General features: G+C 46.9%; 4 protein-coding genes, 1 long non-coding RNA gene and 1 pseudogene across 9 annotated transcripts; 2 read left to right on the top strand and 4 right to left on the bottom strand.

Moving 5' to 3' along the window:
- Positions 1 to 27801: 27801 nt before the first annotated feature.
- LOC100285955 (uncharacterized) lies at positions 27802 to 30380 on the top strand. 2 transcript variants are annotated; one of them, NM_001372347.1, is made up of 7 exons: positions 27868 to 28049; positions 28180 to 28257; positions 28471 to 28577; positions 28924 to 29001; positions 29398 to 29499; positions 29646 to 29724; positions 30063 to 30380. In NM_001372347.1, exons 1-7 carry the CDS (start codon positions 27905 to 27907, stop codon positions 30179 to 30181), a joined length of 708 nt encoding a protein of 235 aa, NP_001359276.1. In that variant the 5' UTR covers positions 27868 to 27904; the 3' UTR covers positions 30182 to 30380. The 2 variants fall into 2 exon arrangements, with proteins under 2 accessions (XP_008662067.2, NP_001359276.1); XM_008663845.4 differs by lacking the exon at positions 29646 to 29724 and having other exon boundaries at positions 27802 to 28049.
- A 183-nt stretch (positions 30381 to 30563) lies between these two features.
- Positions 30564 to 48686, bottom strand: LOC124188253 (uncharacterized; annotated as a pseudogene). Of its 3 annotated transcripts, NR_174688.1 has the most exons (15): positions 47745 to 48686; positions 46660 to 46974; positions 45837 to 45899; positions 45667 to 45750; positions 45435 to 45581; positions 43358 to 43392; positions 43221 to 43276; positions 43062 to 43153; positions 34425 to 34709; positions 33407 to 33469; positions 33237 to 33320; positions 33007 to 33153; positions 32057 to 32091; positions 31722 to 31953; positions 30564 to 31456 (listed from the first exon to the last, which is right to left on the bottom strand). The product of NR_174688.1 is annotated as an uncharacterized protein, transcript variant 1 (transcript). The 3 variants fall into 3 exon arrangements; NR_174689.1 differs by lacking the exons at positions 45667 to 45750; positions 45837 to 45899; positions 46660 to 46974; positions 47745 to 48686 and adding exons at positions 35256 to 35582; positions 35668 to 42783 and having other exon boundaries at positions 43062 to 43276; positions 45435 to 45572; NR_174690.1 differs by lacking the exons at positions 34425 to 34709; positions 45667 to 45750; positions 45837 to 45899; positions 46660 to 46974; positions 47745 to 48686 and adding an exon at positions 35256 to 35582 and having other exon boundaries at positions 31722 to 31828; positions 31898 to 31953; positions 35668 to 43276; positions 45435 to 45572.
- On the bottom strand, positions 30792 to 36902 carry LOC124188252 (uncharacterized). Its single transcript, NM_001401378.1, has 10 exons — positions 36525 to 36902; positions 35256 to 35491; positions 34425 to 34709; positions 33407 to 33469; positions 33237 to 33320; positions 33007 to 33153; positions 32057 to 32091; positions 31898 to 31953; positions 31722 to 31828; positions 30792 to 31456 (listed from the first exon to the last, which is right to left on the bottom strand). Exons 1-10 carry the CDS (start codon positions 36838 to 36840, stop codon positions 31106 to 31108), a joined length of 1680 nt encoding a protein of 559 aa, NP_001388307.1. The 5' UTR covers positions 36841 to 36902; the 3' UTR covers positions 30792 to 31105.
- Positions 42303 to 48980, bottom strand: LOC100383155 (Ubiquitin thioesterase otubain-like). The gene is made up of 9 exons (NM_001175820.2): positions 47745 to 48980; positions 46660 to 46974; positions 45837 to 45899; positions 45667 to 45750; positions 45435 to 45581; positions 43358 to 43392; positions 43221 to 43276; positions 43062 to 43153; positions 42303 to 42783 (listed from the first exon to the last, which is right to left on the bottom strand). The coding sequence occupies exons 1-9, from the start codon at positions 48333 to 48335 to the stop codon at positions 42415 to 42417; spliced, it is 1752 nt and encodes a 583-aa protein (NP_001169291.2). The 5' UTR covers positions 48336 to 48980; the 3' UTR covers positions 42303 to 42414.
- Positions 48981 to 49401: 421 nt separating this feature from the next.
- On the bottom strand, positions 49402 to 51082 carry LOC100384556 (uncharacterized). Its single transcript, NM_001177069.1, has 4 exons — positions 50854 to 51082; positions 50554 to 50648; positions 49897 to 50461; positions 49402 to 49806 (listed from the first exon to the last, which is right to left on the bottom strand). The coding sequence occupies exons 2-4, from the start codon at positions 50598 to 50600 to the stop codon at positions 49606 to 49608; spliced, it is 813 nt and encodes a 270-aa protein (NP_001170540.1). The 5' UTR covers positions 50601 to 50648; positions 50854 to 51082; the 3' UTR covers positions 49402 to 49605.
- Positions 51083 to 66580: 15498 nt separating this feature from the next.
- LOC103640725 (uncharacterized) lies at positions 66581 to 69824 on the top strand. Its single transcript, XR_559836.4, has 2 exons — positions 66581 to 69379; positions 69465 to 69824. It is a non-coding gene; the product is annotated as an uncharacterized lncRNA (long non-coding RNA).
- Positions 69825 to 70124: the final 300 nt, after the last annotated feature.

Raw genomic sequence — 70124 nt, 5'->3', positions numbered from 1 at the left:
ATTTCCTCTATGAGGAGGTGCTCTCTGGGATAATAATTGGGGACTGTTGATAAAACTTGGCTCATATTAATGAATAAAACTTGATAAAGTAAAAGCAACATGCTATCAGCCTAACCCCACATAAAGCTAGTCCACCTCAGCCAAACGGGACATTTGCTGAGTACGTTGATGTGTACTCACCCTTGCTTTCACAAACACCAGGTTGCCTTTGGTGCAACCTATGCTCAGGTAAAGAAGAAGAAGGCGTCGATGTGGATCTCTAGGAGTTCTAGGACTTCGTCGAGTTCGAGGATTAGGCTAGCGACCACCCCCAGTCAGCTGCCTGTGGTGGGTTTATTTACGTTGGCTACGTTTCTATTATGTGCACTTTGATATATATTATGTTAATGACTCTCGTCTGTAATAATATTACTTACTCTTTATGATTATTCGAAGCATTGTGCTATGATGAGTCATTTATGTAATCGCTGTGTACGTGAGTTCTGATCCTGGCACGTACATGGTTCGCATTCGGTTTGCCTTCTGAAACCGGGTGTGACACGTTGCGAAGAACATATTCAGTTATATATTTATTTCTTCTACTTCCCTCTAGGTCCACCTTAAGGCTCATATGCCATATTTGGTAGACCATCATTTTTTCATTTTTCCTCTGTTGTATCTAGTTTCGGACTGGTACAACCAAGCCTTGCAAGATTTTCTTTTCTTGGTCCCACCCGCTTAACTTGGCATTGGGAAAGACCATATTTAGTGATATATTTATTCCTTCTAAATCTAGAATGAAATTCATTGCTCACTCCCACTTATTTTACCATGCCATACAAAAAACACGTTTGTCATATATTTATTTATCTACATCAAGACACCAAATTTGGAAAACTCTCATACTAATTACCTTGGTTTCTTCGTGAGTTTCTTGTCTCTAGTTTTGTAACCATGCAACCAAAGCCTCATTGATTTTTCTTAGCCCTACTTGTGTTAAACCTTGCCTTTTAGAATTTTTCCCATTGTATTTATATTCCTTTTTTACATCTACGTCCCAAATTTGGAAACTCAGATACAACAAGTCCTTTTACCAGTTAGCCGAATATGAAAAGGTAATTTTAGTTCTCTTGTTTTTTACGTATTTCTTCGGATACCCCTATATTATATAATCTACCATAATAATCAACAATCTATAGATTGAAATACATTCTATAAGTTCATGTTTCCACATATGTCTTTACTTTACGTGATTAGTGTCTAGTTTGCATATGTCGGGATGAAATCGTGAGAGTAGTGTCGGGGACCATAATTAGGGGTACCCTCAAGGCTCCTAATTCTCAGCTGGTAACCCCCATCAGCATAAAGCTGCAAAGGCCTGATGGGTGCGATTAAGTCAGGGATCGGTCCATACGAGGGACCCGATCACGCCTCGCCCGAGCCTAGCCTCGGACAAGGGCAGCCGACCCCGGAGGATCTCCGTCTCGCCCGAGGCCCCCTCCAACGGCGAATGTGTTCCCGGCTCGCCCGAGGCCCTGTCTTCGCTAAGAAGCAACCCTGACCAAATCGCCGCACCGACCGACCAAGTCGCAGGAGCATTTAATGCAAAGGTGGCCTGACACCTTTATCCTGACGCGCGCCCCCAGAGCCGAAGTGACCGCCGTCACTTCGCCGCTCCACTGACCAGCCTGACAGAAAGACAGCGCCGCCTGCGCCGCTCCGACTGCGGTGCCACTCAATAGAGTGAGGCTGACAGGCAGTCAGGCCCGGTCGAAGGCACCATAGGAAGCTCCGCTTCGCCCGACCCAGGGCTCGGACACGGGCTAAGTCCCGGAAGACGACGAACTCTGCTCCGCCCGACCTAGGGCTCGGACACGGGCTAAGTCCCGGAAGACGGCGAACTCCGCTCCGCCCGACCCAGGGCTCGGACTCGGGCTAAGTCCCGGAAGACGGCGAACTCTGCTCCGCCCGACCCAGGGCTCGGACACAGGCTAAGTCCCGGAAGACGGCGAACTCCGCTCCGCCCGACCCAGGGCTCGGACTCGGGCTAAGTCCCGGAAGACGGCGAACTCCGCTCCGCCCGACCCAGGGCTCGGACTCGGGCTAAGTCCCGGAAGACGGCGAACTCCGCTCCGCCCGACCCAGGGCTCGGACTTGGGCTCAGCCCCAGAAGACGACGAACTCCGCTTCGCCCGACCCCAGGGCTCGGACTCCGCCCCGGCATCAGCCGGCGATCTCCGCCTCGCCCGACCCGGGGGCTCGGACTCAACCTCGGCCACGGAAGACAGACTCAACCTCGGCTTCGGAGGAGCTTCCACATCGCCCAACCTAGTGCGCAGACCAGCCACATCAACAGGAGGCTCCATCATCACCCTACCCCGAGCTGACTCGGGCCGCAGGGAACAAGACCGGCGTCCCATCTGGCTCGCTCCGCCAGATAGGCAATGATGGCGCCCTGCATACTCTGTGACAACGGCGGCTCTCAACCCCCTTACGGAAGCAAGAGGACGTCAGCAAGGACTCAACCGCTCCAACAGTTGTCCCTCCGCCAGGCTCCATCGCTCCTCCGACGGCCACGACATCACACCAGCTGGGTGCCAAAATCTCTCCGGCTGCCACAATGGCATGTACTTAGGGCGCTAGCTCTCCTTCGCTAGACACGTAGCACTCTGCTACACCCCCCATTGTACACCTGAATCCTCTCCTTACGCCTATAAAAGGAAGGACCAGGGCCCTCTTAGGGAGGGTTGGTCGCGCGGGGACGAGGACGAGGTACGCGCTCGCTTGAAGCCGCTCGCTCCCTCTCCCGCGTGGACGCTTGTAACCCCCTACTGCAAGCGCACCCGACCTGGGCGCGGGACGAACACGAAGGCCGCGGGATTCCCACCTCTCTCACGCCGGTCTCCGGCCGCCTCGCTCTCCCCCCTTCACGCTCTGCCTCGCGCTCGACCCATCTGGGCTGGGGCACGCGGCGACATTCACTCGTCGGCTCAGGGACCCCCCGTTCTCGGAACGCCGACAGTTGGCGCGCCAGGTAGGGGCCTGCTGCGTGTTGACGAACAGCTTCCCGTCAAGCTCCAGATGGGCAGTCTCCAGCAACCTCTCCAACCTGGGACGGTGCTCCGTTTCGGGAGTCTTGAGTTCATGTCCCTCGACGGCAGCTACGACATGATACTCCTTCCACTGCCGCGCGACAACGACAATGGCGGCTGACAGCCCGCCCGCCGGCGGCGGAATCGACGACGTCTTCCCCGCGTGGTGGAAGAACAACGTTCGAGCTCACCCCGTCTTCTCCCCCGCCGATGGAGGAGGAGGCGGGGCAACCAAGGCCAAGCAGGAGGCAGCGCCTCGTCGACTGTCGAGCGAGTCGACGGCCCCAGCGCCCCAACGGGGGGCGCGTCGGGCATCGACCTCGCGTTTGAGGCGAAGGCGAGCGCCGTCTCCCCGCGACACGCCAATCTCGAGCAAGCGGACGACGCCAGCACGCTCGCGAAAGGCTTGCTGGACGTCACCCTTGTACCTGAGACGACGGTGCAGTCAGTCCCCGACGTGACGTCATCGCCGCCCGTCGACCAGAAGGTACCGACCGATTCCCATCCCACGTCTTTCGGATTCAGCCTCAACCCGCCTAGCGACTTCGCTTTGGCGGGCGCTCTCGTAGAGGCAAGTCCAAACCCTCTGGGGTTTCGTATGCGGTCACCTTTGGACCGGCTGACGGACGTCTCGACCTACGGGCCCTCTGGGTCCGAGGAAGACGACGGGCCCAGCATCTGTTGGGATTTCTCTGGACTTGGCAACCCCAGCGCCATGCGGGACTTCATGACCGCATGCGACTACTGCCTTTCCGACTGTTCCGACGGTAGCCGTAGCCTCGGCGACGAGGACTACGGCCCAAGTCGCGAATGCCTCCACGTCGATCTAGGGGGTCCCTCCGAAGGCAACCATCTCGGCATGCCGGAGGACGGTGATCTCCCTAGGCCGGTGCCTCGCGTTGACATCCCATGGGAGCTAGCTGTGGTCCCCGTTCAAGCGGGGGGTCATGACCCACAGCTCGAGCAAATCCGCGGGGTGCAGGCCAGGCTCGACGAGGGAGCAGGAGCGCTTGAGCCGATCCGCTGGGACGTCGGACAGGCATGGGCGGGCCAACCCCCGGCCGGAGAAATACGTCATCTACCCTAGGGCTTCCAGCACCGCGTCGCCGACGATGTCAGGGTCAGGCCACCACCCGCATCTAGTGGGGTCGGCCAGAACCTGGCTACAGCAGCGAGGCTTCTCCGCACGATGCCGGAGCCATCAACCACCGAGGGGCGGCGAATCCAGGGGGAGCTCAAGAATCTCCTGAAAGGCGCCGCGGTCCGACGGGCCGAGAGCTCTGCCTCCTGAAGGCAGGGGTACCCCTCGGAACCTCATGCCGCAACTTCCCGATTCATGCGGGAAGCCTCGGTCTACACCGGACGCACGCGCAACACCGCGCCTGCGGCCCCGGGTCGCCTCGGCAACGAGCACCATCACCGTGACCGTCGGGCCCACCTCGATGAGAGGGTGCGCCGAGGCTACCACCCCAGGCGTGGGGGGCGCTACGACAGCGGGGAGGATCGGAGTCCCTCGCCCGAGCCACCCGGTCCGCAGGCCTTCAGCCGAGCCATACGACGGGCGTCGTTCCCGACCCGGTTCCGACCCCCGACTACTATCACGAAGTACTCGGGGGAGACGAGACCGGAACTGTGGCTCGCGGACTACCGTCTGGCCTGCCAACTGGGTGGAACGGACGATGACAACCTCATCATCCGCAACCTCCCCCTGTTCCTCTCCGACACCGCTCGCGCCTGGTTGGAGCACCTGCCTCCGGGGCAGATCTCCAACTGGGACGACCTAGTCCAAGCTTTCGCCGAGAATTTCCAGGGCACGTACGTGCGCCCCGAGAATTCCTGGGACCTTCGAAGCTGCCGACAGCAGCCGGGAGAGTCTCTCCGGGACTACATCCGGCGATTCTCGAAGCAGCGCACCGATCTACCCAACATCACCGACTCGGATGTCATCGGCGCGTTCCTCGCTGGCACCACCTGCCGCGACCTGGTGAGCAAGCTGGGTCGCAAAATCCCCACCGGGGCGAGCGAGCTGATGGACATCGCCACCAAGTTCGCTTCCGGCCAAGAGGCGGTCGAGGCTATCTTCCGGAAGGACAAGCAGCCCCAGGGCCGCCCTTCGGAAGATGCCCCCGAGGCGTCAACTCAGCGCGGTGCCAAGAAGAAGGGCAAGAAGAAGTCGCAAGCGAAACGCGACGCCGCCGACGCGGACCTTGTCGCCGCCGCCGAGTACAAGAACCCTCGGGAGCCCCCCGGAGGTGCCAACCTCTTCGACAAGATGCTCAAGGAGCCGTGCCCCTATCACCAGGGGCCCGTCAAGCACACCCTTGAGGAGTGCGTCATGCTTCGGCGCCACTTCCACAGGGCTGGGCCACCCGCGGAGGGTGGCAAGGCCCGCGACGACGACAAGAAGGAAGATCACCAGGCAGGAGAGTTCCCCGAGGTCCGCGACTGCTTCATGATCTATGGTGGGCAAGTGGCGAACGCCTCGGCTCGGCACCGCAAGCAAGAGCGCCGGGAGGTCTGTTCGGTGAAGGTAGCGGCGCCAGTCTACCTAGACTGGTCCGACAAGCCCATCACCTTCGACCAAGCCGACCACCCCGACCATGTGCCGAGCCCGGGGAAACACCCGCTCGTCGTCGACCCCATCATCGGCGACGTCAGGCTCACCAAGGTCCTCATGGACGGAGGCAGCAGCCTCAACATCATCTACGCCGAGACCCTCGGGCTCCTACGTGTCGATCTATCCTCTGTCCGGGCAGGCACTGCGCCCTTCCATGGGATCATTCCCGGGAAGCGCGTCCAGCCCCTCGGACAGCTCGACCTTTCCGTCTGCTTCGGAACACCCTCCAACTTCCGAAGGGAGACCCTGACGTTCGAGGTGGTCGGGTTCCGAGGAACCTACCACGCGGTACTGGGGAGGCCATGCTACGCGAAGTTCATGGCCGTCCCCAACTACACCTACCTGAAGCTCAAGATGTCGGGCCCCAATGGGGTCATCACCGTCGGCCCCACGTACAAACACGCGTTCGAATGCGACGTGGAGTGCGTGGAGTACGCCGAGGCCCTCGCCGAGTCCGAGGCCCTCATCGCCGACCTGGAGAGCCTCTCGAAGGAGGTGCCAGACGTGAAGCGTCATGCCGGCAACTTTGAGCCAGCGGAGACGGTTAAGTCCGTCCCCCTCGACCCCAGCAGTGACGCCTCCAAGCAAGTCCGGATCGGCTCCGAGCTCGGTCCCAAATAGGAAGCAGTGCTCGTCGACTTTCTCCGCGCGAACGCCGACGTCTTTGCGTGGAGTCCCTCGGACATGCCCGGCATACCGAGGGATGTCGTTGAGCACTCGCTGGACATCCGAGCCGGAGCCCGACCCGTCAAGCAGCCTCTGTGCCGATTCGACGAGGAGAAGCGCAGAGCCATAGGCGAGGAGATCCACAAGCTAATGGTGGCAGGGTTCATCAAGGAGGTATTCCATCCCGAATGGCTTGCCAACCCTGTGCTTGTGAGAAAGAAAGGGGGGAAATGGCGGATGTGTGTAGACTACACTGGTCTCAACAAAGCATGTCCGAAGGTTCCCTACCCTCTGCCTCGCATCGACCAAATCGTGGATTCCACTGCTGGGTGTGAAACCCTGTCTTTCCTCGATGCCTACTCGGGGTATCACCAAATCAGGATGAAAGAGTCCGACCAGCTCGCGACTTCTTTCATCACACCCTTCGGCATGTACTGCTATGTCACCATGCCGTTCGGCTTGAGGAATGCGGGCGTGACGTACCAGCGGTGCATGAACCATGTGTTCGGCCAACACATCGGCCGCACGGTCGAGGCCTACGTCGATGACATCGTAGTCAAGATGAGGAAAGCCTCCGACCTCCTTTCCGACCTTGAAGTAACATTCCGATGTCTCAAGGCGAAGGGCGTCAAGCTCAATCCCGAAAAGTGTGTTTTCGGGGTGCCCCGAGGCATGCTCTTGGGGTTCATCGTCTCCGAGCGGGGCATCGAAGCCAACCCGGAGAAGATCGCAGCTATCACCAGCATGGGGCCCATCAAGGACTTGAAAGGCATACAGAGGGTCATGGGATGCCTCGCGGCTCTGAGCCGCTTCATCTCACGCCTCGGCAAAAGAGGTCTACCTCTGTACCGCCTCTTAAGGAAGGCCGAGTGCTTCACTTGGACCCCTGAGGCTGAGGAAGCCCTCGGGAACCTGAAGGCGCTCCTCACGAAGGCGCCTATCTTGGTACCCCCAGCTGCTGGAGAAGCCCCCTTGGTCTACGTCGCCGCGACCACTCAGGTGGTTAGCGCCGCGATTGTGGTCGAGAGGCAAGAGGAGGGGCATGCATTGCCCGTTCAGAGGCCAGTTTACTTCGTCAGCGAGGTACTGTCCGAAACCAAGATCCGCTACCCACAAGTTCAGAAGCTGCTGTACGCGGTGATCCTAACGCGGCGGAAGCTGCGACACTACTTCGAGTCTCACCCGGTAACTGTGGTGTCATCCTTCCCCCTGGGGGAGATCATCCAGTGCCGGGAGGCCTCGGGTAGGATTGCAAAGTGGGCGGTGGAAATCATGGGCGAGACGATCTCGTTCGCTCCTCGGAAGGCCATCAAGTCCCAGGTCTTGGCGGACTTCGTAGCTGAATGGGTCGACACTCAGCTCCCAACAGCTCCGATCCAGCCGGAGCTCTGGACCATGTTCTTCGACGGGTCGCTGATGAAGACAGGAGCCGGCGCAGGCCTACTCTTCATCTCGCCCCTCGGGAAGCACCTACGCTACGTGCTACGCCTCCATTTCCCGGCGTCCAACAATGTGGCCGAGTATGAGGCTCTGGTCAACAGGTTGCGGATCGCCATCGAGCTAGGGGTCCGACGCCTCGACGCTCGCGGTGACTCACAGCTCGTCATCGACCAAGTCATGAAGAACTCCCACTGCCGCGACCCGAAGATGGAGGCCTACTACGATGAGGTTCGGCACCTGGAAGACAAGTTCTACGGGCTCGAGCTCAACCACATCGCTCGGCGCTACAACGAGACTGCGGACGAGCTGGCTAAAATAGCCTCGGGGCGAACGACGGTTCCCCCGGACATCTTCTCCCGGGATCTGCATCAACCCTCCATCAAGATCGACGACACGCCCGAGCCCGAGGCACCCTCGGCCCAGTCCGAGGCACCCTCGGCTCAGTCCGAGGCATCCTCGGTTCGGCCCGAGGCACCCTCGGCCCCCGAGGGCGAGACGCTGCACGTCGAGGGGGAGCGAAGTGGGGACATGCCTGATCAAAGCTGGCAGACCCCGTACCTGCAATATCTCCACCGAGGAGAGCTACCCTCCGACCGAGCCGAAGCTCGGCGGCTGGCGCGACGCGCCAAGTCGTTCGTCTTGCTGGGAGATGAGAAGGAGCTCTACCACCGCAGCCCCTCGGGCATCCTCCAGCGATGCATCCCCATCGCCGAAGGTCAGGAACTCCTGCGAGAGATACACTCGGGGGCTTGCGGCCATCACGCAGCACCTCGAGCCCTTGTCGGGAATGCTTTCCGACAAGGCTTCTATTGGCCAACGGCGGTGGCCGACGCCACTAGAACTGTCCGCACCTGCGAAGGGTGTCAGTTCTACGCAAGACAGACCCACCTGCCCGCTCAGGCTCTACAGACGATACCCATCACCTGGCCTTTTGTTGTGTGGGGTCTGGACCTCGTCGGCCCCTTGCAGAAGGCACCCGGGGGCTACACGCACCTGTTGGTCGCCATCGACAAATTCTCCAAGTGGATCGAGGTCCGACCCCTAAACAGCATCAGGTCCGAGCAGGCGGTGGCATTCTTCACCAACATCATCCATCGCTTCGGGGTCCCGAACTCCATCATCACCGACAACGGCACCCAGTTCACCGGCAGAAAGTTCTTGAACTTCTGCGAGGATCATCACATCCAGGTGGACTGGGCCGCCGTGGCTCATCCCATGTCAAATGGGCAAGTAGAGCGTGCCAACGTCATGATTCTACAAGGGCTCAAGCCTCGGATCTACAACGACCTCAACAAGTTCGGCAAGCGATGGATGAAGGAACTCCCCTCGGTGGTCTGGAGTCTGAGGACAACGCCAAGCCGAGCCACGGGCTTCACGCCGTTCTTCCTAGTCTACGGGGCCGAGGCCGTCTTGCCCACAGACCTGGAATACGGCTCCCCGAGGACGAGGGCCTACACCGACCAAAGCAACCAAGCTAGCCGAGAAGACTCGCTGGACTAGCTGGAGGAGGCTCGGGATAAGGCCTTACTACACTCGGCGCGATACCAGCAGTCCCTGCGACGCTACCACGCCCGAGGAGTCAGGTCCCGAGACCTCCAGGTGGGCGACCTGGTGCTTCGGCTGCGACAAGACGCCCGAGGGCGGCACAAGCTCACGCCTCCCTGGGAGGGGCCGTTCGTCATCGCCAAAGTTCTGAAGCCCGAAACATACAAGCTGGCCAACAGTCAAGGCGAGGTCTACAGCAACGCTTGGAACATCCAACAGCTACGTCGCTTCTACCCTTAAGATGTTTTCAAGTTGTTCATATACCTCGCTCCCACGCAAAGTTTAGTCATCAAGGAAGGGTCAGCCTTGCCTCGGCAAAGCCTGACCCTCCCTCGGGGGCTAAAAGGGGGGGAACCCCCTCTGCGTCGAATTTTTTCCTCGAAAAAAGGTCCTTTCTACCAGAATGTCTTTCATGCTTTTTGACTACTTCGAAAGCGGATCCTGAAAACGACAGAGTACACGTAAGCAGCCAAGGCTGACCGAGCCGAGGGACTCCTACGCCTCCGGGATACGGATACCTCACTCATCACCTTCTGCGATAAGTAACTCGCGTTCGGATAAGTGATTCCGCGGACCAAACAAGTCTTCACGTTCGGAAGCTCTTCTGCCGAAGCGATTTCTCGAGCCTTCTCGACTGCGTCGGGAACAGAACCCCATGGACGGGTAAGAGTGCGCGTAAGCGGCAAGGCCGACCGAGCCGAGGGACTCCTACGCCTCCGGGATACGGATACCTCACTCATCACCTTCCGTAGAAGCAACTCTCGCTCGCACAAAACAATTCTGTTACCGACAAAAAAGTCCAGATACTCGAAACAAGAGGAAAAGAGACGCATCTTTACAACACTGCGAGGGTGTGTTTAGGCCTCGGCGGCCGCAGAAAACACATGCTACAAGATAATCCGATCCTGCAGGCTCGGATCTTGACGGCTGAAGGGAGCAGCAGCACCCTCGGCATCGACGACACCTTCGGCGAGGTCCGACCTAGCCTCGGACGGCGACGCGGTCCGAGTATCTCCACTCTAAAGGACGACGTCATCGCCACGCCCGGGCAATCGCTGCCAGGGTCTTCTCCGGGAATCCGGCCCGAGCAGACGGCTCGGCCGGTCACCCCGGGGCCTCGGCCAGCCGTCCTCCAAGGACGTCAGCCCGACTCGAGGCCTCGGCTGGTCAACTCCGGTGTCGGTCCCGCTAACGGACGACCCGGCTAGGCTCCGGCCAACCAGGTTTTCTTTTCAAGCCAACTCTGCCCCTGTTCATGCTGATACCGCTACCCCTGGCCTCGGCTCATCGAAGAGCGGCCGAGGGGTTCCTTTAACTAAGCTAGAGAAGCCTCGGACAACAAGGCCGACCGAGCCGAGGGACTCCTACGCCTCCGGGATACGGATACCTCACTCGTCACCTTTACACGGGGCGACTCACGCTTGGTGAAGCGATTCAGACAACCAACAGGCGAGTCTTAGTGCTCGAAAATGAGGAAAAACACGGCTCCGTGCCAAAATTACATACATGTTCAGGCCCCGACAGCCACAATGAACAAAAACACTGGCATTCAAAGTGCCATTACAAACGGAACTCCGGTTCCACCTCCGCAGGTACGAACAACCCCACTCAATGGGGGGGCCTGTGGAGCAACAGAAGACCGACAAACGGCGCGCTGTCGCCTGCTCCAGCAGCAGCGATGACGACGACTTCTGCTCCGAGGGGCCGAACAGCGGCAGCGCTGACCTCAGGGCGGATGCTGCTGCCAAGAGGCCCCGCCCATGCCCAAACTCGTGAGGCAAGGACAGGCAGAAGGCCGTAGAGTTGGAGGTCGGTCCGTGGGCGGCCCTGGCTATCTCGTCGGCGGAAGAACCTCTTCCAGCTGCCGTGGCAGACGCCGGCGCCGGGAGCGGCTCCGAAGCCACTCGCGTCCGAGAGCCAGGCACGCTGCAGCTGCCAGCGCCACGGACGACGACCGCCCCTTTCCCTCCGATCACTGAGGGAAGGAGCGGGCCACCGCCCACGCAGGGGACGACCCCAACTCGGCTCACTCCCCTCCCCAGCCCTGGTGATGAAAATCCTTGAGGCTGAGGGAGGGGCAGAGGTCGTAGCCCGGCTCGCTTTCCCCCACCATCAAACTGGAGGTCACCATCTTGGGTGACCGCCGGCGGAGGGGTGCAGCCGGGCTGCATGATGAAAATCCTTGAAGCCGAACGATGGCTGAAAGGTACCCACTCCCACGGAGTTGCGTCCTCCAACGACGAGGCGGAAAGACGGCGGATATCCCCCATCCGGGGGTTTGGAAGGTGGAAAGACACGATGCATAAGGGAGCGCGAAGACATGGTCGCCTCCCAAGGGGGTCACCCTCCTTTTAAAGGCGGCTCTCCCTACTTGCGTCCCCAGCCGTCACGGGCTGAGTCTTCTCCAACACACTCCAAGGTCCTCCCCTACGGCGCGGGGGCTGGGTCCCACACGTCATGCAAGCCGGCTCAGAGCGGAAGAAGCCAAACCGCCGTGCGCGGTGCGTACAACCGCCCAGCGGTTACAAGTGACTCTCCACTTTTGCCCAGACCAACGGGCGAAAGGGGCGGGCAACCATGCAGGCGGCATGCAACCGCGCCAAGTGGGCGCTCTTCTCCGACTCCCAACACGCCCAGCATGGAGGCCCAGGCCCACGCGTCATGCAACCGGCGCGCCAAATGCTTCGTGCATGCAACTGCACCGCCACTTGCGCCACTACCGCGCCTCCTCGACTGCGGAACCAACACCGCGACTCGAGGCAACCCAGCGCGCGACCCAGCAACGCCAGCCTGGCGCGACGGTCAATGCGGCCAAAAGTGGGCCAGCAGTAATGGCGGTGGCAGGCGGGCAGGAGCAGCGGCCACGTCGTCAGCCAAGCTCACGTCCCGTCCGGGGGCAGCGAGAGAACCCTCTCTCACGACGTGAAGACAACGCGCCCGTGATCCGTTCCTCGAACGGCTCGTGCACGCACAACGACCACCCCGCCAACCACTCGCCCCGTCGCATTAACTCCGCGGCGGGACAGGCGGCGCCTCTGGCAGGAGAAGCGGGCGACGCTTCGCCTTCGCCATAATGACCACGTCAAAAAAGGTACGCCGCGTTGTTCGATTTCGTATCTTTTTCCTTTTTTCCTCTTTCTCTCTCTTGCAATAGGGACCGGGAAAGGGGGATACCCCGAAAAGGATCCTTCCCCGAGAAGGAACCAGGCTCTGAGCCCCCCTACTGATCAGAGGTTCGAAGGCTGGCCCCTCGGAAGGGTTCGACAGCCGCCTCAGATCGCGTGGGCCCTACACCCACTACTGGTCAGAGGTTCGAAGGCTGGCCCCTCGGAAGGGTTCCACAGCCGCCTCAGGCTACTCGGGCTCCGCGCCCACTACTGATCAGGGGTTCGAAGGCTGGCCCCCGAAGGGTTCACAGCCGCCTCAGACGCCGAGCGAGGGATGACCATGGGTACGTTCGATACATAACCAAGGCTCGGGCTGCGCTCCCGAGGTACCCTAGGACATTTCCGAGACCAGCGGGAACGATCTTGTAACGGAATCCCATCAGAGGGAGGCATCGAGCCCTCGGACCCCATCGCCAAGGGACCGGGTCCGGCAGATCACCCGCAGGTACTTTTGGGTGTGCCTCTGGGCCCCTAGCCGACCCCTAACGAACGGGGCACGGACGTCCACTCGGATTACCCGCTTGCAGCTCACCGGAGACACCATGTTCGGCGCCCATCGAGGGCAACATGGCGCTTTCCCCCCTCCTCCTTGCGGAAAGGCGACGCAGGGGCGTATGTAAAAAAGCCGGGTCTGTCCCTGATCGCCCTCTCGCCCTGTGCAGAGGCTCGGGGGCTGCTCTCGCAAACCCGGCTCCGGCTGAACCGTTGACAGCGTCAACATACCAGCCCGAGAACTTGGGACCCGACCGTACACCCGGGCTACGGCCAGCTCGCATGAGGGAACGACCAGACCAGCCGAAGCATTACGCGAGGCATTAAGACCTCGGAGGAGTGAAACCACTCCTCCGAGGCCTCGGGGGCTACACCCGGCGGGTGCGCTCGCGCGCACCCACCGGAACAAAACGCAACCGAGAAAGGCTGGTCCCCTTGCAAAAAAGTGCGACGAAAGCCTCCAAGCGAGTGCTAACACTCCCTTTGAGGCTCGGGGGCTACTGTCGGGGACCATAATTAGGGGTACCCTCAAGGCTCCTAATTCTCAGCTGGTAACCCCCATCAGCATAAAGCTGCAAAGGCCTGATGGGTGCGATTAAGTCAGGGATCGGTCCATACGAGGGACCCGATCACGCCTCGCCCGAGCCTAGCCTCGGACAAGGGCAGCCGACCCCGGAGGATCTCCGTCTCGCCCGAGGCCCCCCTCCAACGGCGAATGTGTTCCCGGCTCGCCCGAGGCCCTGTCTTCGCTAAGAAGCAACCCTGACCAAATCGCCGCACCGACCGACCAAGTCGCAGGAGCATTTAATGCAAAGGCGGCCTGACACCTTTATCCTGACGCGCGCCCCCCAGAGCCGAAGTGACCGTCGTCACTTCGCCGCTCCACTGACCAGCCTGACAGAAAGACAGCGCCGCCTGCGCCGCTCCGACTGCGGTGCCACTCAACAGAGTGAGGCTGACAGGCAGTCAGGCCCGGTCGAAGGCACCATAGGAAGCTCCGCTTCGCCCGACCCAGGGCTCGGACACGGGCTAAGTCCCGGAAGACGACGAACTCTGCTCCGCCCGACCCAGGGCTCGGACACGGGCTAAGTCCCGGAAGACGGCGAACTCCGCTCCGCCCGACCCAGGGCTCGGACTCGGGCTAAGTCCCGGAAGACGGCGAACTCTGCTCCGCCCGACCCAGGGCTCGGACACGGGCTAAGTCCCGGAAGACGGCGACCTCCGCTCCACCCGACCCAGGGCTCGGACTCGGGCTAAGTCCCGGAAGACGGCGAACTCCGCTCCACCCGACCCAGGGCTCGGACTCGGGCTAAGTCCTGGAAGACGGCGAACTCCGCTCCGCCCGACCCAGGGCTCGGACTTGGGCTCAGCCCCAGAAGACGACGAACTCCACTTCGCCCGACCCCAGGGCTCGGACTCCGCCCCGGCATCAGCCGGCGATCTCCGCCTCGCCCGACCCGGGGGCTCGGACTCAACCTCGGCTACGGAAGACAGACTCGACCTCGGCTTCGGAGGAGCTTCCACATCGCCCAACCTAGGGCGCAGACCAGTCACGTCAACAGGAGGCGCCATCATCACCCTACCCCGAGCTGACTCGGGCCGCAGGGAACAAGATCGGCGTCCCATCTGGCTCGCTCCACCAGATAGGCAATGATGGCGCCCTGCATACTATGTGACGACGGCGGCTCTCAGCCCCCTTATGGAAGCAAGAGGACGTCAGCAAGGACTCAACCGCTCCAACAGCTGTCCCTCCGCCAGGCTCCATCGCTCCTCCGACGGCCACGACATCACACCAGTTGGGTGCCAAAATCTCTTCGGCTGCCACAATGGCATGTACTTAGGGCGCTAGCTCTCCTCCGCTAGACACGTAGCACTCTGCTACACCCTCCATTGTATACCTGGATCCTCTCCTTACGCCTATAAAAGGAAGGACCAGGGCCCTCTTAGGGAGGGTTGGCCGCGCGGGGACGAGGACGAGGTACGCGCTCGCTTGAAGCCGCTCGCTCCCTCTCCCGCGTGGACGCTTGTAACCCCCTACTGCAAGCGCACCCGACCTGGGCGCGGGACAAACACGAAGGCCGCGGGATTCCCACCTCTCTCACGCCGGTCTCCGGCCGCCTCGCTCTCCCCCCTTCGCGCTCGGCCTCGCGCTCGACCCATCTGGGCTGGGGCACGCGGCGACATTCACTCGTCGGCTCTGGGACCCCCCCGGTCTCGGAACGCCGACAAGTAGACACTCTTAGTTCTATACTACAAACCTATGAGCATTTTCTTGCCCTTTGTGGAGATAACCGGCCCAGGATATAAATCATGTGGTTTATGTTATTTTTTGAAGGACAGTTGTTTATATGGATTACAAGTGTTTGAAAGGGAAATGTGCCTTTGGGCCATTTCTAAGTATTTTGGTGATTAGATGCCAACATTGTGTTTAAATGTGAATCTATGTCCATGGGTGAACAAAGTGAAAATCAAGAGCAAAGGTATGTTTCTAAGTCTTAGTACATTGGTTTTGTGTACTAATATATTTGTCTAAGTGTTAGAAACAGAGAGAAGAAGAAAAGGAGAAGGTTAGCTGTGTACAGCCAACAGGCTGGTTCGGTCTGGTGCACCGGACAGTGTCCGGTGGTGCACCGGACAGTGTCCGGTGCGCCAGGCTGCCTCGGCCGAAGAGGCCGCTCTCGGGAATTCGCCGACGGCGTACGGCTAAAATTCACCGGACTGTCCGGTGTGCACCGGACTGTCCGGTGAGCCAACGGTCGGCCAGGGCCAACGGTCGGCCACGGATTCTGTGCGTGACATGTGGTCTGGCCAACGGTCGGAAGGAGGCACCGGACTGTCCGGTGTGCACCGGACTGTCCGGTGCGCCAACTGTGCGCAGATCTGCATCAGAAAGCAACGGTCGGATGAGCTTTGTATGGAAACAAATCGGGCACCGGACAGTGTCCGGTGTGCACCGGACTGTCCGGTGCGCCCGACGACAGAAGGCAAGGATAGCCTTCCAGTTGTGTTCTCAACGGCTCCTAGCTGCCTTGGGGCTATAAAAGGGACCCCTAGGCGCATGGAGGAGTACACCAAGCATTCCTACAACCTTTCTAAGCACCAAGACATTGATCTAGCGCATTCGATTCATTGTGATAGCATATAGAGCTCTTGTGGAGTTGTGTACTCTTTGAGTTGTGTTGCGAGCTCTCATTGCTGCTTGTGTGCGTGTTGCTCTGATCTTTTGAAGTCTTGTGTGCGTTGCTCATTCCCTCCCTTGCTCCGTGATTCTCTGTGAACATCTTTTGTAAGGGCGAGAGGCTCCAAGTTGTGGAGATTCCTCGCAAACGGGATTGAGAAAAGAAAAGCAAGAACACCGTGGTATTCAAGTTGATCATTGGATCACTTGAGAGGAGTTGAGTGCAACTCTCGTCCGTTGGGACGCCACAACGTGGAGTAGGCAAGTTTTGTACTTGGCCGAACCACGGGATAACCACCGTGTCATCTCTGTGATTGATTTCTTGTGGTTATTGTGTTTTGACTCCTCTCTAGCCACTTGGCCACAATTGTGCTAACACTTAACAAGTTTTTGTGGCTTAAGTTTTGAAGTTTTACAGGATCACCTATTCACCCCCCCCCCCCTCTAGGTGCTCTCAATTGGTATCAGAGCCGTTCTCTTCAAGAAAGGGACTAACCGCCCGAAGAGATGGATCCTAAGGGGAAGGGAATTGTGATCAACGACAAGGAGAAGGAGTCTTTCGTCAACGAGCCAAGGGATGACAAGTCCAACAACTCGGGCTCGGGCCACAAGCGAAAAGATGGGAAGAAGAAGAAGACAAGACGCATCAAGGAGATCGTCTACTACGACAGCGATGAGTCCTCTTCTTCCCAAAAGGACGACGACAACGACTACAGGAAGACGGTCAATTCGAACTTTTCATTTGATTATTCTCGTATTCCACATAGTTCGAATTCGCATTTGCTTTCCATTCCTCTTGGTAAACCTCCACACTTTGATGGGGAGGACTACGGATTTTGGAGTCACAAAATGCGTAGTCATTTATTCTCTCTCCATCCAAGCATATGGGAGATTGTAGAGAATGGAATGAAATTTGATAGCTCGGATAGCCCTATGTTTATCAATGAACAAATTCATAAAAATGCACAAGCTACTACTGTTCTCTTAGCATCTTTGTGCAGGGAAGAGTACAATAAGGTGAGCGGCTTGGACAATGCCAAGCAGATATGGGACACCCTCAAGATCTCTCACGAGGGGAACGACATCACCATGCTCACCAAAATGGAGTTGGTGGAGGGCGAGCTTGGACGATTCGCCATGATAAGGGGAGAAGAGCCAACTCAAACTTACAACCGGCTCAAGACCCTTATCAACAAGATAAGGAGCTACGGAAGCACGCGTTGGACGGATCACGACGTCGTCCGCCTAATGCTCAGGTCATTTACCGTTCTTGATCCTCATCTCGTGAACAATATTCGTGAGAATCCCAGGTACACGATGATGACGCCCGAAGAAGTACTTGGAAAATTCGTGAGCGGGCGGATGATGATCAAGGAGGCAAGATACGTCGACGACGCGTTGAACGGTCCACTCCACGAGTCTCAACCCATTGCTCTAAAGGCAACAAGGAGCAAGGAGTCGCTACCTAGCAAGGTGGCGCAAGTTGAGGCGGCCGGGCTCAATGATGAAGAGATGGCTCTTATCATCAAAAGATTCAAGACGGTGCTGAAGGGTCACAAGGGGCAGCCAAGCAAGAACAAGACAAAGGGAAAGCGCTCATGCTTCAAGTGCGGTAAGATTGGTCATTTTATCGCTAACTGCCCCGATAACGACAGTGACCAGGAACAGGGAAACAAGAGGGAAAAGAAGAAAAATTACAAGAAGGCCAAGGGCGAGGCGCATCTCGGCAAGGAGTGGGATTCGGATTGCTCCTCCTCCGACTCCGACAATGAGGGACTCGCCGCCACCGCCTTCAACAAATCGGCCCTCTTCCCCAACGAGCGTCACACGTGTCTCATGGCTAAGGAGAAGAAAGTAAGTACTCGAAACTCTACTTATGCTTCTTCTAGTGATAATGATTCTAGTGACGATGATGAAATAGACTATTCTAGTTTATTTAAAGGTCTAGATAGAATTACAATTGGCAAAATTAATGAATTAATTGATGCATTGAATGAGAAGGATAAACTCTTAGAGAAACAAGAGGATTTATTGTATGAAGAGCATGATAAATTTTTAGAAGCTCAAAAATCTCATGCTCTAGAAGTTAAAAGAAATGAGATGCTTACTTGTGAATTATCTTCATGCCATGAAACAATTTCTAAATTAAAGAGCATTAACGATGAGTTGAATGTTAAGATAGAAATAGCTAGTAAATCAACAACTTGTGTAGAAAATGTTGTTATTTGCAATAGATGTAAAGACTTTGATATTGATGCTTGTAGTGAACACATAGCTTCTATTGCAAAGTTAAATAATGAAGTGGCTAGTCTTAATGCTCAACTTAAGACTAGCAAAAGTGATTTTGAAAAACTAAAATTTGCTAGGGATGCCTACACGGTTGGTAGACACCCCTCAATTAAGGATGGACTTGGCTTCAAGAGGGAAGCCAAGAACTTAACAAGCCATAAGGCTCCCATTCCCGCCAAGGAGAAAGGGAAGGCCCCTATGGCTACTAGTGCTAAAAGGAACCATGCCTTTTTGTATCATGATAAAAGACAAACTAGAAATAGAAGTTATGATGCTTTTGATTCATATGTTTATGATTCTCATGCCATGTTTGCTCCTAGTTCCTCTTATGTGTATGATAGAAATGTTACTAGGAGAAATGTTGTTCCTAAAAGAAATGTTGCAAATGTTCATAGAAAAGTAGTGAATGAACCCTCTACAATTTATTGTGCTTTAAATGCTTCATTTGCAATTTGTAGAAAGGATAGAAAAGTAATTGCTAGGAAGTTAGGGGCAAAATGCAAAGGTGATAAAACTTGCATTTGGGTCCCTAAGGAAATTGTGACTAACCTTGTAGGACCCAACAAGAGTTGGGTACCTAAGTCCCAAGCCTAAATTTGCCTTACAGGTTTATGCATCCGGGGGTTCAAGCTGGATTATCGACAGCGGATGCACAAACCATATGACGGGGGAGAAGAAGATGTTCACCTCCTACGTCAAGAATAAAGATTCCCAAGATTCAATTATATTCGGTGATGGGAATCAAGGCAAGGTAAAAGGTTTAGGTAAAATTGCAATTTCTAATGAGCACTCCATATCTAATGTGTTTTTAGTTGAGTCTCTTGGATATAATCTGCTATCTGTGAGTCAATTATGCAATATGGGATATAACTGTCTATTTACAAATGTAGATGTGTCTGTCTTTAGAAGAAGTGATGGTTCACTAGCTTTTAAGGGTGTATTAGACGGCAAACTTTATTTAGTTGATTTTGCAAAAGAAGAGGCCGGTCTAGATGCATGCTTAATAGCTAAGACTAGCATGGGCTGGCTGTGGCATCGCCGCTTAGCACATGTGGGGATGAAGAACCTTCACAAGCTTCTAAAGGGAGAACACGTGATAGGTCTAACTAATGTTCAATTCGAAAAAGATAGACCTTGTGCAGCTTGTCAAGCAGGGAAACAGGTGGGAGGCTCTCATCACACCAAAAATGTGATGACGACATCAAGACCCTTGGAGATGCTGCATATGGACCTTTTTGGACCCGTCGCCTATCTGAGCATAGGAGGAAGTAAGTATGGTTTAGTTATTGTTGACGACTTTTCCCGCTTCACTTGGGTGTTCTTTTTGCAGGAAAAGTCCGAAACCCAAGGGACCCTCAAACGCTTCCTCAGGAGAGCTCAAAATGAGTTTGAGCTCAAAGTAAAGAAGATAAGGAGCGACAACGGATCCGAGTTCAAGAACCTTCAAGTGGAGGAGTTCCTTGAAGAGGAAGGGATCAAGCACGAGTTCTCCGCTCCCTACACACCACAGCAAAATGGTGTGGTAGAGAGGAAGAACAGGACGCTCATCGATATGGCGAGGACGATGCTAGGAGAGTTCAAGACCCCCGAGTGCTTTTGGACGGAAGCCGTTAACACTGCTTGCCACGCCATCAACAGGGTCTACCTTCATCGCCTCCTCAAGAAGACATCGTATGAGCTACTAACCGGTAACAAACCCAATGTATCGTACTTTCGTGTATTTGGGAGCAAGTGCTACATTCTAGTGAAGAAAGGTAGAAATTCTAAGTTTGCTCCCAAAGCTGTAGAAGGGTTTTTGTTAGGTTATGACTCAAATACAAAGGCGTATAGAGTCTTCAACAAATCATCGGGTTTGGTTGAAGTCTCTAGCGACGTTGTATTTGATGAGACTAATGGCTCTCCAGGAGAGCAAGTTGTTGATTGTGATGATGTAGATGAAGAAGATGTTCCAGCGGCTGCTATTCGAACCATGACGATTGGAGAAGTGCGGCCACAGGAACAAGATGAACGAGATCAACCTTCTTCCTCAACTATGGTGCATCCCCAAACCGAAGATGACGAACAGGTACCTCAAGTGGAGGCGCTTGATCAAGGGGAGCACAAGATGATCAAGTAATGGAGGAAGAAGCGCAACCGGCACCTCCAACCCAAGTTCGAGCGATGATTCAAAGGGATCATCCCGTCGACCAAATTCTGGGTGATATCAGCAAGGGAGTAACTACTCGATCTAGATTAGTTAATTTTTGTGAGCATTACTCTTTTGTCTCTTCTATTGAACCTTTCAGGGTAGAGGAGGCCTTGCTAGATCCGGATTGGGTATTGGCCATGCAGGAGGAGCTCAACAACTTCAAGCGCAATGAAGTTTGGACACTGGTGCCTCGTCCGAAGCAAAATGTTGTGGGAACCAAGTGGGTGTTCCGCAACAAACAGGACGAGCACGGGGTGGTGACGAGGAACAAGGCTCGACTTGTGGCAAAAGGTTATGCCCAAGTCGCAGGTTTGGACTTTGAGGAGACTTTCGCTCCTGTGGCTAGGCTAGAGTCCATTCGTATCTTGCTAGCATATGCCGCTCACCATTCTTTCAGGTTGTACCAAATGGATGTGAAGAGCGCTTTCCTCAACGGGCCAATCAAGGAGGAGGTGTACGTAGAGCAACCCCCTGGCTTCGAGGATGAACGGTACCCCGACCATGTGTGTAAGCTCTCTAAGGCGCTCTATGGACTTAAGCAAGCCCCAAGAGCATGGTATGAATGCCTTAGAAACTTTTTAATAGCTAATGCTTTCAAGGTTGGGAAAGCCGATCCAACTCTTTTTACAAAGACATGTGATGGTGATTTGTTTGTGTGCCAAATTTATGTCGACGACATAATATTTGGTTCAACTAACCAAAAGTCTTGTGAAGAGTTTAGCAGGGTGATGACGCAGAAATTCGAGATGTCGATGATGGGCGAGTTGAACTACTTCCTTGGGTTCCAAGTGAAGCAACTCAAGGACGGCACCTTCATCTCCCAAACGAAGTACACGCAAGATCTACTAAAGCGGTTTGGGATGAAGGACGCCAAGCCCGCAAAGACGCCGATGGGAACCGACGGACACACCGACCTCAACAAAGGAGGTAAGTCCGTTGATCAAAAAGCATACCGGTCAATGATAGGTTCTTTGCTTTATTTATGTGCTAGTAGACCGGACATTATGCTTAGCGTATGCATGTGTGCTAGATTTCAATCCGATCCTAAGGAGTGTCACTTAGTGGCGGTGAAGCGGATTCTTAGATATTTGGTTGCTACGCCTTGCTTCGGGCTCTGGTATCCAAAGGGGTCTACCTTTGACTTGGTTGGATACTCACACTCCGATTATGCTGGATGTAAGGTCGATAGGAAGAGTACATCGGGGACGTGCCAATTCTTAGGAAGGTCCCTGGTGTCATGGAACTCTAAGAAACAAACTTCTGTTGCCCTATCCACCGCTGAGGCCGAGTATGTTGCCGCAGGACAGTGTTGCGCGCAACTACTTTGGATGAGGCAAACCCTCAGGGACTTTGGCTACAATCTGAGCAAAGTCCCACTCCTATGTGATAATGAGAGTGCGATCCGCATGGCGGAGAATCCTGTTGAGCACAGCCGCACAAAGCACATAGACATCCGGCATCACTTTTTGAGAGACCACCAGCAAAAGGGAGATATCGAAGTGTTTCATGTTAGCACCGAGAACCAGCTAGCCGATATCTTCACTAAGCCTCTAGATGAGAAGACCTTTTGCAGGTTGCGTAGTGAGCTAAATGTCTTAGATTCGCGGAACTTGGATTGAATTGTAGCATACATGTGTTTATGCCTTTGATCATGTTCATTCTGCATTTTGTTGCTTACTGTGGTGCTCAAGTTGTACAAACACTCCCTGGACCTCACAAGTCCGTTGCAAAGTGATGCACATGTTTAGGGGGAGATGTGTTACAACTTGACCCTTTGAGACTAACCATATGCTTGAGTTTGCTTGATTTAGTCTCGAAGGAGAATTGAAAGGGAAAAGGTGGACTTGGACCATGAAAGACTTCCACTGCACTCCGATGAGAGGGTAATTACTTCCAAGTTCATCTCATGAACTCTTATTGCCATTTGCTCTTCATTGAAAATTTTGGTGAGGCAATGGGGTTCTAGGGCCAAGATTGATCCCGTTTTGGTGCTTGATGCCAAAGGGGGAGAAAATAAAGGCCAAAGCGATATAAATGGATCAGCTACCACTTGAGAGATTTTGAAAATAGTAGAATAGAGTTTTTGTTTTGTCAAACGCTTTTATTGTCTATTATTGTCTCTCTTGTCAAAAGTTGGCTTCTTGTGGGAAGAAGTATTGATTATGGGAAATAGGGGGGGAGTTTTTGAAATCTTTGATCAATCTCTTTTGGAATGACTCTCTTTATGCTTCAACATGTGTGTTTGACTTAGAGATAGAGATTTGAGCTTGATTTGCAAAAACAAACCAAGTGGTGGCAAAGAATGATCCATATATGCCAAAATTGAATAAAACTCAAAGTTAGTTTTTATTTGAAGTGATTTTGCACTTGTTCTAGTTGCTTTATGTTGTGTTGGCATAAATCACCAAAAAGGGGGAGATTGAAAGGGAAATGTGCCTTTGGGCCATTTCTAAGTATTTTGGTGATTAGATGCCAACACAAGTGTTTAAATGTGAATCTATGTCCATGGGTGAACAAAGTGAAAATCAAGAGCAAAGGTATGTTTCTAAGTCTTAGTACATTGGTTTTGTGTACTAATATATTTGTCTAAGTGTTAGAAATAGAGAGAAGAAGAAAAGGAGAAGGTTAGCTGTGTACAGCCAACAGGCTGGTTCGGTCTGGGGCACCGGACTGTCCGGTGGTGCACCGGACAGTGTCCGGTGCGCCAGGCTGCCTCGGCCGAAGAGGCCGCTCTCGGGAATTCGCCGACGGCGTACGGCTAAAATTCACCGGACTGTCCGGTGTGCACCGGACTGTCCGGTGAGCCAACGGTCGGCCAGGGCCAACGGTCGGCCACGGATTCTGCGCGTGACATGTGGTCTGGCCAACGGTCGGAAGGAGGCACCGGACTGTCCGGTGTGCACCGGACTGTCCGGTGCGCCAACTGTGCGCAGATCTGCATCAGAAAGCAACGGTCGGATGAGCTTTGTATGGAAACAAATCGGGCACCGGACAGTGTCCGGTGTGCACCGGACTGTCCGGTGCGCCCGACGACAGAAGGCAAGGATAGCCTTCCAGTTGTGTTCTCAACGGCTCCTAGCTGCCTTGGGGCTATAAAAGGGACCCCTAGGCGCATGGAGGAGTACACCAAGCATTCCTACAACCTTTCTAAGCACCAAGACATTGATCTAGCGCATTCGATTCATTGTGGTAGCATATAGAGCTCTTGTGGAGTTGTGTACTCTTTGAGTTGTGTTGCGAGCTCTTATTGCTGCTTGTGTGCGTGTTGCTCTGATCTTTTGAAGTCTTGTGTGCGTTGCTCATTCCCTCCCTTGCTCCGTGATTCTCTGTGAACATCTTTTGTAAGGGCGAGAGGCTCCAAGTTGTGGAGATTCCTCGCAAACGGGATTGAGAAAAGAAAAGCAAGAACACCGTGGTATTCAAGTTGATCATTGGATCACTTGAGAGGAGTTGAGTGCAACTCTCGTCCGTTGGGACGCCACAACGTGGAGTAGGCAAGTTTTGTACTTGGCCGAACCACGGGATAACCACCGTGTCATCTCTGTGATTGATTTCTTGTGGTTATTGTGTTTTGACTCCTCTCTAGCCACTTGGCCACAATTGTGCTAACACTTAACAAGTTTTTGTGGCTTAAGTTTTGAAGTTTTACAGGATCACCTATTCACCCCCCCCCTCTAGGTGCTCTCAGTGTTGTATATGTATTAAATATTGTTGCTTCTGCTTTTGATTACTATTCTCAAGGGGATGACGTAAAATCAATGCTAGGCACTCTTTCTTTCTTCTCTGACGCATATAATTTCCACTTCATAGGCAAGAGAAAACACATGAAAAAATTTCAAAACATCAACATAAAGTCCATAATGGACCAAAAACAACAAAAAACAAAATAGGCCTACTCTATCCTCATGTGCTTCAGCCATAGCCCACAACTAGCTCGACAACAGACTTTGCCAACTAGCAACTCACATGCATGACACTATTTGTTGTTGATACCACACCGTTGGCTCATAGAGTACAACACCACCTTAAATAGGCAGTCCTGAACCCCCTCACTCGCTGAGCAAGTAGCGATTGCTTGTAACCCGAGCGGGGGAAATAAGGTAGTGTGGATGTCAATTGTGGTTTATGTGCCTAGGTCTAGTGCTACAAACTGTGGACCACCTATTCCAAGTTGTGTAGTGGGTTTCGGGTGCCTTGGCGAAAGCCTTTGCATCCCAACACCTAAAGTGGCGGAAATTGCGTGAGGCTAGCTTCACAGAGCAGCGAGAACCGCCCGCCACCAGCAGTGGAAGGAAAATGAGCCACTATGCTCTAGGCCAATTAGGGCACATGTGCCCTCTCTAGTAGACCACTACCTTTTTACTATTTTTCTTATCTACTTTTGTCCCTATGTAACCATTACAAGTCTCACAATTTTATTCTGCATCTTGGAACAAATTAAATTTGGTGTCTCAGATACTACTGCTCCATTCAAACTAAGTGTGCAAAAGAAAATTTAGTTCCTTTTTTATTCTTTAACTCTTTTCTTCTATCTAGTTCTATGTCCGTGCAATCACATATCCTTGAATGTTTTTCTCCAGATCATGTGTCTACATTTTTCTCTCTATCTTTTTCCATGTGCAACCAAGCCTTGTGGATGGATAACGTGTCGTTGCAATCTAAACCCAGTTAGAGCACATCTACACTTTACCTTGCATTACGAAAAACATATTAGGTTATATATTTATTTCTTCTACTTCCCTCTAGGTCCACCTTAAGGCTCATGCGCCATATTTTATAGACCATCATTTTTTTCATTTTTCCTATATTGTATCTAGTTTCGTGTTGGTACAATCAAGCCTCGCCAGAATGGTTTTTCAGTCCCGCCTGCTTAACTTGGCATTGTGCAAAAAATGTATTTAGTAATATATTTATTCCTTCTAAATCTAGGATGAAATTAATTGCTCACTCCCACTTATTTTACCATGCCTTCTAAAAAAACATGTTTGTCATTTATTTATTTTTTCTACATCAAGACACCAAATTTGGAAAACTTTCATACTAATTACCTTGGTTTCTTCGTGTTTCTTATCTCTAGTTTTGTGACCATGCGACCAAAGCCTCATTGATTTTTTCTTAGCCCTACTTGTATACCTTGTAGAATTTTTTCCAACGTATTTATATTCCTTCTATACATCTACTTCCCAAATTTAGAAACTCAAATACTCCAACTCCTTTTACTGGTTAGCCAAATCTAAAAAGGAAATTTTAATTCTCTTGTTTTTTTACGTATTTTTTCGGTAACTCCTATTTTATATAATCTACAATAATAATCAACAATCTATAGGTTGAAATCATGCTATAAGTTCGTGTGACCACATATGTCTTTACTTTATTTGATTTTTAGTTCTATACTACGAACTTAGGAGCGTTTCCTTGCCCTATGTGGAGATGACCGACCCAGGATATAAATCATGTGGTTTATATTGTTTTTTGAAGGAAAGTTGTTTATATAGATTACAAGTGTTGTATATGTATGAAATATTGTTGCTTCTACTTTTGATTATGTTCTCATGGGGATGACGTAAAATCAATACTAGCCACTCTTTCTTTCTTCTCTGACGCACCCACTTTCCACTTCATAGGCAAGAGGAAACCCATGAAAAATTTTCAGAACATCAATATAAAGTCCATAATGGCCCAAAAAAGAATAGGCCTACTCTATCCTATGTGCTTCAGACTTTGCCAACTAGCAACTCACATGTATAACACTTTTTGTTATTGGTAAATATCACATCGCCGGCTCATAGAGTACAACACCACCTTCAATAGGCAGTCCTAAACCCCTCGGCGGCGCAGCTTAGTCTGGCGGCCCGCACGTTCCTGGGAACACACACGTTGTGGGGATGGGCTGGGGGGAGAACGCGTGAAAAGAAAGCGCGCATAACAGTTTCACTTGTATTTGGCTTCGAAACGACCTTTCGGAGGGAGTCTCTGTGGGCTTGTCAAATGTGGCAACGAAAAAATATAGCAACTTTATAAATTTGGCAACATCCTTTACAATACCACTGGGGATTTATTTTATCTAATGACTTCTTATACTGAGATTTAGAAACCTTTTTACATAACAATTGGAGATGCATGCATGTTTACTGATGATGAGACCGATATACGGAACAGGCAGTCAACAGATTCCCTTGGTTACTAGTACCATTGAACGGGCCAACAGATTATTAAACAACTCTGCATATATATATGAATATGTAAGCGACAACTAAAACAAAACGGAAGGAGTAAATAAATATAAACAAGCAATCACTTGTTGGGTTGGGTGATTACAACAGTCTAGAGGCACACCGTTCTAATAATTTGGGTACAGAAATATATAGGGGAAATGGTTGGGTGATTACAACAGTCTAGAGGCACACCGTTCTAATAATTTGGGTTGACGTTATAATTTACTACGTTATTTTAGAGTAAATAATAATAACGTCAACTACTTCGACCCTCTTCTCTTACCTAAAAGAGGCTAGAGCTGAACACAAGTACTAGCTATATCGGTCGATGAACAGAGGCCATCTCCAACCAATTTTCCCTATATTTCTCTCACTACACTTCTATTATTATATTTTACTAGCTACGTCCCTCTAAATATACTTCCACATATATAGAACGTCTCCAATTATTCTCTTTATTTAGCTCCCCATACATATTATTACTCAATTATTTAATATTTTTATCAGCTTTTAAAGTTTAAAAAATCATAGTGTTTTATACTACTATAATACACATTGTTATCATCTTAGGAACTTAAATAATATCAATATCGTAAATAAATGACATAATTATTCTGCATATATTCTCTTTTTTTTATTTTCGGTGTTACTTTTTTGCTACAATGCCTAAACTGTAGTAAAAAAAAAAATAGCTAAAGCACACAACGTGTTGTTCTACCCCAGGTTATGACATTCTCTGTCACCCTATAAAATGTAAGCTTAAAGCTCAACACATTATACACACAAAAAAATTAGAAGAAGAAAAAACAAAATCTTGCTAACCCAACCATCGAAAATGAGCCCTAACATAACTTCTGGGCCTCTACGACGATGGGCTACAAGTGTAACGGGCTGGTCCAGCCCAATCCTCCAGCTGCCTTGCGAACCCCAACACTTGTGTCACAACTCGGTTCCTGCTCCAGCTCCACACCTCCTTATCGCAACGCGAGCAGCAGTTGCATTGGAGGCGAGGAGGAGCCACGCCGGGGCTCAAGGAATGGCCGCTCTCCGCCACCTCGCCGCCGGCCCCACCTGCCACCACCACCACCACCACGGCGTCGCGGCAGCCACCGCCTCCCTCCGGCTCCATCGCCTCCCCCTCCCCTTCCGCCCCCTTCGCTCCCGCTCCGGCTCCTTCACCAGTAAGCAACTTCTCTCCTGCTCTTATAGTCGACCTCCTTTCTCCCCTCCGGCCTCCGGTACCGGCTGAGCGTGAGAGCCCGATTGTCTTTCTTCAGCGCCAGTGTGCCCGGCTGATTCCTTTGCTTGCAGGGGTTTATGCGATCTCCAGCAATGACATCAGGGTCGGCACCAACGTCGAGGTCGACGGCGCGCCATGGAAAGTTCTAGGTGACAAGACAGCATTCCTCTCCCTTCCTTCTTTTATCCGAAGGCTATTCATTCACCCACGATTGCTCAAGGATATGCAACACTGTACCAGCATAAGTTTTATGGATACTACTCATCTAGTCTTCATTGAAAAACAAAAATTACGTCGTTGCGCAAAATGCACATCATTGTTATGCAAGATATGCCGGTTAACTTCTCTCCACCCAACAACAGAGTTCCTCCACGTCAAGCCTGGAAAAGGCGCTGCTTTCGTCAGGACAAAACTGCGTAACTATGTAACTGGCAACACGGTCGAGAAAACCTTCCGTGCTGGAAGTACGGTAAATCATTCACACCTCAAACCCCACGTCTTCTGAACATGACAAGAATTCAGCACTTGTTATATTCCTTTCCCCGCTCTGTGCCTGTTCTAGTACTACAAATGTTTTTTTCCTTCCTTGGAACAAATTACTGTACATGATGTAGCTTTCTTCTGTTACATAATTCAATTCACAAATTTCTTGCTTTTTTTTCTTAATTTCTGCGGTTGAACTCTGGTATGACGTAGTACCATTGGCCTATGGTGGACTGCCCTTGCTTCACCAATACATGTTTTATGTTCGCTCTATATCCCTCAGTGTTTTACTGTTATGCAACGACTAATAGTCACTTCATTGAAACTTTCAGCTACAGGAACCATCCCTTTCAAAGGAGACCAAGCAATTTACATACAAGGATGGCTCCCAGTTCGTGTTCATGGATCTGGTAATTAGTCAAATTCTTGTTTTGCAACCGTACTTTATGTTTTTCTCTTGGCCTCAGTTGCCAGGAAAGAACCTGATATTTAGGTAGTTTGTTTTGGGGATTCCAGTAATGAAAACATTATTTTAGTTTTGGACTAACTCATTTCATTCTTAATGAAAATATGTATAACTCCGGAATATTCTTTTTGAAAGGGTGGCAAGAGCTTTGTCGTTTGATATATTAGACAAATGAAAGGAAAAGGCACAAAAAATTTGAACTTAGGATCCTGATATAGGAACTAGACACTTTTCTGAATTCGTGGCAAATTTGAACTTAGGATCCTGATATAGGTAAAACAATACCATGATTTTTTTTCTATCTTACAATGCTCTTGTTAATTTCTCCTCCTCCTCCTAGACAACATTTGAAGAAAGTCGGTTAAATGAAGCAGATGTCGGTGACAAACAAAAATGGCTGAAAGAGGGGATGGACTGCAATTTGTTGTACTGGAATGGGAAGGTATTTCCTAGTTTGTTTTTTAAATTATTTGCTATTCAATCGATTAATGAATTAAAAGTCTAATGATGTGTGTGTGGGGAGGGGGGGAGATAGTTTTCTTGCACAGCAAATAAATACTGGGCATTGATACTGTGATAATTTTGTAGATCATTGATTTCGACCTCCCAATCACTGTGAGGCTGACTGTAACTGATACTGACCCAGGGGCAAGTGATAGTGCGCAAGGTACAAACCTCTCTTAAAATATAGCATGCTTCTGTAGTAAGTACCTGCAATTGGTTAAACATGGTCTAAAATAGACCATGGTTACAACATTAAGCTCCTTACGGAGGCCAGTACCTCACATAAGTGAAAGACCTTTTTCCTCTTCTTAATATATTTTAAGGCGCAGTTCCCCTGCGCTTTCGAGAAAAAAAATTGGTTAAACATGCATGTTGCTAACCAAATTAACCACATTTAGTCTAGCTGTGAAGAGTGCAAAATTATCTTGGTCATTTCTTTTTCTGGTGGAGTGGAAGTTGACATCATCTGAATGGGGATCATACTGTTACTGTATTTTGTAGGAGGAACAAAGCCTGCAACCCTGGAAACTGGAGCTGTTGTCACTGTGCCCTCTTTTGTGAACGTAGGCGATGATATTCTGGTGGATTCAAGAACTGGGCAGTATATGAATCGAGCATAACGAATTGAAGAGGATTTCGGATTTGAGGAGAGTACTGCTTTTTTGTTTGACCATTTTAGTCCCATTCACTTGTACAAACGCCCTGGGTCTTTGGCCCCAGGAAATTTACATTTCTGCTGCATGTGAATCCTCACTCTGATTATAACCATGTACATCTTTGGTTTCCAGATATAAGGAAAATTGTGTTCAGATTTTTAAAGCTGAAATCTCAAACTCTGATTATAAACATGTTACTACTGACCACAAAACATGAGCAAATAACAGGATCAAATGTATTTATAAGAACCAGCTGCCAGGTTACCACTTGTATTGTTATTGCGCACCAAAATGTCGTGTTCCCGTTTGTATTATGCAAGCTGCAGCAATACGCAAGACTGGCCGAGTACGTCATTCAGTCACATGGTTACTCTTATCCAAAAATAATGACAGCTCTCATACTACATTTTCATTTGATGGATTCTTCTATCAATGTTAATCCTAGTTCTCCACAAAAAGTATCTTCGAAGAATTTTACAAATACCGCATCATTATCGATTTAAAGTTACTTTTAGCAAGCATTACCAATCATTGACCAAATGAAGGCCTGCAATAATAGGGACTCACCCTTCATGCTGCAAATCTCGGTATTATATTGTTCCTTGAAGATGGATGCTCCAAACCACATATCTCTGTATCAGGAAAGAACTAGTCCTTCATATGCTCTTAGCGAATGTCAATCATCCATCCAACTGCTTAAGCAACAGGGAACTACATCCATAAGCAAAAAAAAATCTAACTGATATATTCCACTGCTCCCACCTTAAGGTATTCTTCCTACTGTAAGAAACAGTGCCTCTCATACTATGCCAAGTCCAAATTATTTCATAAACTGCCTGTTACAACCATCAACCAGAGGCTGCTGCCTGCTGCATACTCAGAATCTGTTCACTTGCGATAAAGAATGGCAGTAGCACGGACAGTCCTTAATATGGTGACTAGAGGCATGCGACCAGACAAAAGAAAGTTTTCAGCTGGCAAGACTGGATGTTTATCAGTTGCACTGGGTAGGTAGTATTGTCTGATTGAACCGAGAGGTCCTAGGTAGTATTCTCTGATTGAACCGAGAGGTCCTGGTCGAGGAATGAAGTCAATCCACTTTACTTGCACAGTTCTGTCGGGCAGGGGGTTATCGTCCACAGCTGCTAGGTGCAAGGGAATGCCAAGAGCTTGTGATAGAGCCTTCATTTCTAAAAGGTCGGCATCAGCGTCAAAGGGACGCACAGATTTTTTGCAGTGCTGTTACAAAGCCACAAATGCAGAATAGTGAGACCAATTTGTAAATGGCATAGTATTGGTTAGCTTGGTTCTTCCTTATTAACCCAAAAAAGGTGCCCATATAGTCATTTATAGGGTTTGCATATTTCCATCACAAGCAGACTAACTTGGAAAAAGAGCACATTGTTAATGATATATAATTGTTACAGAAGCATAAACCGTCAAATACTTGAAATGAATCAAGCATAAATTCTGAGATGACGGTATAGCAGCCAGAAACACTAACCAAAAGTGCTTTTATTTTTTCTTTCCGATTCTGACTCAGTTCTCTGTTGTAGTCCACTTCATGTGTACGGATATGAACTTCTGTCAGCAATCTAAGCAAACAAAGAACTAACCAAATAGAAATGTTACATAGAGAACAAATAAACAAACACATCGTAAAAAGCATCATATCCTCACTCCTGGATGACGAATTCTCCTGTACGCTTATCTTGTAAAGCTCATCAGCATTCAGCCTAGAAAGGGAAAATTAAAATACAACTTTTCGTAAACATAAGTATTATGGCAACAATTGATTACTGAAATAATTGGATTACTGAAGTAAGGAACTAAACATACCCATTTGCAACTGAATTGACCAAGTGCTCAAATTCCTGAAAGAACATAAAGACTCAGTTGTATTTCTGTCATGCAAATAATAGAAATGGGGATTGCCTCTGTCAAAAAAAAAGAGGAAAAGGCACTCCTATGTGATGCATAATGCGGTCTTGCAGCACCATTCTTTTTTTAGATAACTACCATTTTATAAACAATAATGTTATCTCTTACTCTTAGATGTGAAAATGTAAGAAAATGAAACAAAATGCACCACCGGAATGTATGATACATACCCATATACATGTGATTACTCATGAGCTCTTAAGTTGTTTTGTTCATATACTCCATGTTATCTATGTGTCTGCACTCCATCTTGTAAAACAAATTTACCTTTTTCTAATGTACAAAGAATGAGAGTGCAGGTTTTTATAAAACTGTAAAATATACTGTAGAAGGATGAACTATTGTATTGCATAGAGAATGGGTACAATATATAGACTCAACCATAACCCTAATATGTCTCGCTTACAAGAGTATTGCATATGAAGGTCATGTTGGCGAGCAGAGCGGTATATATTAGTGACCCTAATTAGGGTTTGCTACGCGTCGTCATTATTTACTACTCTTGTAAGCCGCCATCTATGGACAGCGTTCTGTAAACACTCCACATATAGTGAAGGTTTCGCCTAGTTGGTGCCCGTGGTTTTTCCCTTCGCATTGAAGGGTTTTCCACGTAAATCTGTGTGTCGTGCTCGGTGATTTGTTGGTTGATCTACTTTGTTTTTTCTATCGTTTCTGCTAATAGAACAGATACACATTACATAATCTCTATGATTCAGGCCATGGGGCACAATAACTATTTGGTAACTAATATGTGTCATGCACACAAAAATCGCAAGGAAAAAAATGTCCAGCAAAAAAACGATCAGGCAATACAAACTCATACTTTTGTAAGCCAGGATAATACTTACAGAAACAACACTTGAGAAAAATGCTTTTGGATTTGAGAAGTATGCTTTATTCCATTCTAAACGACAGAAATTCACTTTGGACCTTGCCACGCATTCCATTAAGCGAGTCACCTCAGCTTGACTACCTTGCATTTTCCCAAGATTTTCCTGATCACAAGCCTAGCATGTTAAGATTTTGTGCAGAAGAAGAAACCAACAACATCATCATGAACAATAACTGAGATAGTTACCAAGTAAGAGAAAAGGAACGCTCTGTAAAACTGTGACCCATCCGTTCGCATTGGTCTGAAGCACACATAATGTTCATTAAGTATCTGCACAAATAATGGTTTTCAGGTATGCACAAAGTTCTGAATAATGGCAGTGTTTCTAGAGTCAAGTTTACAATGTACAAACAAACCTTGAACTTTTGCTGGGTGATAGGTTTTCTTGCACCTCTAAGAACCAAATATGATAGTGACTCCTATGATTGTAAAAGTTGGCATCACAATTCACACCAGGCATAATAGTTAATTCATAATATTATAGAACTTAAAATTATCCAGATAAGTCATGTTGAGGCAAGGCTTGGAGCACAAGAGTTCACTTCTTTTTACGGGAAATGCTTGAGACCCATTTGGCAAAATGCCTTTGCACGTAAAGCCTAGCTAGCTATTGCTTGCAGCAAAATGATGAATCTGTAAGAAAATCTCTGATAGCAACATCATTTAAAATTTAATGAACTTTATAATTGATGTTCATGATATTTTTACTGTACAAATACTGCTGTTGTATCTGTCCATTGAAATATTTAAATTACATTTTGTTTCCAGGACATGGGAATAAGAATTGCTTTAGTGTGAAAGACTATCTGTTTTTGAGCTAACATTTTTTTAGATAATGGAATAGAAACATACAGTCATCAAGATATGCTTCAGCCATATTTTTCATGTAATTAAGAAATCGTAACTGCAGTCTTTGAGAAAAAGAAAACATAACTGGAATATTTAAGCCAACAGGCTTAGGATGCACTCAAGGAATGGGTAACTATCCATGTTGATTCTGTATGATATAAGCTAACAAAGCCCAGACATTATTTATCAGTTTCAAAAAATATCAATCTTCAAACAGTTCAAAGAAAGTTTAGTGTATATCATCATCAGATATTGTGTTGCTGTCAAAGGGCAAAGCTTATCTAGAAACACAATGAATATGGTATTATCAGGGCGCCACAGGTGTCAACGCAGAACATATTACAATGGTAATACTTCTGGATAGTTGGTGATAGTTGCAGTTGATGATGGTGTAAAATTTCAGATGCCAGGCCATTTCATTGAGCAAAAAACAACAACTTCACTGTGAATAAGAAGCATTTCATGATTAAGGGGTATAAACAAGTAAATTCAGTCAAGTAGCATATGAGGCTACAATATTTGTACCTGACATAATACTGCGACCGTAAGAGGTTTTGGGGTTACGAAGTTAGAGTCGGCATAATTGGAGTCGGCAGTACCACGGAGGTATGTCTTCTTGCCATCTAGCAGCTGTAGCCAATCGTGGCGCAGTGCAAAAAACTCCTGTGTGCTGATCGGATCACATTTTTGCCGGCCAATATAACGAGGGAGATTTTGTGGATCGTGCATAGAAAGAACTTGAGGGTCACTCATGAACAGAGAACCCCATCCGTTTTCTTTTTCAAATTCGTCCGGCTTTTCATCATCAACCTAGATTACAATCATCAAGTAATTCATATTTTCCAAATGGAAGCATGGAGGACCCAATAACATAATCCGTAAATCAACCTAGATTGCTCTGGTCAAATGACGACCACATAATGTAAAAACAAACTTCCCAGAAGATGTGCCCAACATAGAACGAGTTTTTTTTTCCCCACAAATGGCCAATGGAAAACCAAGCCATCCTGCAATTGGATCAAATCCCTGAAGGAAATCCAAATTACCAGACAGACATCTAAGCGCATAAAGAATAATCTGGAAATTATACAAGAACGTGAATTCGAGTAAATAGACCAGAAATATCGTTTTAAGAATTAATGAACTGTGCGCCTCGAATTTCTCTTAAAAGAATTCCTTCTAAAAACCGGCTTGGCTTTTTAATCCTTCCCTTTCATTCTTTTCTATGTTCCCCCAAAAATCAAGAACCCACCAAACAAATTGGGAACATGTTCAAATCAAGAACCCTCTCCTACGGTCCTACCAGAACGCGAGAAAGAATCCCCGACATCAAGTGAAGCTGGGGCAAAGCCTAACCTCGTCACCGGAGAACGGCCGTGAAAGCGGCGACGGCAAATAAGAGAGTTTCGGTCCCGTCGCGCCGCCTCTGCCTCTTCCCGCGCCGCGCCCCCTCTGCCTCTTCCAGCGCCAGCGCCACACCGCCTTCTGCTTGTACGTAAACGGTTTGGGAGGCGACGGTGACCGTGGCGGCGAAGAAGAGGGCTCCTGTCTCGGCGCGGGGAGCGCTGCTGCTGCACCATCGCCTCCTCCGCCTCCGGTACTTCCCGCGCCGAAGTTGTACGTGAACGGTTCGGGAGGCGACGGTGACCGTGGCGACGAAGATGAGGGCTCCTGTCTCGGCGCCTACAACAAACCTAATTGAATCCCTCTCCTACCAGAACGCGAGAAAGAATCCCCGACATCAAGTGAAGCTGGGACAAAGCCTAACCTCGTCACCGGAGAACGGCCGTGAAAGCCGCGACGGCAAATAAGAGAGTTTCGGTCCCGTCGCGCCGCCTCTGCCTCTTCCCGCGCCGCGCCGCCTCTGCCAGCGCCACACCGCCTTCTGCTTGTACGTAAACGGTTTGGGAGGCGACGGTGACCGTGGCGGCGAAGAAGAGGGCTCCTGTCTCGGCGCGGGGAGCGCTGCTACTGCACCATCGCCTCCTCCGCCTCCGGTACTTCCCGCGCCGAAGTTGTACGTGAACGGTTCGGGAGGCGACGGTGACCGTGGCGACGAAGATGAGGGCTCCTGTCTCGGCGCGGGGAGCGCTGCTACTGCACCATCGCCTCCTCCGCCTCCGGTACTTCCCGCGCCGAAGTTGTACGTGAACGGTTCGGGAGGCGACGGTGACCGTGGCGACGAAGATGAGGGCTCCTGTCTCGGCGCGGGGAGCGCTGCTGCTGCACCGTCGCCTCCTCCGCCTCCGGTACTTCCCGCGCCGAAGTTGTACGTGAACGGTTCGGGAGGCGACGGTGACCGTGGCGACGAAGATGAGGGCTCCTGTCTCGGCGCGGGGAGCGCTGCTGCTGCTGCACCGTCGCCTCCTCCGCCTCCGGTACTTCCCGCGCCGAAGTTGTACGTGAACGGTTCGGGAGGCGACGGTGACCGTGGCGACGAAGATGAGGGATCCTGTCTCGGCGCGGGGGGCGCTGCTGCTGCACTGTCGCCTCCTCCGCCTCCGGTACTTCCCGCGCCGAAGTTGTACGTGAACGGTTCGGGAGGCGACGGTGACCGTGGCGACGAAGATGAGGGCTCCTGTCTCGGCGCGGGGAGCGCTGCTGCTGCACCGTCGCCTCCTCCGCCTCCGGTACTTCCCGCGCCGAAGTTGTACGTGAACGGTTCGGGAGGCGACGGTGACCGTAGCGGCGAAGAGGGCTCCTGTCTCGGCGCGGGGGGCGCTGCTGCTGCACCGTCGCCGCCTCCGCCTCCGGTACTTCCTGCGCCGAAGTTGTACGTGAACGGTTCGGGAGGCGACGGTGACCGTGGTGGCGAAGATGAGGGCTCCTGTCCCGGCGCGGGGGGCGCTGCTGCTGCACCGCCTCCGGCTCCGCCACCTGCGCTGCTTCCCGCGCTGGGGAGTGCCTTTTTCGGTGGAGGTGGCGGTGCCTTTTCTGCCATTCCGCTAGTTTGTGTTTGCAATTTCTCCCCTGGGTTTCAACGTAATGTTGACGCGCTACTTTTTGATGGGTCAGTCAGAAGACATAGCGCCCCCCTCCTCTTATTTATTCGTAGTTGTAGCTGCAGGGGCCCAATGGATTTTGTGGAAGTTTTGCGCCTACTTTAAATGATTCCAATTTATAATTTATTTGACTTCTTTCCTCTAAATTTAGTCAGTTCGTATTATTAAAAACCATCACTATTACTAAATTTTATTGTGATATTGTTTAACATATAATATACTTTAAGTATATTTTTTGAATTTAAAAAAAAATCGCAAAAAATCATAAGACGAGTCAATTAATCTATGTATAAAAAGTCCGATAAGTTATAAATTAAGAACGAGGGAGTAGTACATATATATACTTTTTTTTTGCCAAAAGATCTTCAAAGCTTCCATGATGGTCGAGGTTGGCAAAAATTGCAAAACTTACTTATCGACAAATCACAAATGGATTGAACGTTGCCTGACTCTTCTATCGGAAAAAAGGACTGATGATTGAACGTTGCTCAAAAAGAGACAAAAAAAATCAAGAACAGTGAGCAATGCATTGGTTGCCAGCAGCCAAGCATCATTGATATTTATGCACTGCTTGCCAAATCTCCTGGATTACTTTAGCCTCTATTTAGCAGTTCCTGATGGTGCCTGATGCAACCTCTCCATGGATTTCATATATTCATTTCCACAGATTCACCTCTTAACTGTACCGCATCCCTTGGGGCTGTTCCCTTCACTGCAGTCATTGCTAAGGTATTATCATAGCATATCTTTTTTTTTCTCGAAAACGCAAGAGAGCTGCATTTCATTAAAATAAGAAGGTGAGCCCTAAAATGGGGCGGTACAAAAATGGTGTGGCTTTTCACGGCGGCCAACACCTTACATAGACAAACATATCCATAGGACCGGGAGACAACTCAGCCCACAACCCTAGGGGCTCCAGCAAGGCGCCAGTAAGTGGCATCTTCACAAATCTCCCGCACCACTTTAGCGATATCAGCAGCCCCACCATCGAACACACAGCAATTTCGATGCTTCCACAACCACCAAGCAACCAAGCAGACCACCGAGTTGAAAACCTTTCGCCGCTGCTTTGGTACGTTTTGCTCCGCCTGCTGCCACCAGACTTGGAAGTTGTCCTCCCCAGGGAAGGGGCACAGGTGTTGAAGATTGCAGGCGGAAAGAACCTGGAACCAGACTTGCCTAGAGAAGATGCAGCCAGCCAGCAGGTGTTGAATTGTTTCCTCTTCTTGATTACAGAGCACACAACAGTCAGGATGTTCCAGCCCTCTTCTCGCCAAACGGACCACTGTCCAACATCTATTGAGACTCGCTAACCAAAGGAAAAACTTGCACTTCAGAGGGGCCCAGGACTTCCAAATCCTATGGGCGGGTTCAAAAGCGACGGAGCATATAAAGAACCTCCGGTAAGCCGATCTTGAAGAGTATTGTCCATAGGATGATGGGGTCCAGAGGTGCTGGTCACTAACCCCTGGCGCCAGACTAACCGTTTCCATGACATCCCAGAGTTGAAGGTACTCCATGAGAACTTGAGCATCCAGAACACCCCTGATATCTCTGACCCAACGACCATCAACCAAAGCCTCCTACACCGTTCTTCCTCGCTTGAACTTAGAAGGGACCAGCCTGCATAGGGATGGTGCCAAAACTGAAAGTGAGTGACCCTGAATCCATCTGTCTTGCCAAAACAACGTGCCAGCCCCATCTCCCACGATCGATACCACCGAGGCGGCGAACATCGCTGCTGCAATGGGATGGACCTGAATGTCGAACTCCGTCCATGGGCGATCTAGCTGAGTCTTTTTAAACCAAAGCCAGCGCATACACAAGGACCAGCCAAGAGCTTCCAAGTTATTTTTTTTATCGAACGCGCAGGAGAACTGCGCATCTTATATATTAAGAAAAAGGAGATAGAGGTCTAAAATAGACCCAGTACAAGCTGCCAAAAAAATAGATCAAGACAGAAAAAAGAAGTAAAAAAAGGGGGGGGGTATACAAACAACCCCCAGCCCACCAGCACCTAAGGCCACAATCTCCTAAGATCTCTTGCCCCTGCCAAGCCCCACCGAACAGCATCTTCATGAATATGCTGCATGATGATGCTGATGTTGGGAGATGCACCATCAAACACACATTCATTTCTATGCTTCCATAGCCACCAAGCCACCAGAATCACTAAGGAATTAAATCTTCTTTTCTGGTTTTTTGGCACCTGGCACTCAGCTTCTCTCCACCAGTCTTGGAAGGTCGTTGTTGCCAATCCTGGAGTCAGGTGATGCAGCCCTACCTTATGCAAAGTCTTACCTTATGCAAAGTCTGCCACCAAGTGTCTCTGGCAAACACACAAGCCACTAAGATATGCTGAACTGTTTCCTCCTGCTGGTCACAAAGCGGGCACCTTACAGGATGCACAAGACCTCGTCTGCTTAATCTATCCGCTGTCCAGCAACGATTTAGTTATGAATACCATATCTAAAGCTACCTATTCTACTTTACAATATTTCAGTCTGATAGGAACGAGATTTCCACATGCTCTTGCTCCAAAAAAATATTCAGACTGCAGGCTGAACCAGTGTGTGTTTTTTTCGAAATGACAGCAAAAGTTTTGCAGCTAATTTTATTAGAAGAGAAAAGGAGAGTCATGGCCCAACTTTTAAGGGAAAAACGGGCCCAAAAACCTTACAAGTAGAGGTTAACCACCACAGCTAGCTCAAGAAAAGAAAAAAATAACCACAACAAACACATCTAGCTCACCTCCAACCATCTAAAACTCAACTTGCTAAGGAGAAACACACTAAACAAGGCTAAAAAAGCTTCGTCTAGAAAAGAACCACAAGAAAAACTTGCTAAGGGCTTTAGCATTGAGCACCACTTACAACAACAGAGGCCGGCACGCGACATGTCCTTACTACCAAAGCTAAGCTATTGTCAATAAACAAACAGAAGTCTGAACTCTGGAAAACCTTGGATCAGAAAGGTTCAGATAGCTTGCTGGACTGATAGAACCTTGGATGATGTTGAATTATCAGCGTTCCTTCCTCACGGCTTTGATGATTTCCATATTTTCCTAAGTGAGAGAGCGATAAGATGTGTTCAGACCATCTGGCTTTCATATTTTCCTTAGTGAGAGAGCAATAAGAGGTGCTGAGACCATCTGATTGGCGACTGGCGCTTTTCTGGTTTTTCTAGCCTTTTTTTTCTTTTTCAGTTGTTGTCCATGCTCTATCAATGCTTAGGTGATCTGTGCAAATTGTTCAAAGAGATCTGTACTTGAAGATTCCGACTTAGGGGATAAAGCTCCTAGTTTCTTAAGAAGTTCTTCTGGTACCTGGATTGCCCCTTTGTAAACTTTGTTCTTCCCTTTCTCAACAAGCCAATTGCTTTTTGCGCTGTGGAGGAGATTGTATTGCAGCATCTTGGGCTTCCGCATTTTGCACTTGAAACTAGAAACTCCTCAAAGCTCTATGCATCTTGTTTGCCTCAAATATAACCTAGTAGAATTTATCACATATCAACCTTCATTGTGCCGCAAACCATGTAGCATGTTATAAGTCTCTGGTTCCAACTTTATAGGATTATGCACTAGGGGCTTGCTACCCTCCTGTTTCTCTTTTAAAAAAAACTTTAGGACTATGCCTCCACTTCTTTCCGATAGTTCTGATGCTATGGGCAGCTAAATTTGGATCTCAAGAATGAACTGAGTTGAGTTCAGAACAAAATGAAGATACAGACTGATAAGCATGGTTATCCAAATCGATTTCAGGTTGGTCATGGTAAATTCCCAACCATGTGTGAAGCTCCCTTTGAAGTACTTTGGCCCATTTGGAGTACTAAAGTGCAAGGATTTTTACAGCATATCACTTGGCTCTACCAGAACAATGCAAAATCGCCTTGCGCTTAATGCCTCGACTTAGTGAACACCAGTGCTCCCTCATATCCTTAGCTGCCTAATATGTCACTCTTGCCAGAATACATCTTGGATAGGAGTTTTGTAAAGAACGGCAGTGCTTCTGCTGCTGCTCAAGTGCTTGTTAAATGCCAGATCCGAGAAGGGTTACAACGTTGTCAAGCAAGGCTTTCGCCTGCCACAGAAGCTAAAACATGCAGGTGTCAGGCACCACTGTAGCATATCTGGCATACAACTGAATGCAAATGCACTGCATGAGTACATGTTGTAATCCAATTAAGGGCTTGTTCGGTTAGGAGTGGATTGAACCGGATTGGAGGGAGTTAAATCCCTTGCTAGTCAAAATTGAATAGAAGAAGATTTAATCTCTTTCAATCCCCTCCGATGCAAATGCACTGCATGAGTACTGCCAGAAGATTTAATGTAACCGAACAAGGTCTAAGGAGACATACTTAAGAGGTAGCGGTGCTACAGTTGCGCGGGCTAGCTCTTTGGCTCCTGCAAGACACCACAGATGAGCCTCCTCAATCTGGACAAGAATCCTCAGGATACTCGTGTGGTCCAATTGAAAACAATCTAATTTCTTTGTTTCCAAATCATCCAGGAGCCTAGGATTATCAAGGAATTAGACCCTTTTTTAAGGTTGAAGGCACCCATTTGTTGATTTTGACCCACCACTCGACGAAATTATTGTTCTCTCCTGCCCTTGTGACGCGAAGATGACCAGCCAATAAAGTTAAGGAGGTAGAACCAGACTTGTCTGTCTGTGTTTGAATGTCACGAACCATTCATCATGTCAAGTAGGTGGCGCTGTATGTCCACAACCTTCCACTTGAAGCAAATATGTATTTCCAATTTAATCTCTCCCATAAAAGGCTTTAAATTTTTTACTCAACAGCCCTATTTGTGCCATGCAAGCTGCAAAAATACGCAAGACTGAATGAGTACTCCATTCACATGAGTTTTTTATCCCAGAAAAATGACCGCTCGCATACTATATTTTCATTTGATTGAGTCTGCTGTCAATGCTAATCCTAGTTCTCCACAAGAAGTGTGTTCAAAGATTTTTCACAATAAAAATACAAAGTCCACATCATTATCAATAATTTGAAGCTCCTTCTAGAATGCATCCAACTTTTAGTGTCCTCAGGAGAGCCTGCAGTAACAAGGACTCTCAAAAAATGCCTTCATTCTGAAATTTTGGTGTTATTGGTCCTTGAACTTGAATGATCCAAACCACGTCCTGCTGTATCAGAAAACAACTAGTCCTTCATATGTTCTTACCAAATATGAATCTTCCATCCATGCTTCAGCAATGGTACAAACATCCATAAGAAAAATAAACCGAAAAAGTAACAGATCTGTCCCACTGCTCCCAGCCTCAGATTTTATGCCAAGTCCAAATTTGTTTCATAAACTGCATGCATCAGCACATCTAGCAAATGGAGTATTTTTTGTCGGGGGCAAAAATGTAACCAGATACATTTTGGAAGCAGATGCACAATCAAACACCCACACTAGAGTAGGTTGTCAATAGGTTTCCATGTTATAACCCAAACAGTTCCGGTTAGAACTGTCCACCAGAGGCTGCCGTATAGTCAGAACTTGTTCACTTGCGATAAAGAATGCCATATTGACCCTTCCTACTCAGTAAGATAACTAAAGGCATGCGATCAGACGAAAACAAGTTTCCAGCCGGCATGGTTGAGTTGTTATCATCCCTTCCTTGCTCTGGGTGTTTATCAGTTGTGCTTGACAGAGAGTAACTTCTGATTGAACTCGTAGCTCCTGATGTTGTGCTTGCTCCTGATTCTGATTGAGGAAACAAGTCAAAGCACTTTACTGTCACAATTTCATCATCACTCGTGGTTACATCCGTACATGCCAGGTGCAATGGGATGCCAAGTGCACTTGATAGAGCACTCATTTGTAGAATGTTAGCTCCAGCTTCAAAGGGACGCACCGATGCTAAGCAAAACTGTTACCAAAGCCACAAATGCAGAATAAAGAGAGCTATTTGTAAATGGGAAAATAGTATTCGTTAGCTTGGTTCTACCATATTTACCACAAAAAAAAAGTTGCCCACATTTTATTTTTAGGACTTGTGTATTTCTGCTGAGAGAATAACTTGGAAAAGTGAGGATATCGTTACCAAAATATAATTGTTAAAGCAGCATAAGAGGAAAATAATCTACTACTTGAAATGAATCAAGCATAATTTCTGAAAAGGACTGTACAGCAGCCAGAAACACTAACCATAAGGGCTTCTGTTTCCTGACTGAATTCTGGGTAGTCCGCATGATGTGTACGGATATGAACCTCTGTCAGCAATCTAAACAAACAAAGAACTAACCAAAGAAAATGTTACATAGAGAACAAATAAACAACACATCCCAAAAAAATTTGTATCCTCACTCCTGGATGATGTAATCTCATGTAGGCTTCTCTTGTAAAGCTCATCAGCATTTAGCCTAGAAAGGAAAAATTAAATGTTCTGTAAACATAAATATTGTTCAAAGAATTGGATCAGTGATGTAATGAGCTAAACATACCCATTGGCAACTGAATTGACCAATTGCTCGAACTCCTGAAAGAAAACAAAGACATTTGTGGTGATTAATATAATTACTTCAAAGTATTATCTCGGGAAAAGATACTCTTAAGTGATGCATAATGACATGCCATTTTTTGAAGTGCCACAGAAAACATAATTTTATCTTATAGTGAAAATGCAGAAAAATGGAAAAGTAAAAAAAAGCATACCAGATAGTAAAGTGTATTCTCAGTGTAGTATAGAAGTATGATATAGTGTTCAGGAAAAAAAAGCGAAGGGGCCTCTAGCTGAGTTGGTTAGGTGGTCTGAGTAACACTCCTTAGGTCCTGAGTTCGACTCCCCGTGAGAGCGAATTTTCAGGCTGTGGTTAAAAAAATCTCATCATTTGTCCCACACCGAAGGCGAAAGTGCCTCTAGCCGAGTTGGTTAGGTGGTTTGAGTAGCACTCCTTAGATCCTGAGTTCGAATCCCAGTGGGAGCGAATTTTAGGCTGAGGTTAAAAAAGGTCACTCGCTGGTTCCCCTGGTTGTGTGCACACTAGATAGACTGACCTATGGGGATGGATCCTCATGTAGGGGCTAGGAAGGCCCAAAGCACGAGTAAAGATCCGGCCTATAGGGGGCGGACCCTTATGTTGCACGGGGGACCAGCTTTTGTGATCTGTCTCGGTCGGGGCTCTGATTGAGCTTCTTCTTAATATAATACCGTGGCGAAAGGGCATCTAGCTGAGTTGGTTAGGTGGTCTGAGGAGCACTCCTCAGGTCCTGGGTTCAACTCCCCGTGGGAGCGAATTTCAAACTATGGTTAAAAAATCCCCTCATCTGTCCCACGCCAAAGCACGGGTCTAAGGCTTAGCCCCGGTCGCGGTCGTTCTCACATGGGCTTCGATGCCGCTATGTATGGGTAGGAGAGGGTTCGGAGGTTTTCTCGATCTATGTGAGAATATAATATAAGTGAATTGTCTACCTCCTCCCATCAGTTTAAGCTTTTGGGTTGAACTGATTGGTGCATGCAACTTAATATGGTATCGAAGCCAGAGGTCACAAGTTTGAATCCTGATTAGCACAATTAAATTAAATAATTATTGTTCGCTCCTATATTCCACGTCAGAGACCCAAAAAAGGCTCGACATGAGAGGGGTGTTAGAATATAATATAAGTGAATTGTCCACCTCCTCCCATCAGTTTAAGCTTTTGGGTTGAACTGGTTGGTGCATGCAACTTAATACTATCGTCCGAGTTTTTTTGTCCCACACCGAAGTACAGGTCTAAGGCTCAGTCCCGGTCGTGGTCGATCCTCACATGGGCTACGGTGCCGTTGTGTATAGGTAGGGTAGAGGTTCGGGGGGGTTTCTCGACCTATGTGAGGTCTTCTTGATATAATATTCGGAGGCTGTCTTACCACCCACGAGTCGAGTTTTTTTGTTCAAGTAAAGAAAGAAGTATGATATAGACATAGATATGTGTGATTACTCATGAGCTCTTAAGTTGGTTTTGTTCATGTACTCCATGTCATCTATGTGTCTATGGACACCGTCTTATTATTTTAAAACAAAGTTCCCACTTTCTCCATGTAGGGGACAAGAGCTTAGGTTTCTATCTATAAAACTATACATTATGCCTTGCTATTGTTTATTCAAAACAATGTCTTAAAGTCCAGAAAAATACGCATTACATTTTTTTCTCGAATGCACGGGAGAATTGTGTATTATTGCATTAAGAAGACAAATTAAAAGTAAAACACACCCTAACACATTTAGGAACAAGAGAACAACCAGACATGAATACCCACCAAAGAACTAACATGAAACCAAAGCTAGCTGCAGCAGACCCCTAGCTCCAACCATAAAACAGAGCAGAGCTACATTCCCAGCAGTACTTACAACCCTTTGAACAAATAAACATAACATGTCTCTACAATTCAGAGCACCGGGTGCAATAACTATTAAGTCAACTAATAGATGTCCTACAGGATTATTTTATGGATAACTGGCTGGACTGATCACTAATAAGAAATTAGGATAAAACAATTCGAAAATACAAATTCATGCTTTTGTAAGCTGGGATAATACTTACAGAAACAACACTTGAGAAAAATGCTTCAGGATTTGAGAAGTACGCATCATTCCAATGTAAACGACAAAATTTCTCTCTGGACCTTGCCACACATTCCATTAAGCGAGTGACCTCAGCATGACTAGCTTGCATTTTCCCAAGGTTTTCCTGATTACAAGCCTAGCATGTTAAGATTTTTGAGCAGAAGAAGAAAGCAACAATATCATTAGAACAAGATAATTGAGATAGTTACCAAGTAAGAGAAAAGGAAAGCTCTGTAAAAAGATGATCCATCCATTCGCATTTGTCTGACGTGCGCATAATGTTCACTAAGAATCTGCACAAAGGGTGATTTTCAGGAATTCAGAAAGCAATTAACAACGACAGTGCTTCTAGAGTCAAGTTTATAAGGTAAAAACAAACCTTAAACTTTTGCTGAACTATAGAATTTTCTGCATATTTCCGACCAAAATCAGATAGCGGCTCCTATGGTTGTAAGATAGTTAGCATCACATAGGCACATTAATTGATTCATAAGATTCATAAAATTTAAAATGACCCAGATAAGTCATGCTGAGGCAAGGCATGGGGCACACGAGTTTATTTTTCTAACAAAAATGCTATTAGAACCACAAGGCAAAATGTCTTTGCGTATAAAGGCTAGGAAGCTAGCTAGTGCTTGCAGTAAACATTATGAATCCATGGAGTTTCTGGTGGCCAAGTATTCAAAATCGTTTAAGACACACTGAACTTTATGGTTGACGTTCATGTTATTTTATTGTACAAATAGTGCAGGGCACATTGTATCTGTTCATGGAAATATTTATAAAATTTTCCAGGACACAAAAATAATAATTGTTTCAGCGGTAAAGATCAAATCTATTTTATGAGTAAGGGTAACATTTTCTCGATATTGAAATAGAAACGTCCAGCCTGATTGAGAGATGCATCAGCTGAAACTTTTATATTTATGAAATCATAACTAGCATATTTAAGTCAAGACTTAGGACGCGCTCAAGGAATCCGCAAACAGTCCAAAAAAATGTTTAGTGCAAATCATCATCACATATTATATTGCCATTGATTAGCAAATCTTATCTCGAAATACAATGAACAGTTATGTCATGACATCTTAAAACCGTAGTATTCCAAAACTATGGTTTTGAAATACTTTACTTCCAAACACGCCCTAAGGAACAAACAAGTACATTCAATTAAGTAGCTTATGAGGATACAATATTTATACCTGACATTGTAGTGCCTTCTCAAGAGGTTCTGGGGTTACAAAGGTGCAGTTAGCATAACTGTGCTTGGCAACACGGTTGTTCTTTGGTGGGCGGAGGTATGTCTTCTTGCCATCGAGCAGCTGTTGCCAATTGTGGCGCAGTGAAAAAAACTCCTGTGCGGTGAGCGGCTCATAATTTTGCCGGCCAATACGAGGGGGGTTTTGTGGATCACTCGAGTCCATACAAAGAACTTGAGGATCACTCAAGAATGTAGAACCCCATCCGAAGGCGCTTTCGAATTTGTCCAGCTCTTCGTCTGTGAAGCCCTCATAATCCTTGTGAGTTGCAATCATCAGGTAATTTATTATTTTATTTTATTTCCAAATGGAAGCAGGGAGAGCACAACGAAATAATCCCAGTAATTCACCTATTTTATCCTACTCGAATGATTGGCCATAGTCTAAAAAAACTTTCCAGAAGACATGCAAGTCATGGCATGACCTCTGGTATCATGATATGTCCATTTACAACAAAAACACGTAAAAAAAGAATCCAAATAATGTGCTCAACATGTACCGAGTTTTCTCGCGGAATTCTAAACGGAAAAAGAAAAAAATGCTTCACATGATTCACACCTCGAATTTGCTAAATTTACCTATCTACAAAAACTAAGTCATCCTGCAAATGGATCAAATCCCTGAAGGAAGCCCAAATTATGACACATAAAAATGTAAACGGATGATTGAATAAAGCGACGAAAAACTTCAGAGGGCAAGAATCAGCCAGAACGGGACAAAAAACGGACACTCGAAATTGCCATGGCACCACTCCGCGATATTCAATAACTGGCATTGCGGTTTCCCCTTCCTTCCTTCTTTTCTGGGTTTCCCCGTAAAATCAAAAACCCGACCCAATGGTCAATCAAATCGAGGACGTGTTCAAACGAAAACCAGCCTACGACCGACCCAGTCGATGAGCCATCGCCTTCTATCAGAACGGGAGAAATTAATCCCCAAGAAATTGGGTGCCGCGAATCAAGAAATCCAGAACCTGCCAACGCACACAACCCCAAGAGACCCGCGTGAAGCTGGAAACAAACCCAAACCTCGTCGTCGTCGTCGTCGTCGTCGTCGTCGTCGTCGTCGTCGTCGTCGTCGTCGTCGTCATCGTCATCGTCAATTTCTTCATCGTCATCGTCGCCGTCATGGACCTCGGGCGGAGGCGATGAACGTGGCCGATGAGAAGAGGGTTCCGGTTGCGTCGCGGTCCCCGGTGCTGCTGCGCCATCGCTGGGACGCGGTCCTGGGAACCGGTGGATCCCCAATTTCTCGACCTCGGTACAAACCGCGTCAATGGAGGAGAAGAGACTGTCGATCGACAAGTCGACGTGAGGACGCCACAGCTCGAAGGCGTGGGCAGTCGACTCGAGCGCAGCGACGCGAATGATGGTCCCCGTCTCAAGCAGGCGGATCCGGAAATCCACACCCGCCTCGGCCGCCGCCAACTGCGCCACCACCCCGTCGCGGATCTCCTTGGAGATCGTCTCCAGATTTCGAGCAGAGTCCGCAACTTTCGTTTCGAGGACGCCGACGCGGGTCTCCCACTTGGAATCAATCTCGCGGAGCCGGTTGTCGAATTCGGACAGCAGCGCCCGGGCCTGGGTGAGTTGGAAATCGATTGCGTTGGTGGACGCCATTGATCGGAGCCGAGGATCGGCGGATGCCTGCTACGGTGTTACCAAATGTTAACCCCGCCGGTACAGAAGAATAGGTAAATTGTCTATTGTCTGAATGTTTCTTAATCCTCCCTAGAGTTTTTTGCTATTATAGTACTCTTATTAACATGTTTCTTTCTTATGGTACTCTAAATATAACCTTCTCTATAATAGTATTTATAAGTGTTATTGCTCTCTAAAATAGTATTCTAACCTGTTTTCTAATTATTTCCTTTTCCTCACCTAATAATCTGACTGTATTGCCCCCTTCCCAATTTGCATCTGTTGGTTCGTTTCTTCAGAGAGTACTGTCCGGTTTGTTCACAGAATAAGAGCAGATCCCTGCACGCCAAATCAAGCAGCGGTGAGAACCCTGCGAGCAACCTGAACATGAGGCAGATCTCTTGCAAGCAATCTGAGAAGCCTCTGTATCCAGCAGAGTACTGTCCGATATAAAGAGAAAAATGACCCAAGAGCAATGCTAATGCTAAAACTACTTGGCCTCATGCCTCTGTACCCAGCAGAATAAAAGTACTTGGCCTCATGCCTCTGTAAAAGGAGAAAGAATGAACCTGACAATGTACAATATCCTTTCAAATTATCATTTCAAAGGAGAAAGAATGACCCCATAGAAAACAATGGCTTACAGTCTTGAAACAATGGCAGCATATATTCATAGTGGTCCTGCTATCATTCTACGAACCTGACAATGTATAACTATAATGTCTGTGACAAAAAATAACTACTAGTTCCAAGACATCTGCATATGTAAAAGACAATTTCACTAACAGTTTATTGCTGCACTAACATCTTTCTCTAAGTGTCTTTAAAAAGTCAATTTCACAACTTTCTCTTCGCCTTTCTTGGAGTCATCTTTCTTGGAGCTGTTGTCGTAGTCTCTAAAGCCTACGAAGAAGAAGCCTCATGTGTTGTCACCTCTCCCATCAAAATTCCAAGACGTCTGCATATGTAACCATATATTTATCAAAATTCACTTGTTTTCAACACAATGTATGCATGGTGACAAACATGAAATATGTACCTTCTTGTCATTATTCCAGGACTCTCTTGCATTAGTTGTTCTCTTGTAGTTTCTGCTCTCTCCGGCGTAGACTCTTTAGGAAACCATTCTTTGGTACTATTTTTCCTTGGCTTTCTTTATAAAAAAACTTGTCCATGACTTGTGTTTGTTGCCCCCAACAAACTTGATGTGTTTCCAACCAGCTCTTAGCACTAGAGAGCGCCGCATAAACTATAGCCATGTGGCTCTCATAAACATGTTTGTCGTATGCCCTAGCTGCTGGCCACATGTGTCCACTGCTGTCACCCGAATATCTCTTAACAAAATTCTGAGTATAGAAACTGCCTTGGAGGCAACCCACTTACACGAAGGTGTAGTTGTCCTTCTCCTACTGCTAGATGTACACGTGTGTACATCATTCAACACTGTGACCTGCATATGCAACATAAGAAATTGCATGAGGCAAATATGTACAAAAAATACAATTCAAATACACTTGTATGTTGTGTTAGGAGTTCGTACCACAACAGACACTTCACCCTCCTTCTTGAACCCAACAATAGACCATGGACATCCATCACCCTTGCAGTACCCTCTGTATTTGGACTTGTTGGTCGCCTCAATACCCAACTCGAATTCTTTATTTATGGCATATTGTCTAACAGCCAATCTAAAATCCTTCATATTAGGATATCTGGTTCCTACCTCCATAGATGGATTATTCATATCATGCTCAGTCATTGACATCTCCGGAATATTATCAACAACCGGAATAAGTGCACCTTCATCACCTTGTATCGGTGGAATTCCATAACCACTTTCTCCATCAGCACTAGAATTCGGGACAGCATCATTTTGCATATTAATTTCTTCCTCCATCTCATCTTCATGTCTGAAACCTAAAAGTTCATAAACTTGTGCTTCGTCACAAAGTTCTATGTGTCCTTCATCCTCTCTTTCTTCTTGAATTGCTATTGAATCCCAATCCACTAAAGGAGGTGGCTGCTCTATAAATGGAATTGATGGCTCTACTCTTGGATATGAATTAGTAGATGGAATCGGCGGTGGTACCAATGCTAGTTCAAACCTATTCATGCCAAAAACAGATAGTAGATAAGTTATAATTTGTTAGTTTGTTCCTAATGGATCTAAAATCAGCACAATATAACAAATGTGTACCTTCTATTTTCCTCATCGATGGTCCCAAATGATTTATCTCCATCCATAGGCACTGTCGCTGTGGCTATCCCAATAAGTCTCGGGTATTATTTCACCTACAAGGACGAATTTAGATAGTCTATCCTTCGCTAAATCTGAAACAAACAAATTAAAATGCTACACATTGAACAGATAAGCCACTGACTGTCAACAAATTGAGGATACAAGACATTGAATGTTGTTCTCAGGTTTGATGATGTATGGTATTGGTCCAAACCATGTGCAGTCTACCCGATGAATAGGAAACAAACAACCATGAACCTGATATGACGGCGAGGAGGGAGGCGCTACTGCTCTAGCGGTGAGGAGGGCGGCGCCCCTACTACGGCGGCGAGGAGGGAGGTGCTCCTGCTCTGGCGGCAAGGAGGGCGGCACCCCTGCTACGGCGGCGAAGAGGGAGCCGAGAGGAGGGAGGCCAACGACGAGGTGAGAGACCGACGGCAGGGAGTCGTGCAGCGGCTGCAGGAAGCCAGGAACGGAGACTCCGATGGATGGGGATGGGATTATGGGAACCACAAATCAAAGAGATACGGTCAAAAAAAGAAGGGGCAATACGGTCAGATTATGAGGTGAAGAAAAAGAGATGATTAAAAAACAGATTAGAATACTATTTTAGAGAGCAATAACACTTATAAATACTATTATAGAGAAGGCTATATTTAGAGTACCATAAGAAAGAAGCCTGTTAATAAGAGTACTATAATAGCAAAAAACTCTCCTCCCTAGGGTCACCGAACGTATTTACATCCCAAAGTTTACATAGACAGCACGCATACATACGCCTAGGTCTCCAGCCATTCGGACCCACTAGTCACTCACGCACGTTTACGCTATAAAATTTAAAAATCAAATCATATTAGAAATTTAGAATAAGGTTTTATTCGTATTTATTTTTAAACTAAAGCTTTTTAAGAGCATTAACTTATACTCCCTCCGTTTCGTTTTAGTTGTCGCTGGATAGTGCAAAATTGAACTATTCAGCGACAACTTAAAAATAAACAGAGGGAATAGTGAATAAATATTTAGATCGTGCCTCATTACCAACTGAAAGGGAATTAGGCTTACACCTAGTCCCTAATTAATTTTGGTGGTTGAATTGACCAACACAAAATTGGACTAACTAGTTTGCCCAAGTGTATAGATTATACAGGTGTAAAAGGTTCACATTCAGCCAATAAAAAGACCAAGTTTTGGATTCAACAAAGGAGCAAAGGGGCAACCGAAGGCACCCCTGGTCTGGCGCACCGGACTGTCCGGTGTGCCACCGGACATGTCCGGTGCACCAGGGGGACTCAGACTCAAACTCGCCACCTTCGGGAATTTCCAGAGGCGACTCGGCTATAATTCACCGGACTGTCCGGTGTACACCGGACATGTCCGGTGCTCCAAGGAAGGTCGGCCTCAGGAACTCGCCAGCCTCGGATTTTCTCCCTCGCCGCTCCGCTATAATTCACCGGACTGTCCGGTGCAACCTCGGAGCAACGGCTACCTGCAACAGCATTTAATGCGCGCGCAGCGCGCGCAGGAGTCAGAATCGCCCATGCTGGCACACCGGACAGCAAACAGTACATGTCCGGTGTGCACCGGACACCCAGGTGGGCCCACAAGTCAGAAGCTCCAACGGTCAGAATCCAACGGCAGTGATGACGTGGCAGGGGGCACCGGACTGTCCGGTGTGCACCGGACTGTCCGGTGCGACATCGAACAGACAGCCTCCCAACGGCCACTTTTGGTGGTTGGGGCTATAAATACCCCAACCACCCCACCATTCATTGCATCCAAGTTTCCTACTTCCCAACTACTACAAGAGCTCTAGTTTTCAATTCTAGACACACCAAAGAGATCAAATCCTCTCCATATTCCACACAACACCCTAGTGACTAGAGAGAGTGATTTGCTTGTGTTCTTTTGAGCTCTTGCGCTTGGATTGCTTCTTTTCTTTCTCACTTGTTCTTGTGATCAAAACTCCATTGTAATCAAGGCAAGAGGCACCAATTGTGTGGTGGCCCTTGCGGGGAAGTTTTGTTCCCGGCTTTGATTTGAGAAGAGAAGCTCACTCGGTCCGAGGGACCGTTTGAGAGAGGGAAGGGTTGAAAGAGACCCGGCCTTTGTGGCCTCCTCAACGGGGAGTAGGTTTGCGAGAACCGAACCTCGGTAAAACAAATCCGTGTGTCTCACTTCATTATTCGCTTGCGATTTGTTTTGCGCCCTCTCTCACGGACTCGTTTATATTTCTAACGCTAACCCGGCTTGTAGTTGTATTTATATTTGTAAATTTCAGTTTCGCCCTATTCATCCCCCCCTCTAGGCGACTATCAATTGGTATCAGAACCCGGTGCTTCATCAGAGCCTAACCGCTCGAAGTGATGTCGGGAGATCACGCCAAGAAGGAGATGGAGACCGGCGAAAAGCCCACTACAAGCCATGGGAGCACTTCATCGGAAGAGTCCCGCACCAAGAGGAAGGAGAAGAAGAAGGACTCCTCCAAACGGAAGGAGAAAAAGTCTTCCTCTTCTCACCACAAAGAGAAGAAGGAAAAATCTTCTTCCCACAAGCCGCATCGGAAAGGCGACAAGCACAAGAGGATGAGGAAAGTGGTCTACTACGAGACCGACACTTCATCAACATCGACCTCCGACTCCGATGCGCCCTCCGTCACTTCTAAGCGCCAAGAGCGCAAGAAGTATAGTAAGATCCCCCTACGCTACCCTCGCATTTCCAAACATACACCTTTACTTTCCGTCCCATTAGGCAAACCACCAACTTTTGATGGTGAAGATTACGCTAGGTGGAGCGATTTAATGCGATTTCATCTAACCTCGCTCCACAAAGGTATATGGGATGTTGTTGAGTTTGGTGCACAGGTACCGTCGGTAGGGGATGAGAACTATGATGAGGATGAGGTGGCCCAAATCGAGCACTTCAACTCTCAAGCAACAACAATACTCCTCGCCTCTCTAAGTAGAGAGGAGTATAACAAAGTACAAGGGTTGAAGAGCGCCAAGGAGATTTGGGATGTGCTCAAAACCGCGCACGAGGGAGACGAGCTCACTAAGATCACCAAGCGGGAAACGATCGAGGGGGAGCTCGGTCGGTTCCGGCTTCGCAAAGGGGAGGAGCCACAACACATGTACAACCGGCTCAAGACCTTGGTGAATCAAGTGCGCAACCTCGGGAGCGTAAAGTGGGATGACCACGAGATGGTTAAGGTTATTCTAAGATCTCTTATTTTCCTTAACCCTACTCAAGTTCAATTGATTCGTGGTAATCCTAGATATACTAAAATGACCCCCGAGGAAGTTATCGGGAATTTTGTGAGTTTTGAGTGCATGATCGAAGGCTCAAGGAAGATCAACGAGCTTGATGATGCCACCACATCCGAAGCTCAACCTGTTGCATTCAAGGCAACGGAGGAGAAGAAGGAGGAGTCTACACCAAGTCGACAACCAATAGACGCCTCCAAGCTCGACAATGAGGAAATGGCGCTCGTCATCAAGAGCTTCCGCCAAATCCTCAAGCAAAGGAGGGGGAAGGATTACAAGTCCCGCTCCAAGAAGGTTTGCTACAAGTGTGGTAAGCCCGGTCATTTTATTGCTAAATGTCCTATATCTAGTGACAGTGACCGAGGTGACGACAAGAAGGGGAGGCGAAAGGAGAAGAAGAGGTACTACAAGAAGAAGGGCGGTGATGCACATGTTTGTCGGGAGTGGGACTCCGACGAAAGCTCAAGCGACTCCTCCGACGACGAGGACGCCGCCAACATCGCCGTCACCAAGGGACTCCTCTTCCCCAACGTCGGTCACAAGTGCCTCATGGCAAAAGACGGCAAAAAGAAGAAGGTTAAATCCAACTCCTCCACTAAATATGAGTCTTCTAGTGATGATAATGCTAGTGGTGAGGAAGATAATTTGCGTACTCTTTTTGCCAATCTTAACATGGAACAAAAAGAGAAATTAAATGAACTAATTAGTGCCATCCATGAGAAGGATGATCTCTTGGACTCCCAAGAGGACTTCCTAATCAAGGAAAATAAAAAACATGTTAAGGTTAAAAATGCTTACGCTCTACAAGTTGAAAAATGTGAAAAATTGTCTAGTGAGCTAAGCACTTGCCGTGAGATTATTGACAACCTTAGAAATGAAAATGATAGTTTAAATGCTAAGGTTGATTCACATGTTTGTGATGTTTCAATTCCCAATCTTAGAGATGATAATGTTGATTTGCCTGCTAAGATTGATGAATTGAATGTATCTCTTGCTAGCCTTAGATTAGAGAATGAAAATTTAATTGCTAAGGCTAAAGATTTTGATGTTTGCAAAGTTACAATTTCCGATCTTAGAGATAAGAATGATATACTTCGTGCTAAGATTGTTGAACTTAATTCTTGCAAACCATCTACATCTACCATTGAGCATGTCACTATTTGCACTAGATGTAGAGATGTTGATATTGATGCTATTCATGATCACATGTCCTTAATTAAACAACAAAATGATCATATAGCAAAACTAGATGCTAAAATTGCCGAGCATAACTTGGAAAATGAAAAATTTAAATTTGCTAGAAGTATGCTCTATAATGGGAGACGCCCTGGCATTAAGGATGGCATTGGCTACCAAAGGGGAGACAATGTTAAACTTAATGCCCCTCCTAAGAACTTGTCTAACTTTGTTAAGGGCAAGGCTCCTATGCCTCAGGATAACGAGGGTTACATTTTGTACCCTGCCGGTTATCCTGAGAGCAAAATTAGGAGAACTCATTCTAGGAAGTCTCACTCTGGCCCTAACCATGCTTTTATGTATAAGGGTGAGACATCTAGCTCTAGACAACCAACCCGTGCTAAGTTGCCTAGAAAGAAAACTCTTAATGCATCAAATGAACATAGCATTTCATTTAAGACTTTTGATGCATCATATGTTTTGACTAACAAATCCGGCAAGGTCGTTGCCAAGTTTGTTGGGGGCAAACACAAGGGCTCCAAGACTTGTGTTTGGGTACCCAAAGTTCTTGTGTCTAATGCCAAAGGACCCAAAACCGTTTGGGTACCTAAAGTCAAGAACTAAAATTGTTTTGTAGGTTTATGCATCCGGGGGCTCAAGTTGGATACTCGACAGCGGGTGCACAAACCACATGACCGGGGAGAAAAGGATGTTCTCCTCATATGAGAAAAACCAAGATCCCCAACGAGCTATCACATTCGGGGATGGAAATCAAGGTTTGGTCAAAGGTCTTGGTAAAATTGCTATATCCCCTGATCACTCCATTTCCAATGTTTTTCTTGTTGATTCATTAGATTACAATTTGCTTTCCGTTTCACAATTATGTCAAATGGGCTACAACTGTCTTTTTACTGATATAGGTGTCACTGTCTTTAGAAGAAGTGATGATTCAATAGCATTTAAGGGAGTGTTGGAGGGTCAGCTATACTTGGTAGATTTTGATAGAGCTGAACTCGACACTTGCTTAATTGCTAAGACTAACTTGGGTTGGCTCTAGCACCGCCGACTAGCCCATGTTGGAATGAAGAATCTTCATAAGCTTCTAAAGGGGGGACACATTTTAGGACTAACCAATGTTCATTTTGAGAAAGACAGGATTTGTAGCGCATGCCAGGCAGGGAAGCAAGTTGGAATCCATCATCCACACAAGAACATCATGACGACCGACAGGCCGCTTGAGCTACTCCACATGGATCTATTCGGCCCGATTGCTTACATAAGCATCGGCGGGAGTAAGTATTGTCTTGTAATAGTGGATGATTATTCTCGCTTCACTTGGGTATTCTTTTTACAGGAAAAATCTCAAACCCAAGAGACCTTAAAAGGATTCTTGAGACGGGCTCAAAATGAGTTCGGCTTAAGGATCAAGAAAATAAGAAGCGACAACGGGACGAAGTTCAAGAACTCACAAATTGAAGGCTTTCTTGAGGAGGAGGGCATCAAGCATGAGTTCTCCTCTCCCTACACGCCACAACAAAATGGTGTAGTGGAGAGGAAGAATCGAACTCTATTGGACATGGCAAGAACCATGCTTGATGAGTACAAGACACCGGACCGGTTTTGGGCCGAAGCGGTCAACACCGCCTGCTACGCCATCAACCGGTTATATCTTCACCGAATCCTCAAGAAGACATCATATGAACTCCTAACCGGTAAAAAGCCCAACATTTCATACTTTAGAGTTTTTGGTAGCAAATGCTTTATTCTTATTAAAAGAGGTAGAAAATCTAAATTTGCCCCTAAAACTGTAGAAGGCTTTTTACTTGGTTATGACTCAAACACAAGGGCATATAGGGTCTTTAACAAGTCCACTGGACTAGTTGAAGTCTCATGTGACGTTGTGTTTGATGAAACTAACGGCTCTCAAGTAGAGCAAGTTGATCTTGATGAGATAGGTGATGAAGAGGCTCCGTGCATCGCGCTAAGGAACATGTCCATCGGGGATGTGTGTCCTAAGGAATCCGAAGAGCCTCCAAAAGCACAAGATCAACCATCCTCCTCCACGCAAGCATCTCCACCAACTCAAAATGAGAATGAGGCTCAAGTTGATGAAGTAGAAGATCAAGCAAATGAGCCACCTCAAGGCGATGGCAATGACCAAGGGGGAGATGCAAATAAGGAAGACAAGGAGGATGAGGAACAAAGACCGCCACACCCAAGAGTCCACCAAGCAATCCAACGAGATCACCCCGTCGACACCATCCTCGGCGACATTCATAAGGGGGTAACCACTCGATCTCGTGTTGCACATTTTTGTGAACATTACTCTTTTGTTTCCTCTATTGAGCCACACAGGGTAGAGGAAGCACTTCAAGATTCAGATTGGGTGATGGCGATGCAAGAGGAGCTCAACAACTTCACGAGGAATAAGGTATGGCAATTGGTTCCACGTCCTAACCAAAATGTTGTAGGAACCAAATGGGTCTTCCGCAACAAGCAAGATGAGCATGGTGTGGTGACAAGGAACAAAGCACGACTTGTGGCCAAGGGATACTCCCAAGTCGAAGGTTTGGATTTCGGTGAAACCTATGCACCCGTAGCAAGGCCTTGAGTCAATTCGCATATTATTGGCCTATGCTACTTACCATGGCTTTAAGCTTTATCAAATGGACGTGAAAAGTGCCTTCCTCAACGGACCAATCAAGGAAGAGGTCTATGTTGAGCAACCTCCCGGCTTTGAAGACAGTGAGTATCCTAACCATGTTTATAGGCTCTCTAAGGCGCTTTATGGGCTCAAGCAAGCCCCAAGAGCATGGTATGAATGCCTTAGAGATTTCCTTATCGCTAATGGCTTCAAAGTCGGCAAGGCCGATCCTACTCTATTCACTAAAACTCTTGACAATGATTTGTTTGTATGCCAAATTTATGTTGATGATATTATATTTGGGTCTACTAACGAATCTACACGTGAAGAATTTAGTAGGATCATGACAAAGAAATTCGAGATGTCTATGATGGGGGAGTTGAAGTATTTTCTAGGATTCCAAGTCAAGCAACTCCAAGAAGGCACCTTCATTTGTCAAACTAAGTACACTCAAGACATTCTAACCAAGTTTGGAATGAAGGATGCCAAGCCCATCAAGACTCCCATGGGAACCAATGGGCATCTCGACCTCGACACGGGAGGTAAGTCCGTGGATCAAAAGGTATACCGGTCGATGATAGGTTCCTTACTCTATTTATGTGCTTCTCGACCGGACATTATGCTTTCCGTATGCATGTGTGCAAGATTCCAATCCGACCCTAAGGAATCCCACCTTACGGCCGTAAAACGAATCTTGAGATATTTGGCTTATACTCCTAAGTTTGGGCTTTGGTACCCTCGGGGATCCACATTTGATTTGATTGGTTATTCGGATGCCGATTGGGCGGGGTGCAAAATTAATAGGAAGAGCACATCGGGGACTTGCCAGTTCTTGGGAAGATCCTTGGTGTCTTGGGCTTCAAAGAAGCAAAATTCGGTCGCTCTTTCCACCGCCGAAGCCGAGTACATTGCCGCAGGCCATTGTTGCGCGCAATTGCTTTGGATGAGGCAAACCCTGCGGGACTACGGTTACAAATTAACCAAAGTCCCTTTGCTATGTGATAATGAGAGTGCAATCAAAATGGCCGACAATCCCGTCGAGCATAGCCGCACTAAGCACATAGCCATCCGGTATCATTTTCTTAGGGATCACCAACAAAAGGGAGATATCGAGATTTCTTACATTAGTACTAAAGATCAATTAGCCGATATCTTTACCAAGCCACTTGATGAACAAACCTTTACCAAGCTTAGGCATGAGCTCAATATTCTTGATTCTCGCAACTTCTTTTGCTAGATTGCACACATAGCTCACTTATACTTTTGATCTTGTATGCTATGACTAATGTGTTTTCAAGTCTATTTCAAACCAAGTCATAGGTATATTGAAAGGGAATTGGAGTCTTCGGCGAAGACAAAGGCTTCCCCTCCGTAACTCATCCTTCGCCGTCGCTCCAAGCTTCTCTCCATCTTTAGGGGGAGAGTTCAAAGCAAAAGGACTTCGTCTTTGGGGGAGAGAATAAGCCCAAAGCAAGAGGACTTCGTCTTTGGTATAATCTTAACTCATTCATTTATGACCAAAGGGGAAGAAAAGCACTTCATGGGCTCTAATGATTCCGTTTTTGGCGATTCATGCCAAAGGGGGAGAAAGTATGAGCCCAAAGCAAAAGGACCGCACCACCACCAATTTCAAAAATTTAGTGCTTTCCAAGAGTATTTATCAATTGAGAAAGTATGAGCCCAAAGCAAAAGGACCGCACCACCACCAATTTCAAAAAATTAGTGCTTTCCAAGAGTATTTATCAATTGGTATCCTATTGTGTTCAAAAGGAGGAGAAAATTAGTTTTTCAAAAATGTATATCAAAACCCTCTTGAACACTAAGAGGTGGATCTCCTTTAGGGGGAGTTTTGTTAAGTCAAAGAAAAAGCATTTGAAACAGGGGGAGAAAATTTCAAATCTTGAAAATGCTTTGCAAACTCTTATTCATTTACCTTTGACTATTTGCAAAAGATCCTTGAAATGGATTTACAAAAAAAAAATTGCAAAAACAAAACATGTGGTGCAAACGTGGTCCAAAATGTTATATAAGAAAGAAACAATCCATGCATATCTTGTAAGTATTTATATTGGCTCAATTCCAAGCAACCTTTACACTTACATTATGCAAACTAGTTCAATTATGCACTTCTATATTTGCTTTGGTTTGTGTTGGCATCAATCACCAAAAAGGGGGAGATTGAAAGGGAATTAGGCTTACACCTAGTCCCTAATTAATTTTGGTGGTTGAATTGACCAACACAAAATTGGACTAACTAGTTTGCCCAAGTGTATAGATTATACAGGTGTAAAAGGTTCACATTCAGCCAATAAAAAGACCAAGTTTTGGATTCAACAAAGGAGCAAAGGGGCAACCGAAGGCACCCCTGGTCTGGCGCACCGGACTGTCCGGTGTGCCACCGGACATGTCCGGTGCACCAGGGGGACTCAGACTCAAACTCGCCACCTTCGGGAATTTCCAGAGGCGACTCGGCTATAATTCACCGGACTGTCCGGTGCTCCAAGGAAGGTCGGCCTCAGGAACTCGCCAGCCTCGGATTTTCTCCCTCGCCGCTCCGCTATAATTCACCGGACTGTCCGGTGCAACCTCGGAGCAACGGCTACCTGCAACAGCATTTAATGCGCGCGCAGCGCGCGCAGGAGTCAGAATCGCCCATGCTGGCACACCGGACAGCAAACAGTACATGTCCGGTGTGCACCGGACACCCAGGTGGGCCCACAAGTCAGAAGCTCCAACGGTCAGAATCCAACGGCAGTGATGACGTGGCAGGGGGCACCGGACTGTCCGGTGTGCACCGGACTGTCCGGTGTGCACCGGACTGTCCGGTGCGACATCGAACAGACAGCCTCCCAACGGCCACTTTTGGTGGTTGGGGCTATAAATACCCCAACCACCCCACCATTCATTGCATCCAAGTTTCCTACTTCCCAACTACTACAAGAGCTCTAGTTTTCAATTCTAGACACACCAAAGAGATCAAATCCTCTCCATATTCCACACAACACCCTAGTGACTAGAGAGAGTGATTTGCTTGTGTTCTTTTGAGCTCTTGCGCTTGGATTGCTTCTTTTCTTTCTCACTTGTTCTTGTGATCAAAACTCCATTGTAATCAAGGCAAGAGGCACCAATTGTGTGGTGGCCCTTGCGGGGAAGTTTTGTTCCCGGCTTTGATTTGAGAAGAGAAGCTCACTCGGTCCGAGGGACCGTTTGAGAGAGGGAAGGGTTGAAAGAGACCCGGCCTTTGTGGCCTCCTCAACGGGGAGTAGGTTTGCGAGAACCGAACCTCGGTAAAACAAATCCGTGTGTCTCACTTCATTATTCGCTTGCGATTTGTTTTGCGCCCTCTCTCACGGACTCATTTATATTTCTAACGCTAACCCGGCTTGTAGTTGTATTTATATTTGTAAATTTCAGTTTCGCCCTATTCACCCCCCCCCTCTAGGCGACTATCACCAACCCTACGTATTGTTACGATGGACACGACACCTATGCCCACCTACTATAGCAGGCTCCTGCTGCTCTTCCGGCACGCCAGCCTCCTTCAATTGCTGCTGCTGCCCTATGCAGAGTCTGCACTTCACATGGGGGTGTATATGAATTTATCCGGCAGGTATCAATAGGATCCAATATCCGGTAACTCATGGGGAATTTCTCTATTAAGTTGTTCGATTCGAGTGTGATTGAAGGGAATTAAATCCTTTCATGTTCAAAATTATATGGAAAGATATTTAATCCCTTCAATCCAAGTGCAACCGAACAAGGTTGTAGGGTTAGGATATGGGAAGATTAATCCCCATGGATACAGATTTAGGGGGAATTCTTCTCCCGTTGGGCATGTGAGTATGGGTGTGAGAAAGCATAATTTGAATCCAATTACCAATAGATAATATTCACCCAGTGAAATTAGGTGTGCATCCAATATGTAATAAGCCAAACAACTAACCCTACCTCTCCTAACCCTTTTAAACACTCATCCACCCTAACCAATGCGACCAGCCACCAGTCCACATGTAACTTTTTTTTTTGCATGGTTAAATAATGCTTTCTTGTTGCATGTCATATTTATTTATGATGTGTTGTTGTTGGGTGTCGTGTGGCTTTTAAATGTCATATAAAATATAATATGATCATGCTTTTATTGTCAAGTATTATGATCCATTGGAAACCCGATACCTGAATGGGGATGGGTATGAGACGAATCTTATTATTATGATGGGTATGGGTATATTGGTAGGTACAACTTCGTGGGGATGGAGATGGAATATCCAATTTTAGTGGGAAATTCCCCATTAACACCTCTAGTTCTGCTCCGCGTCCTTTTTGTCGTTGCCTTTTCTGCCATTTCAGCTAGTTCTTTTGCGGTTTCTCCCCTAAGTTTATATGAAATGTTGACATACTACTTCTTGCTAGACCAGAAGATACCCCACCTATCTATAATCTATAATTTATAACACTATATAATCCATAAGTTTTAAATTTTGCAAAACTCACCCAACCAAATCACCCCAAACTCATAACCTCCACTAAATCCATCAAACAAATTGCACTCAGACTTAACACGTCATCAAAACTAACATTTCAGATCATTGGATAACCCCCTCTCTTACTCAAATCTAATGGACAGTTGTATTTGAACCATCTCTTATCTCTCCCTCTCCCCATCTCCCTCCGTCGCCGCAACTGTATACCTCCCAAGTCTAAGTAACCCAACAAAAAAAGAGAATACCTTCATTGGTAAGACCTGGAACATTTCACAACTATTGGAAAATGACAAACATCCTGGAATCAACAAATGCTTCCTATAGTGGGTCCTTCTGTTCTGTCCTTCTCAATTTAAATAATACATTACTTCAATATTTATATTAGATGGATATGGTGTTCCTCAAGATTACATGTATGTATACCTCCTCACTGCACAACGTAAAGGCAAGTATATCATCTACATTTTATTTAAAAAAAACTCATAATATAAATGTCACCATAGATTGTGCAGCCTGGACAATAAGTAGTTGCCTGTCATATCAGTCAATTATTTGAATTATACTGCTAAAGGTTGTGCAATTCAATGGTAGTAAAAGTGCATTTAGTTAGTTCAACTGAACTTTTATTTTTAGCTTAACATGAGCAACCCTGTAATTTGCATATTTCAAAACCTAAAATTTACAACAACGAATGTTCATCTCATAATATTTACACAGATGAGAATAATGTTCATATTACCTCACTGTGACATGGTTAAATAAATTTTATCACAGAAAATGAAAATGTCAGCTATGAAAACCCAAAGCCAAATGCTGGAATACATCGCTTTGTCTTTGTACTCTTCCGTCAGCCTGTCCAGCAAACCTTTTATGCACCAGGGTCTTCTTTTGGTTAATTAGGGTGCTTATGATGTGAATCATTCATACATTTAGCATTCTTCCATTTGCTTATTTTTAACACCCCAAATTTTTGAACTGGACTAAAACAGGATGGATGTACGTGGTTTACCATGAAGGATTGACCATTAACTGTAAGCTATGAAAAAATGTTACCCTATGTGCTCATATTTTATTTTTGAAATCTGTCCACCTATGAATATCCATGCTACCATTTTACAAGGATTTGATCAATTAAGGGTGGATTTAGGTGCTCAAATGGACATGATGATTCTTTCAACATAGTCATAGTTCCAACTTATGTACCACAACATCAAGCCAACAACAACAATGCTTACCACATGCCTAAGCACAAGGGAACCTTGCAAACTCAACTATCAGTGCAGAACTGAGGAGGTTGTCCCAATTTGCGATGCCACTCTTTTTTACAAGTTATATGTACGATGCCTTGGTATTGATATTTTTGTAGTGAATCTCCCCACTTCCGTTTCTACTTGATTTCTGAAAATTTCCGTTGTGTGCCTTATGTGTACAAGAGAAGGAATGTTTCAGCAACAATGCAACATTGATACGGTGGGCTGACAGTTTAGAATTCAGGGCAATTGTTTACACAGACAAGAAGTATGTACTTGATCCACGTGAAGCTGATACCAAAAACAAGTACTACGTACATTGCTTATATCTCTGCTAGATTCTCCTAAAGTTCAGCGAAATTATGTTTTTAAGTTCATAATCCCAACCATCTGATACTAACAATTAAAGTTGTAAGTACTATCTTCTCATACCATGTCGTAGATTGTCGATACATTTATGCAGAGCATTATAATAACTTCAACATTACAATGCTGCGAGTGATTTTTTTCCTTTTCTTTTATCATGTAACTGAATTGAGATGTTAGTCTATATGTCTGTTTTATAGATTGAAAAAGCATGGTTTCCTTAAATGTTAGATACACTTCAACATTATGATCGCTTAGTTCGATGTACATACTTTCAATTTGGAATCCGAACTCACCCATTACAACATTTCTTGCTGAATCTAAGTTGTTTATCTACGTGTTAACCTATATGTTTTTTTACTATTGAAAAAGCATGGCTTCCTTTCATGTTAGATGCACTTCAACTATAAGATCACTTAGTTCCTTAAATTTACTAACATAGAACTGAAGATACAAAGAAACTGGCCCACTCATATGTGAGCATGCAATACCATTGTAATATAACATCTATACTGTCCACGATGCTACATTTACAAATTGAATTATGCTACTACTGCAAATAACTATCTATTTATATAATTCTAACACTTCTACACACAAATATCCACATATATTGCTACTTCTACATGTCTAAACCAACACTCTTTTAAATATATAAATTTATACATTAAAGACTCGCGCGAGGCGCGAGCAAGTTACTAGTAAAATATAATATGATCATACTTTTCTTGTCAAGTATTGTGATCCATTGGAAACCCGATACCTGAATGGAGATGGGTATGAGACAAATCTTATTATTATGATGGGTATGGGTATATTGGTAGGTACAACTTCGTGGGGATGGAGATGGAATGTCCAATTTTAGTGGGAAATTCCCCATTAACACCTCTAGTTCTGTTCTGCGCCCTTTTTGTCGTTGCCTTTTCTGCCATTTCAGCTAGTTCTTTTGCGGTTTCTCCCTTAAGTTTATATGAAATATTGACATACTACTTCTTGCTAGACCAGAAGATACCCCACCTATCTATAATTTATAACACTATAAAATCCATAAGTTTTAAATTTTGCAAAACTCACCCAACCAAATCACCCCACACTCATAACCTCCACTAAATCCATCAAACAAATTGCACTCAGACTTAACACGTCATAAAAACTAACATTTCAGATCATTGGATAACCCCCTCTCTTACTCACTCAAATATAATGGACAATTGTATTTGAACCATATCTTATCCCTCCCTCTCCCCATCTCCCTCCATCGCCGCCACTGTCAACCCCTCCCCTCCCCTTTACGGGATCGTGGTGACGGTACCGTTAGCACGAGTTATATGTTGGTTTCTTTGTAATCAACGACATGTTGCCTCTCTAACTCAATAATCGATAAAAAGCTAAAATTATGTACAAATGGAGATTTGAACCATGATTGTTGGCTCTAAACTCGCATTCACACCCACCTGGTCAACAAAACATACATGTATTTATGCTTATACTCTATAGTCAATTATAAATGGAAATGTAGCAACATACATGCGCTAGTTTATTTATAGTCATAGGGATTGAATGGAGAGTTTACAAGTAGGGAGGTGTTTTTTTCCGAATTCTACTAGCTTTAGGTATGTGTTGAATCGATCAACATAAACTAAAAAAAAGAGTCCCCATTTGTGTGATGGGTCGTACACCGCAGTGCGCCCACCATCGCGACGTGAACGTGAACACAGAGACACCGATGAGCCAGACGGCGAGGAAGACAGCCTCTTTGTGTACCTAGTGTGTGTTTGTGTATTATCAAAGTGTCGAATATAACTCTAGACCTACATGCCTTCTCACATAAAACGCGCACTCAGAATACGACTTCACCTCGAGTTTTTTGCTCTGTAACCGTAGCTGAGCCACTGCTCTGCCCACTTCTTCCGTCGGTCGAGTCAGTAACGAGCCGGATGACGAGGCAAGGACACCAGACAGCCCCTGAGTAGGGATGAAAACGTAAACAAGACCAGAAATTCCCGTACCGTTCCGTTTTGAATACTGTTTTTTCCCTATCGTTTTCGAATTGTTCAGGAACCGATTAGAAACGGTACGAAAACGGTTTAGCTAGTTTTTCGACCATTTTCGTATTTTTCGTTTCTGAGTCGTGCTAATACCGTTTTCTACCGTTTTATATAATATGAGATAGATCTAGCATATAATTTATTTAAGTTATAGACTTTTGTTGTGTTCAAGTGAATGTATAAGCGAAAAGCAAATGTTATAATTACTCTAACTAATATGAATGATGAAAAAGAGTTGTTTGTGTATTTCTAAATCTTAAAAATTAGGCAATACATCACTTTATTATGTTTTTGATAAAACAACAAAATAGTTATTTTCCCGACTATAGTTTATCGTTTTTGATCGTTTTCGAATAACCGACAATTCCGATCCCGTATTTCGACCGTTGGTTTTCGTTCCGACCAAAAAATATGAAAACAAAAACAATTTAGCTATTTTTCGATCGTTTTCGACCGTTTTCATCCCTACCTCTGGGTCTATCTCACCATGCGTGACAACTTGTTGGGCTTGGGCTTTGCTTAAAGCGAGTTCTGAAGGTCATAAACCCATTTGTTACGCTTGTAATAATGGGCCTCACTTATGTATGTGCATAGGGCCTGCCAGATTAGCAAGCCCAGCTATGCATCTCTCTCTCTGTCCCGGTGCCAGATCAGATGCCAGGTCCATCCTCCAAAGTCCAAACCAACAACAACAAAAAACATCGAGGGCTTTTTCGGCTTCGGCTCCGGCTCCGGCGACGGCGGCCGTGGCTTCGTGGGCGATCGATCACCGTACTGGGACAGATGCAGTTCCACCAAGCCCCAGGTCAACCCTTTTTTGTCTCTTCCTTTTGGGTTTCCTGCCAAAGTCTCAAAAAACCGGGGGCGCTGAGCTGTCCGGCAAAACCGTACCGAGAGTGGCCATCGTTTTCTCCGTTCCACACACACACACACATCGGCCGGCCACAGCAGAGGCCAGAGGCCAACAGAAGCGCCGCATTCCACCGGCATAGCAGTACCATACGCTCCAGTGCGGCGTGAACCTCTCGTCATCACCTCTCAGTGAGACCACCTGGGGCCTCTAGTTTGCAGGATACTTCTGGCCACGTATAGCAGAACCATCCAATTCTGAGTAGATTCCAAATCGACGAGGATGTGTATGTTTCCTCCGGTTCACCAATCATATTCAGCCAGATGTTCATTCGTTCATGTTGGTTTGGAATTTGGATGCTTTTATGTTTCCTCCGAACCACCAGTTTATATTCAGTCAGATATTTATTTATTTATTTCTGGGGGGAGTTTAGAGTTGGCTCAGTACAGTACAGCTACAGATGGATCAAGTCACGAACTGGCCGGATAGCAGCCTGTGTTGCTAACTCGCTATGGAGGGTGTAGCAAAGCTTGCTAGGTGTCATATCAATGTGAGAAATTGTGACTGAAGATCGAGGTTTTCTTGACTGGCATGCCATTTGTCATGCTAATTATTACTGTTTCCCCATGTTTCTAGTGCTCTCCGTCAAATGCCAACAAATTATTATTATAAGCTACTATTCCAGGACACTTTACCTGCTATGAAGACTTTGCAGGATGTGCCTTACAGAGGCTGCTGGAAGTGAGATGGTTACAATTGCAACTCAAAGTGAAAGTCTAGACATTGGCACACCAACATTCTACCATGCGGGACAGCATTTACAACTTTTGAGACATAATTTCTGTCTCTCTGCACGTCCATTTTCTTTTCTTGTCTCACATATTATACTCTCTACAGTACACACATAACATACTCGTGTCTCTTTCTTGTCACACCTCACGGTGCAATCAATGGCTGTCTACATATATTTTCAGAGATCATCTCGTACGCCCATATATTTTCAGAGATCATCTCGGAGGTAACCTCAAGTGCCCCCGCCATTTCAATGTCTGTGAAATCTGTCAGATACTCTGGTATGCTCGGCACCATGAACAGGTTTTCAAAGCTTTCATCCTGGATTCCATAGACATCATTGTGAACAAACGTTGGGCTGCTACTGCTTTGGTTCTGATTGGCAATCGGCACACTGTAATAGTGTGCTGTGTCAACAACACACGGATGGTTGACGACATCCTTCTTGCAAATGTGGTGGCCGTAATATTCAACGTCGAACAAGCTCACTGTCCCGCTTCCATCTGATTCCTTCTGTTGAACTGTCTTGGTTGCAAGGCACCCTTGGTCTTTACTATTGGCACATCTATAGTAGCTCCTGATTAAGCATGACCTCATTATATGTATATTTTTATATTTGTTATTATACGCAAAAGGCAAAAATGTGCAAAATATTATCCATCCACATAGATGAGAATGACTGCAGTTTTGAGCTAGTATATATGTGCACAAAGCTAATCAGCCAGCCACTGTCAGGGCCTAAGGAGGCCCACGGAGGGGCTGCGGTAGCAGCAGCCATGGGCCCTCAAGGGGGATTAGATAAGGATAGTTAGAGATAAGATTAGAAGATTAGTTGAGATTATTTAGGAGATTAGTTGAGATTATCTAGGAAGGTTATCAGTTAGTAGTTTGTTGAGAGTTTTTAGGAGCTAAGGATCTCTAGCTAGATAGGGACGGCCAGCTGGCCTATTTATGTAATCAATGGATGAGAAATAAAGCAGGCAAGAATTAGAAGGGACAAACCCTCCTCTTGCTTGGCCGTGGGCAAAGGCCCCTGGCCGACGTTCCTGCCCATCGATACCCCTCTCCAATCCCTCACCGATCTAGTGACCATAACATCCACACACACACGAGGACCCGAATTCAGTTTACAATATATGAAATACGTCAACACATATGTTTTATTACATACCTAGAATGCTTTGCTTTGGAGATCCACTTCTGCCCATACTTCCTCCATTTATATCCATCGAAGTGCGGTGCTTGTGTCACAATTGAACCTGTGTGTTGTGCATTCTTCCTAAGAGAAGGGGTAACTATTTTAAGCCCCAGTAAATGACACACAAGTAAACATATATATATAAACTTCTTTTGCTACACACCTTCTTTTATTTCCAATTTCTTTAGCTTCCTCCCCCAGCATGTGGCTCTCCACGCCGCTATTCTTACCACGTTTTCTTCTATGTTTGATAAGATTGGCCTGCTTCTTACTGTTATCACCAAGTTCGAGAAAGGAGAGGACCTTACCTGAGGAACTGGATATATCTTGAAAGATTTGCTGAACAAGCTTCTCCTGCCTACTACAGGGATCAAGTGTTGGTAGGATAAGGTCATATAGGTCCCTCATGAGAGCCCCTTGGTGTTCAATCTCGTTGAGCACCACTTGGCAGCCACTACGAGTGGAAGATTCAAGGATGTTCATTTGATGTTCTCTAAAATGTATCTCGCTATAAACTATAATAGCTGGACTTTGGAGCTGGAGGTGCTAGGTTTATGCAGCTTTAGGCATCTATTTATACAAGCAAGCTAGTAGCAGCAGCACACACAGTATGATATGAGCATGGTGGAGGGAAGGGATCGTTTTTCAAATTTTCTCACTGGAGAAGACTAGGGAGGAGCAATGTCCCTGTCCAACGGTGGTATGTGGTACAACTAAAGGTGTCATTTGAGATCCCGTTTTTCTCAGATTTGATGCATAATCATAGTAGGATCCTGGCTGTTACAGACTTGGCTTATGACGCAGGATGGGTGGCAGTGTCTACATCACTCGCATGACGTTCATGGAAGGAAACATGCATATAGCTAGGGGCAATAATTCTTGAGGCTGTTATAGGGAGGAGCAGGCAACGTTGCTGTACATACACAGGCCCTAGGACAGGGACATGCTTCATTGACCTCTAATGGTAAATGATACCGAGTCATTTCGAAATTCCTGCAAAATAAACTAGTCAATCTCATCTTACACATAACAGCTGATGTTCCATAATGAGGTACTCCGTGCGTTCCAAAATATAGTTCGTTTTAGACTAAACATACATTTATTAATCGACTTATATGAATGTAGTTTTGTATGTATATATATATGTATATTCATTATCATTTATTCGAACGTTGACACAGGAGGAAAAAGAATAGAGCTAGAAAGAACTATATTTTGAGACGGAGGGAGTAAGTTATTTAGTCACCATTTACACTGCTGGTTCAAACTTTGTGTGGATAAATCATTGCAAGAGATTCAGTTTATGTTAATCCTTATACATGCATGAGAAAAGTATTGCTGATTGTTGGACACCAAAATAAGCGGACGGTCCGGCCCTTGGGCCCGGATGGTCCGCGTGTTCCGAGATTAGATTAAATCGGATGTTTATCCTTATCTCGTGCGTGGTTATCCATCTAATCACGT

The sequence above is a fragment of the Zea mays genome, chromosome 10, assembly GCF_902167145.1.
Source record: "Zea mays cultivar B73 chromosome 10, Zm-B73-REFERENCE-NAM-5.0, whole genome shotgun sequence".
Classification (NCBI taxonomy): domain Eukaryota; kingdom Viridiplantae; phylum Streptophyta; class Magnoliopsida; order Poales; family Poaceae; genus Zea; species Zea mays.
This window is presented reverse-complemented; position numbering and strand designations above follow the sequence as displayed.

Coding starts and splice junctions, on each gene's coding strand:
- LOC100383155 (NM_001175820.2), bottom strand. CDS start 48,335: ATGGCGTCCACCAACGCAATCGATTTCCAACTCACCCAGGCCCGGGCG. Junction 46,975..47,744: donor ACGACGACGACGACGACGAG/GTTTGGGTTTGT, acceptor GCAACTCACAAG/GATTATGAGGGCTTCACAGA. Junction 42,784..43,061: donor AGGAAACAGAAGCCCTTATG/GTTAGTGTTTCT, acceptor CTTTGGTAACAG/TTTTGCTTAGCATCGGTGCG.
- LOC124188252 (NM_001401378.1), bottom strand. CDS start 36,840: ATGGCAGAAAAGGCACCGCCACCTCCACCGAAAAAGGCACTCCCCAGC. Junction 35,492..36,524: donor CGGCGCGGGAAGTACCGGAG/GCGGAGGAGGCG, acceptor GAAGTACCGGAG/GCGGAGGAGGCGATGGTGCA. Junction 33,321..33,406: donor TCACCCAGCAAAAGTTCAAG/GTTTGTTTGTAC, acceptor TTATTTGTGCAG/ATACTTAATGAACATTATGT.
- LOC100384556 (NM_001177069.1), bottom strand. CDS start 50,600: ATGGATGGAGATAAATCATTTGGGACCATCGATGAGGAAAATAGAAG. Junction 50,462..50,553: donor ATCGATGAGGAAAATAGAAG/GTACACATTTGT, acceptor TGGCATGAATAG/GTTTGAACTAGCATTGGTAC. Junction 49,807..49,896: donor AGGGTGAAGTGTCTGTTGTG/GTACGAACTCCT, acceptor TTGCATATGCAG/GTCACAGTGTTGAATGATGT.
- LOC100285955 (NM_001372347.1), top strand. CDS start 27,905: ATGGCCGCTCTCCGCCACCTCGCCGCCGGCCCCACCTGCCACCACCAC. Junction 28,050..28,179: donor CCGCTCCGGCTCCTTCACCA/GTAAGCAACTTC, acceptor CTTTGCTTGCAG/GGGTTTATGCGATCTCCAGC. Junction 28,578..28,923: donor CCTTCCGTGCTGGAAGTACG/GTAAATCATTCA, acceptor TGAAACTTTCAG/CTACAGGAACCATCCCTTTC.